Here is a 60,948-nt window from a genome sequence, read left to right on the forward strand (position 1 = left end):
GTATATTGCATGTAGCCTTTTTTGTTTTTTTGCGGTCTCGGTGTCACAAATGCCACTGGGTGCTGCCTCGGGTTCATCGAGTGCAAATCTGTGAATGAAACTCCTTCCATTTTTAATGGTGGTGGAGCTGTTGGTGCTAGATAGTTTCCGCTTTAGTTTCAGCCACTGTTTTCTTGTCAATGAACTGTAAAGCTGCTGAGTTCCCTACAGCCTGCTGCTGTTGCTCATATTCAGTAAATACTGAACTGTAATAAGCAGTGCACTGTAGGCCCTTCCGTTAAGTTGCTGCCCTGCAGTCTGAAAGGCATATTGATGAGTAACCAAACTGTTACATGTAAGCTGGCCATATCATTTCTGTCTCTGATGAGTCAAAAGATTTTAAAAGCACCTCTGGAAAGTTACTGTTAACAACAACATACTTTTACTTTTAGTTCAACAAATACTGGGAAGATGGTGGTAAAAATAAGCCACCATCAGAACTGTGGTCACGACCGTTTGTCAGCCATTTCCTGAGCAATTTGAAAACTGGTAGGATGTGAGTGAATCATGGTTTCTGTTAGTTACTGCTTCCCTTACAGTTGCAGTTTCACAAAGTACCGGTCCTCCTTACTTCTAACCAAACTTATTTGATTTAATCTTTGGAGAAATTTCCAGATCTTCCAAAACGTGTCGGTTAAAAAGTGCCTGCTCACTGCAGCAAAATAGATTTTCACCCACTTCTCCAGCTCATTTAACCGTACCATACAAAAACTGGCAGGGATGCAGCTGTCTTATCTTGTCTTTTATTACTTGGAGTTAAATGTACTGCAAGTGTAATGCACTGCTCAGCAGCTTTTGACAAATTGTGCAGTCGTATGCAGGAAAACTCTGCAGTCCCGTGAAAAAATAAGTATCCCGTGATTTTATCGTTATAGAATCACATTTAACAGTAATAACATGAAGCAATCTATATACACTGTGGAGAACTTTGGCCCACTCCTTTGTGCAGCGTTGCCTCAGTTCATTGAATTTGCAGGCATTTGTTCATGCACAGCTCTCTTAAGGCCCCACCATAGCATTTCAGTTGAGTTGAGGTTTGCAACACCTTGATTCAAATTCAAATTTCAAATTCAAATTTTCATCCATCCATCCATCTTCATCCGCTTTGTCCGGGGCCGGGTCGCGGGGACAGCAGCCTAAGTAAAGAGGCCCAGACCTCCCTCTCCCCAGCCACCTCCTCCAGCTTGTCCGGGGGAATACCAAGGCGTTCCCAGGCCAGCCGAGAGATATAATCTCTCCAGCGTGTCCTGGGTCTGCCCCAGGGCCTCCTCCCGGTGGGACATGCCTGGAACACCTCACCCAGGAGGCGCCCAGGGGGCATCCTTGTCAGATGCCCGAACCACCTCAGCTGGCTCCTTTCGATGTGGAGCAGCAGCTGCTCTACTCTGAGCCCCTCCTGGATGGCCGAACTTCTCACCCTATCTCTAAGGGAGAGGCCAGCCACCCTTCGGAGGAAGCTCATTTCTGCCGCTTGTATCCGCGATCTCGTTCTTTCGGTCACTACCCACAGCTCGTGGCCATAGGTGAGGGTAGGGACGTAGATCGACCGGTAAATTGAGAGCTTCGCTTTTACACTCAGCTCCCTCTTCACCACGACGGACCGGTGCAGCGTCCGCATTACTGCAGCTGCAGCCCCAATCCGTCTGTCGATCTCCGGCTCCCTTCTCCCATCACTCGCGAACAAGACCCCGAGATACTTGAACTCCTCCACTTGGGGCAGGAACTCATCCCCGACCCGGAGTGGGCACTCCACCCTTTTCCGGCTGAGAACCATGGCCTCAGATTTGGAGGTGCCGATCCTCATTCCCGCTGCTTCACACTCGGCTGCGAACCGTTCCAGTGCGAGCTGGAGGCCCTCACCCGTGAAATTTCAAATTTCAAATTTCAAATTCAAATTTTATTTGTCACGTACACAGTCATACACAGTACGATATGCAGTGAAATGCTTAGACAACTGCTCGTGACCTAAAGAAAAAAAGAAAAGGCTATGAATAAGATAGGAAATAAATATGAAAATTAAAAAGGGTAAATTTAACTAGGAAGGAATAAAATAAAATATAAAAATTAAAGTTAAAAATGAAATAACTGTACAACACAAATTAGACTGAAGGGTACATTTAACTGGGAAAGAATAAGATAAAATATATAAATTAAAGTTGAAAATAAAATAACTGTACAACAAAATACACAATACACAGTATAGAAATATATAAGAATGTATGAAGAAATATAAATATTATATACACAATAACAGCAGCTGTACAAGTATTAACTGGAAATGAAGAATATAATGACCAGTGTTGTGCAATCCACATTATTTAGTGTCTTGTGCAGTGCAAATATGCTTAAAGTGATTCTTTTCTTTTTGAGCCATTCTGTTGTAGATTTGCTGCTGTGCTCATGATCAGTCAGACAGATTGCTTTAAATTTGATTCTTGAATACTCCGGTATGCATACAAGTCCACCACCGTGCTTGAAAGCTGGACGAAAAAATTTGTGCTGATATGCTGTGGTTAGTTTTCTCCAAACATGGCACTGTGGATCGTGGCGAAACATCTCCACTTGGATTTTTTTGCAGTTTGTCTGCACGCTCTAACCTCAGGTGAGGGTGAATACTGAATACTCCAGACCAGCAAACTGCCATGTCTACAGAGATGCTCACACTTTCTGATAACCAGTAAGTCATTATCAGCACCTGGCAGCTACTTATCCTGTTAATTCCAATGGAAGCAGTAAAAGTGCACTTAGTTTTACACATGGATGGATGAACTCCTCTTTTTCACATGACTGTGTATAGTTTGAATGTTTAAATCCACGAGGTTCAAATGTTATAAACCATTAAATTATTTTTTTGGTCACAGTGCTCGTTTCTTAACTTTTATGATGTCAAGTGGACTGACTTTATGGCAGCTTAGCTTCGCATGGTTATGATGACCTTTTGGGGAAAACCCTATTATAATGACATTACTATTACCAGAATGGGCAAGCTGGTCATCACATCAACTAAAGGTCAAAGTAAAACTTGCAAGTGCAACTTTTTTTTTTTTTTTTGACATGCTGTATACGTGTATAGCGGTCACACACTTAGCATCGTTTTAATAGTTTGACTAAATATAGTTTCAAACTAAACATTTGATGAGTATTAAAATATGACAACATGCCACAGAGGGACTCCTGGCAAGAAGATGAGCCTGGCAGATGACCCAGTCGATCATGACAATGAATGGATTTCCTTCAGGATTAATAGAGTTTTATTAAATGAAAATGAAATCAAAATATAAACAGGAGACCTTTCTTTTGCTGTAACTTGTTCTGATCAGACACTTTAACCGTTACTTAAAATGTACTTGTGAAATCAGATAAAACACCCAGGGCACCAGTGCTTTTTTCTGTTAAATACATCGCAGACATTGAAATCACGGAGAAATGCCATGGTACTGGTGGTCAGGTACGCACTAACCTCATCCGGCTCACAATCTGTCACACCTCACAAGTTAGTGCACATGAAAAACCGCACACTTTGGCTGTAGACCAACTTGGTGATCAGTGTGTTTAAGTTTGATTAAAGTCTGACCGACGCTTCAGGAGGAGGAGTGATTCTCACCGTGGCATAACCTTGTCGGTCCTTCAGGTGGATGAGCTAAAAATTTCGTCTTTCAGAGGTGACACTTGAAAAAGGTCTAAAACTGATTTGTTTGTAGTTTTAAACTGAGCTTTAATGTGTTTTTCAGCCTTAAATTTCTAATGTACATATCAGTATTTATGAACTTATGATGGCTTAAAAATGCAAATTCACCCCACCCCTGTGGACTTCCCTGTAAGTCAAACAATTTTCATATGAAGGTAAATAAAGTATCAGCTGATTGTCAGAGGATCAAGTTGGAGCACCTCGTTGTTTGGATAAAATTTAGAAGAATAGATGAAAAAATGCCATAATCGCTCTCGCTGTTTATTAATGCTGGCCAGATTTTCTCAACACACTTGAATAAAAAGCTCAAGCTTTCAGGTTTTAGCTCCCAGTAGCATTAATGACAAACCTGCCACTTTCTTCAAAGTATGTGTTGAACTTGTGAGAAGTCACACAGCGGTGCTGCTGATCGCGCTGCAGCTGGTGACTGCAGCTCACGAGGTGTGAATGAGACGCAGCTCCTGGTGTGGAACTGAAACAATGGCCACTGCCCGGTCAGAGTGAGGGAATTAGCAGGAGGCAGTTTGCTGAATGGGAGAGAGCAGACTGCTGGCGCTGGTGAACAAACAGAGCAGCCACATCAAAAGACGCAGGGCGTGAACATACAGATAAGGTCAGACTGCCAGATATTTCCTGACCTGAAACACTCTGGATGTGGAGAATAAGGAAACTTGTTATCATGTAGGATAACATTTGTGCAGATTTAAACAAAAATATCTCTGAGAAGATAAGAAGGTCCTGATAAAGACAAAGGTGATTCTGTGTCTTTCATTCATTCACTGGTTTGCTTGTTCTAGATCTAAAGCAGTGGTTAATGTGTGGTTCCTGATGGGTTACAGCAGGGCTGCCCAATCCCAGTCCTCGAGAGCTACTATCCTGCAGCTTTTAGATGCATCCCTACTCCAACACAGCTGAATCAAATGGTTTGATTACCTCTTCAGCATGCCATCATGTTTGGCAAAGGCCTGATAACAAGCCATTCATTTGATTCGGGTGTGTGGGAACAAGGATGCATCTAAAAGCTGCAGGATGGTAGCTCTCGAGGACCGGGATTGGGCACCCCTGGGTTACAGCATGAAAGTGAGTGGCTGCAAGATGTTAACTGGGAATACTTGGGAATTCACTCTATTTTATAATCAATTTTAAATAAATGTAATTTCCTCAAGACTCTCAAAAATGTTCAGTTCAAAGAAGGAAAACGTTTTTGTAGACATATTCGTCCTTTAGCCAAGAGCCACAAGCACTATCTTTAGAGCCCTTGAAAAATGGAAAGAATGCATGCTTTTGTTGAAGGTATAGAAAGCAAGAAGTCATTGATTTAACTATGTACGTCTCTTTTCTGTATGATTTAAGTCATGCCTTGGGAAGGTTTTAGGGAAGAAAAATCATGGATTTACAAAGATTTTGTGTTGTATGAAGTAGAGATGGCACGATACCACTTTTTTTTATGTCCGATACCGATATGAATCCGATATAGTGTGTTTTTTAATCAATAAAAATCTTTTTTTACATATCTTGCTGCTTTTTGTATAAGTTCATGCTCAAGTTACAAAAAAACCCCAAACACTAAAGCTATTCTGTTATACCTGTATGCAAAAAATATACTGCACCCAAAATATTTCATAGTTCAGCAACACTGATCAATCTAATGAACTTAAACCTACTCCATCCTCCCTATTCTGGTATTTTAAAGGGTAAGCAACCTAACTAATAGGGCTCTAAAACTCCCAGCAAAAATAATAATAATAATAGGGAACCACCCCCCACCTCATGATGCTTAATCGACATAATCAACTTTAATTTGATGCAGTGTGGGGAAAAATGCACAGAACTCATTTATTTTTCAAGAATAATTAAATAGATTCAGCATCTTTCTTCAAAAGTAGTATAGCTTACTAGGGTATATATTAGACTTAATAGTTACTATATACAGTAATTGACTTCTATTCATTTTACATCAGATTAAAACTTTGGGTGTAAGATTCAGATAATTATTTAATAAAAGCTAGACATTTTAAATGAGAATAAGAAAGAAAAGTATGTCTTTGTGCCCCCTTTTCCCTGTTCATGCCCTATCGGCCCCCCTGGCTAAACTTTGCTAGATCCGCCCCTGCACAGTTACCAGCCGTCAGCTACGTAGAAAAAGATCCTGGTCTAGAAAGTAATATTAAATAAATTCTAACAACAGATTTTCAAGCTTAAACGTGCTGCTGTTATTCAGCCGCTGGTTTCCTCTTTCTGGTGCAAAGTGGGAGATAAACAAACAAGAGAGACGGACTCGCGACAGAAAAGCCGATCAGCTGATCATTGATCAGTTTCATGATTGAAGTAGCAGCAGGAGAGGGAGGGGGAGAGAAGAGATGGACTTACACACGTGCTTTACTTCTCTCGGGATAACTTTGTCGGAGATGAAATGCGGGGTTGGTAGCGAGGCTACAAATGCTCAACCAGACCACTGACAGGTCTCTCACGCCACAGCCGCTCTATCGCGTGACACATACTGCTCCGACGTGCTACGGTTATGAGGCGAGTTACGGTGTGTTGCAAGTTTTGTGAGGTGCTTTTTTGATATTTAACGGATCGGATTACATTTTTTATTTCTCTCCGATATCTGATCCAGTAATTTAGGTCAGTATCGGACCAATACCGATACGTAATATCGTCCATCTCTAGTATGAAGGTATCGTCTTGTCAGTTCGGTGATAAAATGGACAAATTCCTGAAAGCTTAATTGTGGTTGAATGAACTGCCAACAGGCTAAAGAACAAGGACTGGGGTTTTTATAAGGTTTTAAAAAAGAGGAAACTTGCAGTGTATTGTCAGAGAGCAGAAAAGCTGCGAGGTCCAGATACTCAGAATGAAAAATACTTACCGTAATTGTCGGGCTATAAGCCGCTACTTTTTGCACAAGCTTTGAACCCTGCGGCTTTTAGTCAGGTGCGGCTTTTCTATGGATTTTCCATGATTTTTGTGATATCGTCACATATGTACCCATAACTTGTTTTTCAAAATATTAATAAAAGTGATGTCTCCAAACAGCCATCTCTTTCCTGACAATTCCCTTTGTGCATATTCTCTTACATATGATAAGTCAACATTGAAACACCTGCGGCTTTTAGTCAGGTGCGGCTAATGTATGTACAAAACAGGATTTTCCCCTGATTTTAGCTTGTGCGGCTAATATTCAGGTGCGCTTTGTAGTCCGGGAAATACGGTAAATAGCAAAGATCAAAGATAATGGTGCACACCAGCTGATTTCTTAGGCAAACCTGTTCAACCGCTTGTTAAGACGAATATATAATCAACCAATCACACTGCACCAACTCAGTGCATTTAGGCGTGTGGACATGTTCAAGACAGCCTGCTGAAGTTCAAACTGAGCATCAGAGTGGAGAAGAGAATTGATTTTACCAACTTTGATCGCAACATGGTTGTTCGTGACAGACGTGCTGGTCTGAGTATTTCAGAAACTGCTGATCTGCTGGGATTTTCCCATACAACCATCTCTAGATTAATTCAAAAAACCACATGCAGACGAGCTACAACAGTAGGAGACAACACCTCCTGTCAGCTATGAACAAGATACTGAGGCAACACTTAAAACAAGCTCACCGAAACTGGACAACAGAAGACTGATAAATGTTGTCTGGTTTGATGACTCTTGATTTCTGTCTGGCTGCTGGTTTAATGCTGTAGGGGATATTAGTGTGCATCACTCTATGACAAAAGGAGGATAACGCACTATGTGACAAAATTCAAATAATCTAAAAATGGATGCCTGAGCATGACAGTGAGGTTTGCTTTACTCAAATGACCTCCACAGTCACCAGATCTCAGTCCAATAGAGCACCGTTGAGATGTGGTGGAACAGGAGAGAGTTCATCCCAAATAAAGTGTCCAGCAAGTGTACAAAGGAGTTTTTACACAGGATGCTGGGATCGCTGTGGGAGTTGAGAAAAGTGGGCACACAGGATTTGTTTTCTGTACCTTCATCATTACCTCAAGAACTGTAATAAGTCTGATGAGCTACTCGTAGGTTACTTATAACAAATCTGAGATGATTACACATGTTGCTGACCTTTAGTGTTCAAACACACGCCTCACATATATACTTACACAGAAACGTGTTTCCAAGAAACAGCTTTGCTCCACCCGTCTCAATATATACTCATGTTGAATAAATCATTCAGTTCAGGCGTGTGATGTTGACTTTTCTCTCATTTTGCCACCCGTCTCTACAGGGTGTCTGTTCCTACTGGCTGCCGGGTGGCAAGACTTTCTCCAAGAAGGACTTTTGGTTTTAAAGAGACACGTTAAAACATGTAGATGAGCTTTTAGAGGGAACGGTAGGGCTGTCGCATTATGTCCAACTATTCACATTTCTATGAGACCGTCGTTCTGTCCTTTACTTCACCTTGCTCCCTTATTGCGACCTAGTTAAAAAATAATAATCACATGTTAAGCAGGTTTCCATTAAAGTTTAGTGGACTGTAAAACAAGTGCATAAAATGCCACTGCAGCTACTACCCATCATTTAGATTTCATATTAAATGATCCCGAATACTTCACATCACACCATAACCATTTTTAAGCAATCATTATTAGACAACCTGTACTCACAAATTTATTTTAGATACTTTTTCAGTTAGAAAAAATGTTTATTTTAAAATTTAAGGGATAAATTTCACTATTTAATGATTAAATCAATCAGTATAGATCTCCACACTGAAGATGAATAACGGGCAGTAAACATGCTGACAAATGACACGGTGAGGTTACACGGTGATGGGAAACTCAGTCATCCTTTACCAGTCTGGGAGTGAGTGTGCCCACTTTTCTTTGTTTGGTGGTTGCTGGGTGGGCATCCCCTGTTCATTCATTACCTGAAGGCCTGCAGCAATTCTGCGTGGGATGTGAAGCGCAACAACAGCGCATTCCTATACTCAGAAACAGGGAGTGGGAGTTGACAGAGGTTTATTTCAATGAACTTTGAGTTTGTTTAACCTCCTCGCTTTTCTTCTAGATCCAACACCTTGACAAGAAGAAAAAGAAAAATCAGACAACTTGACCCAGCACAGTTTATGGCGGCAATCGCGCATAACAGTCGACTTAGAACGACCAAAGCTGCTTCGGAGCGGTTCAAGTGAAAGCTGAAGTAGGGAGGTCTTCATGCAAAACAGGGGTTCGGTTACAAGATAAAAGTAAAAAGTGATGGTGACAGAAGGATATACAGTCTACTGAGCATGACTCATTACTCATTACTTAGCTGACCACATCCAAAGATTTCTGAAGGGCAGAGAGAAGAGAAAAGGATGTTTTGCTAAGATGATCTGAGCCTGACGTACCTGCTCTCCAGTCAAACCTGGAGAAGGAACTGGAAGTGCTGGCCATTCAAACGAACGTGGCACTTCACCTCCAGCTGTGCGGTTTAAAGGAATAGCTCAACACATACCGGAAATAAAAGCCAGTGTGTGCTTTGACTCTGACGGTAAAATGAGGAGATCAAAGCCAGCGCTCAAGTCTGTACAGTAATTGTGACGCGACAGCCATTAAACTGTTAGCTTAGCTTAGCTTAGCGTTAAGAACAAAAGCAAAAGGAAAGTAGTGGTAATCATTTCCTTTTCAAAATGAAAGGTTTAAATAAACATAACACATGGTGATTCATTTTATGTTAAGCTTCAGTTGTTCAGTTTGTTATGAACTACTAAAAGGGGAATTCCCCCTCGGTTTTTCCCATTTTAATCCTACTAAAAGATTTCTTTTTGTTTTTTGGGGAGGAAGTTCCTTTATTCAAGTGAGTTAATATACTACAGACATTGTAATGTGCTAATTTTGGGCAATAAATATAAAACTGTGCAACAGTCTGAATCCTTTATTTTGTAAAATATTTTTACTCCAAGGATTTAAATTACAAAAAAGTACTCTTTCTTAAGGTCTTTTAAAGGGTTTTTTTTGTTGTTGTTTTTTTTAACATTTGCTGCCTTTTCACCCATTTTCAGTCCAGTCCTTGTACCTGACCATTTTCAGAGGAATGCTTTTTTTGTTGTTGTGAAGCCACTTATATCTGACCTATGACTAGGGTTGCCAACCGTCCCTTAAAAAACGGAATCGTCCCGTATTTAGAAACAAAAGTACACGTCCCGTATTGAGCTAATAAGGGACGCACTTTGTCCCGTAATACAGTGAGAATCAAAAGTAGTCTATAACTTTTAATGGAATTAACACTTTGTTTGAAAACATAATTCCCAGCCCCTCTCCTGCTTTGTGACCAATGAGCTGACAGCACACTTATGACAATTCGAGTATGACAAGTCAGATTACCGCTCATCTTATTGGTCGAGGAAAGGTCGCTTACGGAGAAAATACCGGAAGACAACCGATGACCACAACAACAAGCATGGCCAACAGGGAAACAAACGCCGACACTGCGGTGCAAGTCTCGGACGGCACACTGTGCGTCCATAAAATGAAGGTTATAACAGAAAATCTGTCGCTCGCTCTCTCCGTCTTTCACTCACACAGACACACCACCACATCAACTTTGCTAAATTGCTAATGAAAAACATGATCAGGCAGCTGTGATTGAGCAGCAGTGTAAATCCAACTATTTTCACGGTTGTTGTGGTCGTGATAATTTTGTGATGCCACATGGAAAAGGCTCGGATGAGCTTTCCAAAGTTCTACAAGTTGTGCCTCCATCGCTTGTGTCCAGATCACACGCTGCACAGCCGTGCTGCAACGTCTTTTACACCGACGTTTACGTGTTTGCGCGTGAGCAGCTGCGGTGACACCCTCACGAGCGATTGATGATCGGGAGCTGGTCGTGAGGTGTTAATCGCTTCTCGTTACCCCACGTATACTACACGACGCACGATGAAGGCCAAAATCGGGCTGATCACCAAATCGGTCGCACGACTCAAAAATCGGCTCAAAATGGGCCAAAAATCGCACAGTGTGAGCCCAGCATTAGAGCAGCAATGTTTGTTCGCTCAGAGAAAGAAAAAAAGGCTGCAAAAGTACAGGGAGGAATGGGAAAAGGAAAACACCTGGCTGGAAAAGTGCACTATAAAGCGCACTGCACTGTGTGCTGGCGCACTTTTTCCATAGGCATGCTTCTATTGGTGGGCACATGAAGAACATGAGGGGCGTGAAAGCTCGGGGAACCCTTTACCAATTTTTTGTCCGCCAGGCCATGGCAGAAGCAGATATGGTATGTAAACACTGGTTTGTTTGTTTTTTAAACCCTCTGGTTAAGGTTAATATGGGCATGTGCAGTGAATATCAGGGCTATGTGGCCAGAAGTGTGATAATATAATTTATTTTGTGTAATAAACAACTGCAAGGATTGATGATTACAACAAATAGATCACTAATACATAAAAGTAATACATAGATGAATAATGATGATGAGTTAAGATGCGTAATCATGGGAACAAGTGGGTTTACAAACAGGAGCAGCTGATTAGCATTAGAAAAGCTGAAATAATACCTCAACTGAAGCCAACTGTACTAAATGCACTAAATGTGCACTGTTACAAGAATATTTTTCGTTCTATTGCTTTCTATTAATTTATATAATTTTAAGTTAAGCAGGACAGAGTTCTTTTAAAGAAAGATTTACTTATATTCTCAAAAGTTAAGCATGACAGGCTTCTGTTTAAGAAAGAGACCTGTTTTACTGTGTTAATGTTGTCATTTTGAGCTAAAAATAAATGGCTAAATGATCATTTGTTTCCCATATGGTCATATCACAAAGAATATGCATCTGCTTAAATCAAGTTCAAGTCAAATGGTTAAAAAATAATTTCACACACAAAAAAAGAGCTACCACACTGGGAAGGGTGAAGACAACTGGGTTGCCCGGCCCTGGCCACGAGGTGTCCCTTATTTATTTTTCAGGGAGTTGGCAACCCTACCTATGACTCATTGAAGCATTAAAAAGCCATAAAACTCAAGTAATGAATCATTGTTCTTTCTGTGCATAACTTAGCAAAGAGACAGTTTTTTCCCCTATCTTTAGGAACTTTGTTACTAGCCGCCTGTCAGAAAACACACTGCTTCTTTACTTGAATCTAATACCAAACAAATAGCAGTTTGACAAACATAAAATAGTATTTTTGACAAACACGGTAATTCCTAAAGAGATAGCAGAAAATGGGCCATGTTGCTTAGTCTGTCCTTAAAGTTGAGGAAACTAGACAAATGGAGAACAAAGGAATAGGTAGCACAACTAAAAAACATATCTACAGCAGATTAACAGCATGTGAAAGTCTTATCCTTAAGAAACAGAAAAAAATCCAGCAAAAACCTGAGAGATGCATCTGGCCCTTCATTTGATCCATCACGGGGAGAACATGCAAACTCTGCACAGAAAGATCCCCACCTGATGGTGGGATTGAACTCAGGACCTTCTTGCTGTGAGGCTAACCACCATGCCACTGTACTGATCCATCTACTGTTTGCTAAAAACTCATCATAAATGGTCTCAGTGGTAGGGTGGCTGTCAGGATGCCATTCCTAAGGGTAAGAAATGTGGGAGAAGACTGAGGTATGCCAAATTCTAACAGGTCTTACTGAGTAACTAACTCCAATCTGAAAATGTATCTATAACCATCTGTAAAGCATGGTGGAGGGGAAGTCATGGTTTGGGGCTGTGGTGTTGGAGATCTCGTAATCAATTGGCTTATGAACACAGAAGCATATCATCAGATTTTGATCCACCATTTCACCATCCACCACCAGTTGGCAGTGGTTTCACTGTTCAGCATGACAGTGATCCCAAACACACTGGCAGTTACAAGCATAAAACACACACAGGAGCTCTATCAATCATCTGGGCCTCCCCAGATCCCAGACCTCAACATTACTGAAGCAATGTGGGATCGACTTGAGAACAAAAGGCAGAAAAATCCAAAGAAGAGCTTTGAATGTCCTTCAAGAATGAGAAGGAAAGCCTAAGAGAGTTCAGGCTGTGCTGAAGAATAAAGGTGAAAAAACAATGTGCATGTTTGCACGTTTCAATAAGCTGCTGTACCAATTTGTCATTTTCCTAGTAGCATATTTTAAAGATTGAGGTATCTCGAGACTTTTGCACAGTACAGGACTCTTTTCTTACCAACGTCTAGGTGCTTCCCATTCAGATGTTTAAAGTCTGTCCTACTTCTCTTAAGCATGTTATTGATGACAGTAATTTTCTCTTGTTTTTTTTTTGTAGCGTTCAAAATGATTGTCTTGTAGCGTAAGACAATCACACAGACTGAAAACACATTTAGCCAGATAATTATCGCTCCACTTAAGAGGCTGAAACTGAAAGTGAGAGTGGTTGTAATGTTTAATAATCACTTGCAGCATGAAATCTAAACATGGCTTCGACAATTGGTGCTCGGTAAACTCTATGTTCTTTAAACTGGAAAAAAATGTTCAAATAGACTTTGAGTCACAGTTTTACCATCGCTATCAAACTGGTTTAAAAGAAACCTTCAGAATTTCATAAATGTGGTGTCGTGTGGATTCAAGAGGCAAAGCTATCATGGATCATCTGTGGTGTACCGAGTCAGACACATTCTTTGCTGCTACTCTGTAAGCACAGACCAAGCATGTAGCTTGCAAAATATTTTTTTAAAAAGGAAAAGAAATAGGCATTTGTATGGTACAGTGGCAACAATCTGCAACATTTATCGCGTTTTCCTGAAGCACCGTTCATGCTTCGTACTTTTAATAGGAATGACCACCCCCGACTTAAAAGCAGCCATAGAGGAGAAGCAGCACCATTTGGTGTCATTTTTGGGGTTTACTCCATCAGAGATGATGAGCATTTGCTCTTTTTATACTATACTACTATCAGGAGATGTGTTATCTATTAGGTGCCAAGTCTTTAACACAGGAACTGTTTCTGGCCAGGTCCGTGTGTATCGTTTAGGATTTTGTAGTAAGTGCTGTCACAGTGCCCGGTGTCCATTGTGTGTAAATGACCCTCATGGTGAAGTTCAGAGAGTTCATGTACAGATTAAGTACTTTCACTCTCTGCAGCTGTAAACAGAGGGCAGTGATGCAGAACACCCAGGACGGGCATCAATGTAATGAGCGCACTCAACTCGCTTTTATGGACTCTGCCTTCATAAACGCTGAGAAATGTATTCAGACAAAGTGTGCAGCTTTTTCCTACCATTCAACAGTGTGAAGTGCCAGAAAACACTTGGAAAACACACATTTGTGATTTTAGAAATGATTGCATGGTAGATTCCTTTTCACCTCAGAATGGTTGGATTTCATTAAGAGTTCAAAACAAATCCACTATGCATTAAGACTAAAAAGAACCTGTAGAGCTGTGAGTCTTCTCTCTTTCGTTTTTCAAAAGCAGGAAACTCTCACACCCCATTCAATTCAACTTTTTATTAAAGACATTCTTTTAACAAATATCAATCAGTATTTTTATGCAGTGCTTGATGCAGAAAACGGCTCTTCTGACTGCACATTCCTCACACATCAGGTGACGACTCAAACATCCATGTGACCCCCTTGTTAGGGTGACTAAAAGACCCCTCAATATGTGCTTCGAATTGATCAGCACTGTCCCTTTAAGCAGGCCAGCATGACAGTTGTAAAACTAGGTACTTCCCAGCCACAATGTAGAGCACTACAGGGGCCCAGTCAGGGTGTATCCGTGTCCTCTCAAACAAAAAAAAGAAAAAAAAAGGGGGAAGTAGATACTACTGAAAACCTTGCAGTATGTTGTGTGTGTTTGCTCCAGTAAGATGCTGTGAAACTGAATCCAGCACGGTCTGCTTCCACCTTTGCATCCTTCCTAGTCAGATCATGTGTCGGTGCAGAAGCTGCAGAAAGATCTGGCCGGCATGGGGGGTCTGCAACACCACCATCACAGCAGCAGCAGAAGCCTGCAAAACACAGGGCAGACAGGAGCGAGTCAGAGTCCCGATGTGACTGTTTGTGGACAAACCTTAGTTTCATAATGCAAGTTATCAAAAAAAAACTTTCAACTCTGTAAATGAGCTGTCCTTTCATTATGACTCGGGAGTCAGTGCTAAATTTGCTGTGAAATTCAGATGAGAGCGGGGAAAGTTTAACACTCACACATTTACCCAAAGCTCAGTTTATCTATCAAACAGTACACAAGATTAAGATCGAAGCTTTAAGGTTTCCAGTTAGCACAAGTAAATGATCTAAATAAAGTTAAGCTCTACTCTTCTTTTTGGGAACTATTAAAGCTGCATTAAGCTCAAAGGTGGAGTCACAAAACTGCCAGAATTTGAAAATAAATAGCCTCCTTTTGCAGGTGTCACCTCTTTGTTTTGAGCGGGTTCTTCACACAGGTTAAAAATACATCAGTTCTGACTTCTGGTGAACCCAAATCGCCCTGATATGCTTCCTGCAATTAACCTGTCGCACCGCCACATCTTACATTTTATGTCCACAGTGCCCCCTCATGAGTTTGACCCTCCAAAGCCTGGATCTAGCTCATTACACTGTAATGCATTACATACAGGATTGCAGTGTGCTGACAGATTGCTGATGTTTCTGTCCAGACGAGCCAAAACCCACATTAATCAAATCGTACCTGCAATAAAAATGCATAGAAGCAAGTAAGCAGAGATAATCGGCCAATCAAATGACTCAATTATGTCAGCTGACATCAATTAAACAGCGCCAAACTTGAGTTTAGCTTCAATCCCAGACATAAGGAAGTTTCAGTGGCTGAATGTAATCAGTTGTTGTTAAATCTAGGCCCTTTAAAATTAAAAACAAGTTAAAAGTAATATAGATCTATGACATGTAGGACTTGGGTCTCTAGCGTGACCTGCTACACCACCGTGGATATGAATCAGTACAGACGAGAGATAAAAACTAATTTGTGTTCAAGGACATGCAAATAGGGTGGGAAATTCACGTCTTGACACTCAAATCAGTAGATCAGAGGCTGTGACTACTTCACAAACTACCTTGAGACTGTGTTGAAATGATTGTATAATGCTCTTGAATCATAATTTAACCAATACACTGAGATCTGCTTTTTATTGGCCGGTTATTATGAACATCAAGCTCAAACTAATCCAGTCTAAACAATTTCAAGCCCCTAAACACAGCATTTTCTATACGTTTTGGCCTTTACTTCACATGTAAGGGCATGGAAAATGGAGCTTTTTAAAAAATTCCTGCATTCACAGTGGGTCTTGCAATGTCAACGGTACACTACTTTATCGCCTTTTTGACGTCAGACTGTCCTCTGTGTTATTGTTTGATTTCTTCTGATTGGCCAGCGTCTTAAAATGGTTAAGGTTGCTTTGGCATCAGATACATTAGTACAGTACAGTCAACGGCGGTTATGGACCACAACCACTCGTGAATACTTGACATCCTCTCTAAAAACGCGTAGAACCCAGTGGCGCCAGTGTCCAGCAGCCTCGCCTCTGTCAGTGCGCCCCAGGGCGGCTGTGGCTACAATGTACCTTGCCATCACCAGTGTGTGAATGTGTGTGTGAATGGGTGGATGATTGTGTATAGTGTAAAGCGCTTTGGGGTCCTTAGGACCAAGTAAAATGCTATACAAATACAGACCATTTACCATAGAACTAATTAAATTTTCCTGGGAGCTCTGTGTTTGGAATTTGCAAATTGGCGAAGGTTTTAAAGAAAAATAAAATACATTTTATTTCTATTTTGCTGTGTTTACATTAATATTAATATTTGATCATCAGTAAATACATCAGTGCATGTTTGAGGTATAGTTTTAATTCCTCCCCCAAATTATTAATTTATTACAGTTCATCTGGCTACCTACAGAACTTAAGCCCCTTTTCTATTAGTACCTACTCGGATCGACTCTGCATGGTTCACCACGGTTTTAAGGATTTTCCGTTAGGTCACAGTACCTGGTATCAGGTACTTTTTAGTACCTTCACAATCTGGGGTTCCAAGCGATTCAAGCAGGTACTAAAATGTGAGATTCGGTCAATGACGTCACTTGATGAGTCATGAGAGCGTCTCGTTCATGAAAATAAAAACTGTGGTCCTCCGAGTCTGACGAAAAGCCACAGACCGAGCAGCAGGTATATCTCTACGTCCAACTTTGTTGTAGCGTTTGTGTTGCATACATCACGGGACGCTCAGCAGGATTGCCATGATGACATCCACGCACATGAGGTAGTACTAGATTATAACGGAAAACCACCCGTGGCGAGTCGATCCAAGTAGGAGTAGATGCTAATGGAAATCGTCTCTAGAGGATAGAAACAAAGTATTGTGATAGTATTGATCCAGTACCTTTACCAGCGCTGGTATCGATCTTATAAATATTTGGATCAATCCGCCCATTTTTTTTTCTTATCATGAAAGTGTAAAATCCCTGCTTAAAAAAAAACACCTGTAGACAAAGGTTTATTGATTAGACTGTGCACTCCTTTGGAGGCTTTCATCTTTGGTATTACTAGACAAAATTACATTAGGTCCCTAAAAAAAACATCTGCTTTCAAGATTTTGTCATTATAAGATCATTTAATGCACGATTTAATCAAATGTGATAGTTTAAATGGCATTTGCATCATTTTAAATGCATTTCTTTAAAGTTCAAAACACGTTTGCGACTTTTACGAGTTCAAGGATCAAGTGAAACCGAAGCTCTTTGTGTTTGGACAAAGCTTCTAATAAAGTTTCTCCAGCTGTAACTAAATAAACTAATGAATTTGGCGAACAAGCACTCAGGCAGGCAGTTTAGTGTAGCTTCTAGGTATAAAGCTGAAGGCAACATTATAAAAGAAGCAGCACAGTGTTGCTGGGACTGCCACAGTCTTCCTCCACTTCCTGTCACTGCCCCTGATGGGGCATTTACTCAGGAATCTAAATCTGCCAATCACATGATGAAGGCGTTGAGTCACCTTAAGCTTGAGTAGGTTGCTTAAAAGAAAAACAAACCTCCAACAACAACAGTCTGGGACATCACCTTTTTTCTTTCGAATGGAAAAACTAACAATAAACGGTTTTGCTTGTCCATAGAGGGTGTTTCACGAAAACAACTGGTGTAAATATGTCTCACACATCAGAAAACCTTAAAATAATAAAACCGACACCACCACATGATTGGTTGGTGTTAGACGTCAACGCGGCACAACACTGGTGTAATCATCAAAGGTCTGGCTCTAACCTGCCTAACCACTTTCATCACTACAGCCCACAGACACCTGCCAAATTAGTTTTTTTTTAATAAGCAGAAAGGAAATCAAAAAAGATGCAACCAAACTCTAGGTTGCATTTTCCCCTTATCTTTTTAGTTTTATCTGAAATGATAAGCGAGTGAATGTGTGGTGACATCAGATTAAACTTATAGCTATGCCTTAAAAGCACTTAAATAACAGAGGATCTTGTCACTCTGACATATTTGGTGCTTCCATCATTGCCCTGTTATAGAAGCGTTACACGGTTTACACAGTGGTTGGCTCCCCAGGCAGCTGAGCGGTTGCTAAAGCAGGAAAGCCACGTGTCTGTGAAAATGTATTTCCAGCGGGTGACTGAGTGTTAAAAGGAATGTGGGCGAGGTTGTAACCAACACGACCCGGCTGGCACCGTGCCCCACTGCCTATTCACGTGATCTCACCCCTATTTGCAGTTTGGTATCTGAGTGCAGCTGAGTGATCCCACCAGCAGAGTGTCATATGTACCTTTATAGTAAGCGTTATGGAGAGGCTGGCGCTGCGTGCTCATATCTGGCTCTGATGGTGTACGGCACTTTCATTTATGCTCTGACGCTATTTATACTTTATAAGCAGCGAACTAACCGCAGGTATAACACTGAGGCATGCAGCCCGAATGACATTTCCCACAGTGACTTTGTTGCACTGCGGGAAATCCCATTCATCTGATGTTGAATAAACCAGGTCAGTCATTTGATAACAGTGGCGCTGGAAGGGAGTCACGTCTACAATAGGTCACAGAGAGAACTAGTTGGCTGAGGTCCACCAAAAGTCAAATTCTGCGCTATGAATTCTCAGCAGGGGCAGCACGGTGGCGCAGTGGTTATCACTGCTGCCTCACAGCAACAAGGTCCTGAGTTTGACTCCACCATATGTGTGGAGTTTGCATGTTCTCCCTGTGTTTATGTGGGTTCCCTCCGGGAACTCCAGCTTCCTCCTACAGTACAAAGACATTTACCTCAGTCTTATACGTGGGGTTAGTTTGCTGCTTATAAAGTATAAATTGTCTAAGAGCATAAATGAAAGTGCCGTACAATTTGCAATTCTAAATTGTGTTGTCTGTCTCTCTGTGTTAGCCCGATGGATGGATGGACTAGTCAGCGCTACAAGCTGCATATTAGCTGTCAAATCTAACCGATCTTTTAAAAACATTCATTCATTCACAAGCTTCCAGCCTCACCGTGCAATGGAATTCCAATATGTTCTTCCAATATGCGCACTGCTTCTCTACCTTAAATAAATAAACTAATTAGCAGAAAGTTATTAGAAGGTTTTACTTGTATGTGTTATTTTCATCTTTCATGTATAAATGAAGGTCGTTTAGAAGACAGATTAATTCTCTATAATCAAATTTTAAGCCATTAATGTCATGGAGCGCTGTGCGGCAGGCAGGAGGAGGACCCAAACGCAAAACTCACAGACACGGGGATGAACTCAAAATCACAGCTTTAATGCTGGAGTGGCAGAACATAGGAAATACAAAACTAAACTGGGAAAAGTAAACTAACATACGCAGAGACACAGGGAGATCCACACAACATGAGGGACGACGTCACGCTGAACAGAGGGAGACGCAGACAGAAATACACAGAGGGTTAACGAGGGGAGTGGGAACACATGGGGAACACAGGCGACACTGATAATCATAACGAGACAGGGCGGGGTGAACTGAACACTGACGGGAGAGGTGAAACAGGAAGTACAGAGGAGAGAGAGCACGAGTAGAACACCAACGTAACGGGCAGGGGAGACACGGAATAAACACGAAAGGGGACGAGGGCTCATAAATACATAGAGGGCACACAGGGGGAAGAGAGAGCACGGGGAGAACTTAGACATAATGGGCAGGGGAAGCATGGAATAAAACATAAGGAGAGACGAGGGCTCACAGATACACAGAGGGGCACACAGGGAGACATGAAGGGCGAGGGATCAAAACTAGAAGCCATAAAATAAAATCACACACAAGTACAATAATACGAAAATCACAAAGAACTAAAAACGCTGGGTCAGGAGACCCAGGACCGTGACAGTACCCCCCCCTCAAGGGCTGGCTCCAGACAGCCCAAACACAGAAAAACAAAACCAAACAGAAAACAACCCAGGGCGGGCGGCGGGGGCCCAGGACGGAGGGCTCGGAACAGAAAACAAAAGAAGAGCACAGCAAACACCGGAGCCCAAGAAAATAACTCAAACACAGAGCAGTTCAGGGGGCCGGCCGTGCGCGAGGCAACGGCGGCGGTGAAGGAGACGACGGAGCAGTTCAGGAGGCCGACCGCGCGGGAGGCGGCGGCGACGATGACAGCGCTGGTCCGGGGGCCGGCCGTGCGGAAGGCGACGGCGGCCACTCAGGCGATGACGGTGCAGTTCAGGGGGCCGGCCGCGCGGAAGGCAGCGGTGGCGGCTCTCCAGTGTCAGGCGCACCGGCCGAGGCCCGGAGGGCACGGGACCAGTCAAGGCGGGACCAGGCGAAGCACAGGCTGAGGAGGCTGCAGCAGGCGAAGCACAGGCTGAGGAGGCTGCAGCAGGCGAAGCACAGGCTGAGGAGGCCGCAGCAGGCGAAGCACAGGCTGAGGAGGCCGCAGCAGGCGAAGCACAGGCTGAGGAGGCCGCAGCAGACGAAGACTCTGAGGAGGCCGCAGCAGACGAAGACTCTGAGGAGGCCGCAGCAGACGAAGACTCTGAGGAGGCCGCAGCAGACGAAGACTCTGAGGAGGCCGCAGCAGACGAAGACTCTGAGGAGGCCGGGCCAGGCGGAGCTGCAGAGGCTGAGGCCGGACCAGGCGGAGCTGCAGAGGCTGAGGCCGGACCAGGCGGAGCTGCAGAGGCTGAGGCCGGACCAGGCGGAGCTGCAGAGGCTGAGGCCGGACCAGGCGGAGCTGCAGAAGCACAGGCTGGCCCAGGCGATGACGAAGCGATCGCAGATGGCGGCTGGACAGGCTCCTCGGGCCCTCCAGCTGATGCGGCGTGAGGCTGGACGGGCCCCTCGGACCCTCCAGCTGATGCGGCGTGAGGCTGGACGGGCCCCTCGGACCCTCCAGCGGAGACAGGAGGCTGAACGGGCCCCTCGGACCCTCCAGCGGAGACAGGAGGCTGAACGGGCCCCTCGGACCCTCCAGCGGAGACAGGAGGCTGAACGGGCCCCTCGGACCCTCCAGCGGAGACAGGAGGCTGAACGGGCCCCTCGGACCCTCCAGTGGAGACAGGAGGCTGAACGGGCCCCTCGGACCCTCCAGCGGAGACAGGAGGCTGAACGGGCCCCTCGGACCCTCCAGCGGGGACGAGGAGGTGCTGGCCGGGCTCACTGGAACCCCCAGCGGATGAGGCAGATGGCGGCGTGGGAGCCACGGAGTCCTGGATGAGCTCATCCGAGCTTCCAGCAGGAGCTGATGTAGAGCCAGAGAGGTTTGGGACCCCTGGCTGAATGTTAAGCCGAACAGAAGACCGTATTGCTATCGGGGACTGGGCCAATGGTTCAGGTGCGAGCTGAGCTACTGGAGGGGCGGATGAGAGTGGGAGCTGAGCTACTGATGGTGGTGAAGTAGATAACTGCACGGGGGACTGAACTGAGGGCGTCTGCGCTGGCACAGGGGACTGAACTGATGTCTGTTGTAACGGAGGTGGTGAGAGTGGAGTAGGCAGTGGGGTAGCTGACTTCACAGGAGAATGAACCAGAGGTGAGTGCGCAGGAGATTGAGCTAGAGGTGGTAGTGATAGTTGAGGGGAAAGTGGAGCTGGTGATTGAGTGGATGACTGTGCTAAAGGAGACTGCACTGGGGACACTGGAGACTGCACTGGGGACACTGGAGACTGCACTGGGGACTGCACTGGGGACACTGGAGACTGCACTGGGGACACTGGAGACTGCACTGGAGACTGCACTGGGGACACTGGAGACTGCACTGGGGACACTGGAGACTGCACTGGAGACTGCACTGGGGACACTGGAGACTGCACTGGGGACACTGGAGACTGCAGTGATGGTTGTAGTGGAGGTGTAACGGGTGAAGGAGTGGCTGAAGTGGCTGTGGGTCGGACGGCTAGTGGCTCAGCTACAGGGTATGGTAACGGCAGGGCTATGGGTTGAATGACTGACTGAGTAGCAGCCTGAGTGGCTGGGTGTAGTGACGGTTGTGGTGGAAGAGAAACAGGTGGTAGAGTGGATGATGGAGCTAAGGGCGACTGAGTGGCAGACCGAACTGATGACTGAAGCGATGGTAGAGGTGAAAATGGAGCTTGTGGTGGAGTTAATGGCTGAGCTAGCGGGGACACAGGAGACTGAACTGAGGGTGGCTGCGAGGGAGCTAACTGAACTGAGGGTGGCGGCGAGGGAGCTAACGGAGCTGTGAGGGGCTGCGAGGGAGCTAACGGAGCTGTGAGGGGCTGCGAGGGAGCTAACGGAGCTGTGAAGGGCTGCGCAGGCGATAAGCAGCTCGCATTGACTTCCGCCACACAAAACACAGCCCCTGAATGAACAGTCATAATGTCTGGAAAAGACACAGAGTTCTCACTCACCACAGCAGGTGAATTAGAAGGCCGAATGTCCGGCTGTGGGGTGGCGCGTCGGCGGCGTGAATGCCGTTTTCTTCGGGAAGCCGGAGGTGCGGTGATGGAGGAAACCGGCAACGACGGAGAGATCGCGGCCGGCTCCTCATCCTCCGACCACATTGCTGCGAGAAAAGCAGCGGGTGAGTGACAGTCAGAGTGGAGGGTGGATGGAGAGGAGTCCAGTGGCAGTAACGTGGAAATGTTTCCCGATTGTGGCGGTCGCTGTTGCGGTATGACGAGCTCGCGAATTTGTACTGTCTCCTTGGCTTTCTGCAGATTGGACAGTAGGCCCGAAAATCCTGAGAGCTCGTGGAGATGGGGATTCCCTTTGAGAATAGCCTCGATGGCGTTTATCCCAATGGACACGGCTTTAATGTCCGAGGCGTGGGAAACTCGCTCCCACAGGCCGAAGATGCGGGCCAAATCGCTTTCCCGGGAGGAGCCTGCTGGGTCCATGTCTGGTGACGTCGTACTGTCATGGAGCGCTGTGCGGCAGGCAGGAGGAGGACCCAAACGCAAAACTCACAGACACGGGGATGAACTCAAAATCACAGCTTTAATGCTGGAGTGGCAGAACATAGGAAATACAAAACTAAACTGGGAAAAGTAAACTAACATACGCAGAGACACAGGGAGATCCACACAACATGAGGGACGACGTCACGCTGAACAGAGGGAGACGCAGACAGAAATACACAGAGGGTTAACGAGGGGAGTGGGAACACATGGGGAACACAGGCGACACTGATAATCATAACGAGACAGGGCGGGGTGAACTGAACACTGACGGGAGAGGTGAAACAGGAAGTACAGAGGAGAGAGAGCACGAGTAGAACACCAACGTAACGGGCAGGGGAGACACGGAATAAACACGAAAGGGGACGAGGGCTCATAAATACATAGAGGGCACACAGGGGGAAGAGAGAGCACGGGGAGAACTTAGACATAATGGGCAGGGGAAGCATGGAATAAAACATAAGGAGAGACGAGGGCTCACAGATACACAGAGGGGCACACAGGGAGACATGAAGGGCGAGGGATCAAAACTAGAAGCCATAAAATAAAATCACACACAAGTACAATAATACGAAAATCACAAAGAACTAAAAACGCTGGGTCAGGAGACCCAGGACCGTGACAATTAAGGAGGCTTACGTTTGGTTGCGTGATGCCATAAGCTAGATAACTTACTCTTCAGACCCTCGCATTTTCAAAAATGTGAGATTAGGACTCGCTACAATTGATTTCTTTGTCGCCATGTCAGAGATAATTTCTTTACCTTGTGACTCTGCTTTTAAAGGATTTACAAAAGCTAGAATAGATCTCAGTCTAATAATTAAGAATCATTGCGTGCAGAGTCTTGTCACTCAGCAGACATCTGTCAGCGCAGCAACATTATATGTTCCTCTGCTGATTGTCTCTTTTGGGCGAGGACACCTCAAAGAGACATTATGCAACTCTCCCATAGTTTTCTGTTAAGGACTGTTTTAATAATAATAATGGTTTGGATTTATATAGCACTTTTCAAGGCACCTTACAATGCCACTATTCGTTCACTCTCGCATTCACACACTAGTGGAGGCAGCTACGGTTGTAGCCACAGCTGCCCTGGGGCAGACTGACAGAAGCGAGGCTGCCATATCGCGCCATCGGCCCCTCTGGCCAACACCAGTAGGCGGTAGGGTAAAGTGTCTTGCCCAAGGACACAACGACCAGGACAGAGAGCCCGGGGATCAAACCGGCGACCTTCCGGTTACAGATACGCTTCCCAACCCCCTGAGCCACGGTTTCATCCACCCTAACCATCAAAACATTATCAGAAACGGTCTTAGTGGAAGGGTGGCTGTCAAGAACCTATTCTTAAGAACAGGGAGCTCAAAATCAGTGGCAACAGGTCTTATGGACTGATGAATCCAACTTTGAAAAATTGAAATTGTCGCCAGTATGGTTGGAGGTCATGAGAGGTACGACAGTGAGTGTCTACAGCTATCTGTATGCATGGTTTGGAGCTGCATTTAAGGCAGTGGTGTCGGAGAACTTGTCAGAATTAGTGGAATTAGAGAAAACTACCATCACATTTTGAGATCCCATGCAACAACACTGATCACAAACACAGTGCCAATTCGGTAAAAGCATACATGGGTAGAAGAAGTGTGTTGGAGCACTGTGGGATCACCGTGACAGAGAACAGAGCAAAAAGAGCTTTGAATGTCCTTCAAGAAGCCGGGAGAAATATTTCTAAACACTATTTAAAGAAGTTACAAGAAAGTTCTCCTAAGAGAACAAAGGTGGTCTTACAAAATATCGACTTTTGAGTTCATCAGAACTGTACAAACTCTGCCTGATATCCTGTATTTGCAGATGCTTCAATAAATTGCGGCTCCAATTTCCCATTTTCCAAACAACATATCAAGAAATAAGAGGTGTCTCAAAACATTTGCACAGTACTGCATACCTACATAAAACAAAATACATAAAAAAAATCATGTAAATTGCTTCTTCTTTGCTACCTTTAAAGATAGTAAACAACAAAACTGTATCACAGCCAACATCTGGTGACAAACAGCTTTAATTCTGAGGTGATTCTGGTCCAGTCAGAGTCTGAAGTTGTGTTTTAATCCCTAATCTTTCCATAATTACGGATTATGAATTTGCCTCTGTTTTGACTCATGTCTTCAGTTGTCTCAATAGGAACAGCTACTCATGTTTATCCACCTACACAGCTGCTTGGATCTCGCCCATCTCACTGGAGGATATTCAGATTCTAACACACTTCACAAATTGGTTGTCAGTAATTTGGATTTATGTTGATTTTCTTATGTTGCGTACATACTTGGCTACACAGATAATTAAAACGAAAAATCACAGACAAATCGAAGGCAACTGAATTTTCTTCCCTCGCATTCACCTAAGTTCATCTGCTTCACACTACCTGAACGAAGCGTCTGCCCCTTAAAACTCATCCCACTCCAGCTGCTTAATGTCTCTGTTGTAACTTGAACCGACAGGAATGTAAAAGAGTGCCGATGCCAGCGCGATCTGCGACCTATCCATCACCGACAACAAGCTCATTACCCAAAAACCTCTTGAGCGGAGCTGCGAAACAGGAGGGCACCGGGGGAGGTGAAAGGTCTGACCTGGACTTTCCTGGGTTTGCAGGACCACCCCGAGCACAGCGAGATCTCAAAGCCAGACGAGAGCACCCGTCTCCTGATTCGACGTGACGTATATAATATTTACGTTTCAGATGCATAAGCCTCCCCGGGTGCAGCAGGGGATCCTCGTCACTTAGCACCGTGTGATGCTGAGTTCAGGGCCAGGCAGTCCTCGAGAGCTCCAGCCTCATTAGCGATCTGTGTTTCCGAGATTCACCAACTGACGCTGACCGACAGCTGCTCCAGAGGAAAGCCAGCGGGCTGAGAGAGCGCTTCCTAAAAAGAAAAAAGAAAAAAAAAATCACCCTTTCACAAAGCAGAGGCTTCATCTCACACTGTGACGCTCTAATTTCAGTGGAAGTGTGCTACACTATCCTTTCTCTGCCAAACCAGAAATAAATTGGCTCAGACTTTTCAGCTGCTCTTTGTAATGAGTCAGCGTTGCTAATGTTTCCCTTCTCACAGAAAAAAAGAAAAGAAAAGGGGGACCACACATATGAAAAACTGTGGGCATTTCACTTAGCTCTTCCTGCCTCTCTTTGACTCTTATGAATGGGTACAAATGAGACCACAGGGAGGAATGAATGCGCCTTTTTCATATCTTTGAAATCAGCTCAATCAGATAGATACTAACAGCTGATGGAGGCAGTGTGTGTCATATCGAGCTGCTATGAAGTTCAAGGTGTAAGAAGAGAACCCCCAACACCCGCCTTCAGCATCTTTTTTTCTTTACACGAGGAGCCAGTGAAGTCACCACAGCTGCTGCCTCTCTGCCACAGAGGCCGAGTGAAAGGTCGTCCCTCCAGCTGAAGGTTGTAAATTCAAGACGTAAAACGGGAAAGACGCGCCACTAAACAGGTGCAGGAGCAGAATGAATGGTCACCCGGGTTTTTTCCCCCCCCCCAATCTCAGAACGAGCAAGGACAAAGAGGGGGTGAAGCGGGCGTGTTCAGACTCAAGCAGCGATAGTCCTTCATGAAACCTTGGATTGTCTCATTTTGGAGCAGTACTTTAAAAAAGAAAAAAAAAATCATCATAATAAAACAAAACCAAACATCCCTATCTGGCACATACAGGAAACATGAGGTGTTCGGTGAAACCTTAGCTGAGTGATTTAAACCAAAAGGAAAAACCGTGGTGAGATATGACACCAGAGCTACATCTAATGAAAGTGATCACTAGTGTATATGGTAGTGATCGCGGTTGTATATTCCAGTGTGGACTGGAGCACATGAATAATGCATGAATGCGTATTTTGTTGTCGGGTGGGATTTTCTATCATTAATCTGCCTGCTGATCCACATTTATTTCCACGTTACTCGACAGCTCAGCGTCGTTACTCAAAGTCGGCCGGCGCAGTCTGAGATATTAGTTTGAGCTGTCCTTTGAAAATAACTTTGCACTGATAGAGATTTGTGTGGATAAACTGTAGCGTCTCTCCTTAAGGTGACATCTCAAACCACATCTATCTTGTGTGAATATTAAGCACAAGGGTCTGCTGCGATCAGCCTGGATTCACTTTGATTAAAGTTTATTTTTTCTTCTTTTGCAGTTCATACGTTATTCAAAAGCCCCCAATTAGACGTTTGTGTCTCATGTACGATCACAAGTTTACAGCGTGTGTTTACTGCGATGCCCACCAACAGATCTGTCGTAACACCTCTACCTTAACTGCCTTCCATCTCCTCCCTTGACTGATTACCAGGTTGCGTTCAGGTGGAGTATTAGCTGAAGCAACACTAAAACATGGCGTGCAACTGCGGTTGTGACGTCACCGTTGGCGCGAAAACTAGCTGCTGCCCAGCTTCTCCCCACAGATGACACAGTCCGGTTGAGGTTGCTTGCACAATAATCTCTACTCACTATTTTCCGCTTTTCTTTAGGTGATGGGCCATCATTCATGTGCCAAGCTGCAACTGCGAATACAGAAAAAAAAATGCATTCTCATCCAGGAGTGTCACACAGTGCCGATGTGACGTGTCTCATCGTTACGAAAAAGCCGTCTAATGGCAGTGTTGACAGCTGAGACAGAACTACTGTTTTTTAGAGAATGGCAGAGTTTGTGAGGTGGGTGGAGAAGCCAGGAGACGTTTCACTTCTCCTTTTATCCACATGCCCATCTGTTCCTTCATGTGACTATTTTCTAAAACTCTTGCCATCTTTCAGTAATAATGTATGTTGTCACAAAGCCCACAACACACTGGCGTAGGGGTTAATAAGCCGTGCGCACTCCATACAAATTCAGGCGTCTGAATTTTCCTTTAAAAGTTCAGGACTAGAACTCATAAACAGAAGGTTTATTCTTTATCACCTGATTCGGGTCTCCATCTCTTCTCTAATTGCCAAAATTACTTTAAGTCTGCATTTCTTTTGAAAGGATTAATGCTCGAGTCAAGGTGCCCCTTCTCCAGACCAGCAGAATACCTGCAAAAGCTGCTTTAACATGCATAAACTGAGATAGCAGCAAACTAAAAATCAAATCTATTACTTCCGGTGAGTGCTTCACATGATGCTGGGATCAAATGAGGACCCTTTTATGCTTCAGGAAATGTTTTATTAACCTATTTTTATTGTGAAGGTTAACTGAACATACGCGGATAATGCAGCAAACATCCGAGAATCTTTAAAGCCAAACTACCAATTTGGGGTCACCTAGAGGACGCCAGGTCATAATCTAACTTGACAAACCACTGGCTTTGTCCACATTGTGCTTTGTTTTACTGACTTCCTCTGCTAATGAGTACATTTGCGTGAAATTGTTCTATGACACAGTAGAAATAGTTGTAAGAGGGATATAATTCATATGGTCACGCTGATACTGTTCCCGGTGACATTCGTGGAATTTCTTCCTGTTTATTCTCCTTTCATCTCCACATCCAGTCATTAAGAAACATCCTACACAAATCCAATAAAGGAACAACCAGCCCTCACATTAGCATGCTGATGCAACAGTGCTTATTTCCTGCCTTAAGAATGACACCATTATCATCCTCAGATAACCAGCAATAAAATTAAGTTTGGGTCTTTCCACTGCTTTTAGGCCCCTAATTTCCCCTAATGTCCTAACGTAAGAGAAACATGCTTAAAGAGTTCAAACTTTAGAAAACGTTTTCATGAAAACTCTCCTTCTCACCGTCAGCTCTGACATTTTCCATGATGTCAGTTCTTCTGATTGACCCAACCGTGAACCATGTGATGCTGTAGATAATGAAGCTGCACCGTGTCTGATTTTTCCCAACGTCACGAGGAATTTCATGTATTTTTGTGCCCAGAGGGCAAAAGCAGCAGCAGCAGCTTCAGCCGGGCATGTTCAGGAAGACACGGGAATAAAGCGGAAGCAGTCAAGGCATGAATTTCATACCAATGTGACACATGACAAATGAACTTCACAAGAGATGAAAGATCTGATTACTCAGATTTTAATAACGAAGGATCGCTGCGGTAGCCAAAGGGGAGAAAAAAAAGCATCTAAAGAAGCCACATGTGTCCTGATGTGAAATTTATGAATTGATAAAGCAGTAAAAATGTTAAGTTTAGCTGCACAACTTCCTCTAATGTAGTTCCAGTGTTTTTTAAGGGTCATGACCTTCTGACCGCACCGTCCGATAAGTCAATCAGTGGACTGCGTGACAGACTTTAGATAAAATGTGGAACATGCAAACCAAAAGCACACAAGCAAACAAATGATTATTCATTCATTGATTTTATCGGCCACACATATGTGCAACGCATGTCTGCATACAGATTTACAATTAAAAATTTCCCGATGGCAACGGTATCAAACCACCCATCTTCTAATGAAATGAATGAAAAAGCGTTTTTTAAAAGAAGACAGTTTCGTTTTTTCTCTAAGTGTGTAAACGATCGAATAATTTTCAAAACATTTGTACATGTGAATTTCCCCAGAGTGCGAATAATAGAGTTTGCATCTATTGGGAGAAATTCACCTTTTCTTGGTTTCATTGTGTTAACCAGTAGGTTCAAACCTCCACCCAGGATTGGAGCCTCTGTTTGCCCCTCCTGACGTCTCCTCCTCACTGCCGTTTCTGCCAAATGAAAAGAAGCAGCTCGGCAGTCAGAGTGAATCTGATTCAGTGTGAGCAGCCTGCTGCCATCACTTTTGGTGCTGTGCGTTCACTAGTTTCACTGTACCTTGTGTGTCTTGTGATGCTACTTTGACTGTGTGCAGTTAACCGTGCACACATCTAATTGGTCTTGAGGCAATTGATTTACTAATTTGTCTACTAGTTTCAGGAGACTGGGGCCAGGGATATATTTTCCCACCGTTTGTGTTACCACCTGGCTCAAAAGACCCAACATAATGTGGATAGCTCAAATAAAACATGGGTTTTATTTGAAATGACTTCATAATCTCCACTCACAAATGTTTTTGGTTAGGTAAGGCAGGTGAGTTGAAGACCGTTACAGCAGTTAAAGAAAATGGCTGAGATTATAGCTATTTCTGGTTTATTCCTGTTTCGAGCATCATTTATTGGCCTTTAGTTCTCCTGTTTGCTGTAGGATGTAACAGTGGTGGTGTTGGAGAGAAATCTACTCAAACCATGCTTCTGCTTTTTTAAATTCTTGTTCATTTTAAGATGCTGCTTGACGTGCTCTGAAAATAATGTGAAATTTCAGGCATGATTTTTTCTTTCGGGTTCATTGGAGGCGTGACCACATGCAGATTACTTTTCTCATTAATATACGAATGCATGTTTGTCTTACGTTTGCAGTGATGCGTCACAAATGCATAGATAACTACCCCAGCTGTCTTTTATCTTTCAGTTACGTCACACCCTCTATACTTGAAAGGTGTGGTCATGTTATCTCCACCTAAAAATGCTTCTACGTCACTTTTGAAATGCCGACCTTTGGTTGATTGTGAAAAACAGAAAATGTATTCAGGTTCACCTCATAAACTCAGAAATCTATGTCGAACTTTCACTAAAACATTTTTTTAATGATCACACTGCAAAACGTCCAGTCTTCAAAACTCCTTAAGAGTCAAACACAACAGATGAGGCGGATTGATGCTAAATGTATCCCATTTGATACTTCTACATCATTAATTTTTCCTATTTTGTCACCTGAAAAATCGCAAATAACCTAAAAAATTATATAGATTTTAAGCAATGAATAACAAAAACAACAGCTGGATGAAGAAAATATCCCAAATTAAAACTCAGGCAAATTAATATTTTATTTCTTTTTTTAAATTTGTTAGGTTCAATAGACACAAAAGAATTCATGACTCGGTCTTTAAACTGTTAAATTGGTGACATTTTGCTATTAAAACCATGATTTATTACGATATTAATGCTCAAAGTTGGTCAAAAAAATTTGTTAGATTGTGGAAAATTGTGGCAAATGCACACTTTGATGCAACTGGAAAAATGTTCACGATATGGAGATAAAATGTTAACTTTTAACTGAAATTTGCTCAATTTTATATAGATTTTTTTTTTAAATTTAGATGGGTTTTGTCTTTGTTGACAGATTTGAAGTAAAAACAAGACAGGAAACGAGGGGAGGATACGCAGCAAAGGGCCACAGGTTGGACTCGAACTCGGGCCTCTGCATTTAAGCCATGGGGCGAATGTCACCCTGCTCGACCAGTTAGCTAAACTGGCACCAAAAAAAAAAAAAATCATAATTTATTCAAATCATCTCACTGTCACCAACAAACTGATCCAAACATTAAAGCAGTTATAGCAAGCATCCGCTGGCGGTCACTCAAAGACCCTCATTCTGCTGCAAGCCTGCTGCTTTAAGCAACAACCAATAACTAACCTGGCTTCACATGATGCTGGAGGCACTGCATTAATCAACAACTCAAGAGACATGTGAAACAGGAAGCTCTGTGTCCTCTGTTCAACAATAAGGACACAGAGCTGTGATTAATTGCTGCCTCTTGACCACCGCGCTGCAGGTTTAACGGACACGTTACTTCAGCTTCTTTTATCCGACTTGCAGAAGTAGGAGCGTGTCCTCTCATTCACTTCTTCGGCCTCTTTTGAACTCTCTCGAACATGCAAGGCTAAATATTTACAAGTCGGCCTTTGCTTGTTTAATGTTAAAGGCACACTCACACTGCAGAGTAAATGAATGAAAAAGCTGTAGACAAAACACCTCCAGCAGCTGATGAGTACCAGGCCACTTTACAGTTACCCACAGGCTCCCCACAGGTTCAACCTCCTTTTCAGGACATGAGAGACGGCGACCCCCGGGGAGGGGGAGTTTGCTCGGTTGGGGGGGCTCAGCGGAGAGGCGTGGCCCTGCTGACGCTGCTGTCTCTGTGAAAGGAGGCAATCTGTGCATTTAGAGTTGGGTCAGGGCCAAAGGGATTAAACCGAGGTGGGCTAGACTGCCATCCGAGGGCATTACACACAAAGACGACGAGCTATATGATGAGCTGCGAGCATGGCGTTCGTCAGGACGCAAGAATGAAGGCACGCAGCATTGAGGTTTCTGGATTTTCTTTCTTAATTGGCTCTTTCCTAAACCCCTCCCCCAAACTATCCAATCATAGATTTTCACAATATATACAGTAAGTGGACACAGCAACTCTGCCAAGCATTTTATTAGCAGACTCACACTCAACATTTAGAGGTTCAAGGACGTCGTCTATTTCTACATTTTTGAAAACTCAAAAGAAAAAGTGTAAGAAAGTGATTAAAACTTTTTTTCTCTGCTCTGTTACCATAATCTGCTCAGCTAAGTAGCTTACTGTCCACAAAGCACACACTTTTAAGTCCTCAGGAACAGAGCTGGTATACGCTGAGTTTGGAAAAGTGGCTAAAAAAGTGGCGATGCAAACTGAATCCCCTCATTTAAAAAAGGCTGAAAAACTGTGAAATCTTTTTGAGGGTTGCTAACTCCATCCAGTGAGTCCTTTGCTGATCAGAAGTTGCTCCATTTGGTTCTAAAATTTGGAAAGTCTAGATGATTCATATTATTTGTCCTTATTTGAGTTTGTGGCAGTAGCAGCACAGCAATAAACTAAAAAAGCTATTTCCCCTGAACTCCACTGAGCTGAACAGCAGGAAATGACAGCAGTCCTTGTTCTGCTATGCAGCCTCAGAGAGCTCGGCACAGCAGCAAGTGAACCACTTCTCACCTCCTGCAGGTTCTGGTTAGAGATTTCCAAAGCAGAACAAGGACTTCTGTAGATAAGAGGGGAGAGACTCTCTGCAGTGACATGCAGGACAACCGTAACAGTCACCAGGTCAGCTGAATAGTAGTGAAACATGATGCAAGAATATACCTGGGAAGCCCATCCAGGTAAAGTGAGAAGCACCACAATCATGTTGGTCAGAACCCAACAGAAACGATACTGAACGTGCTCTACGTAACCAAAGTGCAGAGAAACGTGAAGCATGCGGGTACTCCAGGGTGGGTTTTGTTTCCTGGCCATCATAAAATTTTATTCAAATGAATCAGGAAGGAAGTATAAACCAGCTTTAAGTCAGTAAATCCAGCTTTCGTTCAATGTTGTTCACATTTCATTCTGCAACAGCAAGAGAGTAAAAGATGGTCCTGGAGTTTAAGCAAGTGCCTTGAATTTTGTTTAATTGTATTCAACTTTAAGTTCCTTTAACACCAAATAATTAAAGTTTTTATAACCACAGGTGTAGTTTACAGCAGGCATATGTCTCTACCACTAATCTGATACCTGTGCATGCATTTATGTATGTAATACAAGTTCCACCTCTTAAAAAACAAAAGAATGGTGAATATGTTAAGCTGCAGGAGATCAGGCGCCCTCTCTACTCTTAGGATCCTTTTAGATATCCTCCTGAGACCCGAGCTCTTGTTTGGGTTTTTGATTAGTTGGACTTGATAAGTTTAAAAAATAAACATCATGTTTGAATAAAAAGTTGTTGTTGTTGTTTTTAATATTATGCCCTAATATGGGCACAAAGGCTAAAAGAACACAATGAAGTTTGAGGTACGGAAAAGCCCAAATATAATGTCCCCAAATGAGAACGCAGGCTCTATAAAACTCATAGCTAGGGCTGGATCAGGTGACCCTGAACAATCCCTCAGTTATGCTGCGTCTCAGGTTCCTGGGGGGACTTCCCATGATGCACTGAGCACTTCATTTCCATGCATCTCTTCTCACCCTGTACTGCTCGTCGTTAACTTTTTTTTATACTCATTCCTGTAGCGTGTATGTCTTGCTGTCCTTTTTTCCCCTCATCTCTAGAGCCTGGTAAAGTTTCTTCCTGTTAAAAGGGAATTCTTCCTTCCCACCTTCACTAAATTCCTGATCAGTGGATTGTATATTGCTACAGAGTCTTTATCTTCTAATATAAAGTGCCCTGAGGCTGCTGTGGTTTGGCAATAAACAAATAAAACTGAATCAAGCTGAATATGACAAGCTTGGACATTGTTTTGTTTTGTTTTTTGGCTAATGTGTGAAACTTTAATGTTACAAAATTGACTGATACCAACATCTGGACTAAATGACTACAGACCCGTGGCTCTGACATCTGTGGTCATGAAGTCATTTGAGCGCCTAGTTCTCTCCCATCTCAAGACCCTCACAGCCCCCCTCCTGGACCCCCTGCAGTTTGCATATAGAGCCAACAGGTCTGTAGACGACGCCATCAACATGGCCCTACACTTCATCCTGCAGCATCTGGACTCCCCAGGAACCTACGCCAGGATCCTGTTTGTGGACTTCAGCTCTGCCTTCAACACCATCCTTCCAGACCATCTCCGAGGCAAGCTTTCCCAGATGACTGTGCCTGATCCCATCTGCCGGTGGATCACTGACTTCCTGACGGACAGGAAGCAGCACGTGAGGCTGGGAAAGAATGTCTCGGACTCCCGGACCATCAGCACCGGCTCCCCTCAGGGCTGTGTTCTTTCTCCTCTGCTCTTCTCCCTGTACACCAACTGCTGCACCTCCACCCACCAGTCTGTCAAGCTAATCAAGTTCGCAGATGACACCACCGTTATTGGACTCATCTCGGACGGGGATGAGTCTGCCTACAGGAGGGAGGTTGAACGTCTGGTGTCCTGGTGCAGCCACAACAACCTGGTGCTGAATGCCCAGAAGACAGTGGAGATTATTGTGGACTTCAGGAAGCACACAGCCCCACTCCCCCCCATCATCCTGACTGACACCCCCATCACCTCTGTGGACTCATTCCGCTTCCTGGGTACCACCATCACCCAGGACCTGAAGTGGGAGCCCACCATCACCTCCGTCATCAAGAAAGCCCAGCAGAGGATGTACTTCCTGAGGCAGCTGAGGAAATTCAACCTGCCAACACGGACGATGATGCAATTCTACACTGCAATCATCGAGTCCATCCTCACCTCCTCCATCACCGTGTGGTACGCTGGAGCCACTATCAGGGACAAACAGAGACTGCAGCGTGTTGTGCGCTCTGCTGAGAAGGTGATTGGCTGCAGACTCCCATCTCTGCAGGACCTGTACACCTCCAGGACACTGCGGCGTGCAGCCCGGATCTCAGCTGACCCTTCTCACCCTGGACACAGTCTGTTTGACCTGCTCCCCTCAGGCAGGAGGCTCCGGTCCATTCGCACCAGAACCTCTCGCCACAAGAACAGTTTCTTCCCCTCTGCTGTCGGACACATGAACAATAACCACATGATTGTCCCCGCCACTAACACATGACCCTACGCTGTGTCACTGCATCATTTCATGTTTGGCACTGATCACCACCTGCACTCATGTATATATCTTTCTACGTAGCACTCATAATTCTTATTCTCATGTATATATCTCATGTATATCTCATGCACATATCTTTCTTTCTACATAGCACTTTAATTCTTATTGTCTGCACTGAAGCACCGCAGCAATTTCCTAATGTTGTAAACCTCAACATCTGGCAATAAACCCATTCTGATTCTGATTCTGATCTGAGGACAAGATGAAGAAATTATTGGCAAAAGGTCTTTTTAAAGAGAATTTTTAAACAAAAAGGTATTTTTGTTAAAATATGTTTAAAAACATAAAAATTCCACATTTCATGAGTGTGGAAGAAGAAAAGTAGTGTTTGTTTTCAACATAATATAAGAAATAAAAGCAGGGAGAGGGATTTCCCTGGATGTTTTTTGTCTATCTTTGACTCACAGTTTTTTTTTATATAAATATGAAGACTTTGGTGTTCTTGCAACTGAAATAACAACTGAAAAGCAACACAGCTAAATAGCACTTCTGTGAAAATCTGACTGCATTTGAAGCGTTTAAGCTGCTTCCTTCTGCAATAAAGCAACAAAACTGCCTCCGTGACAGTTTTTATCTCAATCATTTGGCAGCTTAAATAGTTGCTAAAATGGGTGAGAATTTGAGAATTTTGGTGATATTTAGAATGCATGCTGCAGGAAAGAAAAACGGGGGAGGGGGGTAAGACTGAGAGGACAAAAGCATCTGAGCAGTGAAGGGACTCTACTCGCTTGTTTTTTAATCCTTTATCAGTTAACATTTGGAGATGCTGCTAATTCTCCATAAATGAAGCATCTGTTTCTCTTGCCAGTAAGTCGAAAAAGTGCCAAGATCAGTCAGAGAGTAGCAAGAGTTTAACCTCGGGGGTAAATGATCGATGGAAGTAAGCTACTAAACATCAGCTGTTGGGGTTTCACCAAATCTGTCACGAATGCTTTGGACACGGCTTATCAAAGTAAACCAACACATCAAAGAGTCTTTTTCTTTATGTGCTGCTGTTAAAACAGCTATAAAAAAAGAGAACTTCCTTTACACCTCGGGGCTTCGTGTAATGTTACAGTGCAACTGAGCAATCTCACACATAAGAACAGCAATCTAATCTGTGGTGAATCAGCAGCAACTGAAAAAAGTCCCAGCCTGCTTCTCTACGATAGTGAAAAGAACAACAGCCATCAGCAGGAAGAGGAAACAATGTCCAATGTCACCACGGGAGGATGAGGCCCGCTCAATTCTCCAAATCCGAGTGTGAAACAAAAGATTCCATTTGTGCGTTTACAACAATTAATGGGGAGTTTTAAACCGTCGCCTTGATCCGAGATGTGCACAATTTCTCGTGAATCTTAGACAAGCGCGGACAATCTGCTGTGTGAATGAAAGGCTCACGAGACGTGGCAGAGCACAGACGAGGCATTTTTCCAGCCTGGTGCTGAATTTGTCTCATTTGGCAGAACCTGATGATTAGATTCACAAGTCCATAAATGTAATCAGACAAAAAAAAAATCTGGCACACATTAAAAATACTAAATGCATTGAAAACTGTGAGAGTTGGATGGCTGATGGAGCAACTTACTACTTTCAGTGCACCTGCAACACAGCCAAATTCTATTCATTAATTAATCCTCGGGGACAGAAAGTGTCAGTCTTTACAAAGAAAACTGCAAGCATGTTTGGATTACATACATTAAAAGCTGTTTACTTGTCACCATGTAGGAAATAAATGTATGTCTTTATATGGTGTCTGTAAACACACAGTTGTGAGTTTAGTACACTCCATCATGGTCATGAATGTGATTGTTTGAATTTATTTTGTGTTTTCTGTTATCCACACATGGACAAAAGTATGCATGCAGGCTCCAATACATAAAAACACCCTGACTAATACTGTCCCTTAGCAAGTTGATCCTCAACCAGACGCTTTGACAGTCTACTATAATGCTGGCTGGATATTTGACCACTCTTCTTGGCAGAATTGGAAAAGTTCCTTTTAACTGGTTTAGTTTCCTGGCACAGACTCGGCATTTAAGAGTAGTCTTAGCTTGCTTTATTCATTCCTAAACCTGTTCTGATATATGTTTGGGAACATCCAGCTGTGTCCAAGTGTTAACGATCTAGCTGTTGATTTGAGGTGATGAAGAATTTGGAGGTGGTTTCACCAAATTTGCCCTTCGTTATTCCATCCACTTTGTGAAATTTATCAGTACCACTGGCAGCAAAGCAGCCCAAGAGCATCATGCTACCACCACCATGCCTGAAGCTGGTACAGTGCTCTACGGTTTGAAAGCTTCAACATTATTTCTCCACATATGCCTCATTGTGGCCAATTACCTCCATTTTCATCTTGTGCTATAAAACACTTCTCCAGAAAGCATTTGGCTTGTCGGTGTGAGCAGTTTCAGTCAACCACGAGGGTGTCGACTTTGGAGCAGGGGCGTCTTTCTTGGTTCTTGGTCGGCTCCTGGCTTCACTGTGTGGACAGTGATGCTGGTGTGGACTGTGTTTCAAAGCTGTGTCGGTCCCAGGAAATCAACACATCTAAATGAACTCTACCAATTCTGTCATGAAGAGTGGTCAAAAATCCAGCCAGAATTAGGCTGGAAGCTTGTTGGTGGCTACCAAAAGGGTCTGGCTGAGGTGTAACTTGCTAAGGGACGTTGAATGAAACATTTATGGGAATGCTTGTATACATCTATACTTTTGACACTGTGTGGATTAGAGAAAATATTTAATAAATTAATAAATTCAAACATGCACCCTGTTGTTTTTTAAACAATGACTCTACCCTGGAAAAGCAGTTCAAAGAAATCACAAAAAGCCCCAGTTTACCACACGATGAGTGTATAAACGTCTAAACAGCTGCATTTGCATATGACTATGTAGAAACTGCACCAGAAAAAAAATTTGGTAACAGAAATTTTCTGGTTTCTGTTTGAAGTCTCAGTTCATTTTGCGAATGGTGCTAATCAGGGCTTGGTTGAATGCAGCAAAATGGTAACTATGGAGTGTGGCAGGCTACGGTGCCATCGTAATTTAATTTTCAAATCAGGACTTTTCTTCTTGCTGAATTTACAAGTGATGATCAAAGAAAACACACAGAAATCGTGGATATTTGATGCTTGCATGAGAAAATCCTCAAAACGGTCCATGAGCAGACGAGGGGACGGCTTCCCTGAATTAAACGAACCCCTTCTAAGTTTCAATCAGTAATTTGAGAACAAACAAAAACTGTTTGTTTCAGATTCCCACATGTGAATATTTGCTCTTCCTTTGAGCTTTGAGTCTCATTTTAAATATTTTATTTATTACCTGAAAGCAAATATTAAAAAATGTGTAATTTGTGGCCTTCATTTTCATAACCCATTATTAACCCCACTCAGGCTATGTGATATCATTAGATAGCTTATTGTGATCCAAACATAATCAGTTTACCAACATATGTGATGGAAGCGGCAGTAAATCCTTCTTTTTAATGAGCAGGAGTCAATGATTTTTATATTCATATTCAGGGTGAGCGCTTGACTATTCTGTGCCCAAGGCACAACTAGGATTTATCCATTTTTTTTTCCCCCACTTACCCAATTCAGGGTCGCAGGGGGGTTGAAGCCTGTCTCAGCTGTCATAGGGTGAGAGCAGAGTACACACTGGACATGCTGCCAGCCAATCGCAGCACTACACTAGGATTTAATATGTCTTAATTAATGTGTTAAAGTGTTCCCCATTATGAGGGATTTTATTGTTTGTCTATTTTGTGCTCTACAAGTGTAAGATATGCAGTGCCTGCTATTTCAGTGTTAACTGATACTTTAAATAAGATAAATACTTTAGTGATACTTTAAATATCTTATTGTTTATCATTTCATGTAGAACATGATAAGGCAGTCATGATGATGGTGGTTATAAGCAGAGCTGGCAGATCATCACTGAACCTCTGAATGTTAATATGACATTCATCAATCACTTCCAGTAACTAAAAGGCATCAGTGGTAACTGAATGGCATTTCAGATCAGTGCACCCCGACAATCAGTCAAGCCAGTATTAGCAGCTGGCAGTTCAATTCATTTTTATTTACGTAGCGCCAAATCACAACCGAAGGTGCTTTATATTGTAAGGTAAAGAAACCCAGACAATCAGACAACCACATTTAACCACATTTAACCTCCTAAGACCCAAACTCTTCCACGGCATTTTAATTTCTCTTTGATATTTGGCCATATTGGGGCCCGATGAATGTAAAAACAAAGAATTACAAGATTTTTTTTTTTTACCTTATTTTTGTTTTTAAGAAAAATGAGAGCCACATATGAGGATATTCGTTTAAAATTTTGATAGAACAGTAGCAGTATAATGTCCTCGTAAGTGAATATCAGGCCGTTGTAGAGCAACATTGAGTATTTTGGTCTAAATAACCCAAAATGTGATGTCCACATATGTGGACGGCAGGTCCTAGGAGGTTAAGGAAAAACTTGGTGACAGTGGGAAGGAAAAACTCCACTTTAACAGGAAGAAACCTCCAGCAGGACAATAGCAAACTATCATCTTTTCAAACTACTGGAACTTCTGAGCTTCTTCAGTTATAGAAAAGTGGTAAAAACAGACACAATCGAACACTCGTGTCTTCGTCACAGCTGCGGCACCAACAGCAAAACATGCCATTTTACAAAAAATGAGATTTGCACAACCTCCAGAAACAGCAGCAAGCAACAAAGGACATGAACACATTGGTCAAATGACACTACTTGCGGGAAGAGACGGTCACTTGAAGAACTCCATTATAAATAAATGTGATATGGGAAAATACTTTAACATCAAATGTGGGAGGTACATGACATATTTCCTGCATCCATCTCCAGTAACAAAACTGCCTTTATAAAAGTTTCCTCTCATGTTTTTCAGAGTAGAGGTGTAACCTGTGGGGGAAGATAAGCTTTCCAAACCTTATGCTGAGGACAAAGTCAAAAAGCTTAAAAATTTTCTTTTGGTTTTGTTTCACTATTAATTCAACAAATGCAGTTTTTACATTTCGGTGACCTTTAAAACTGCAGATTTGACTCTCTTCCCATTCATTCAGACAGGCAGCTGTACATAACACTGTATTATAAGAACTAAAAGCATATGGACTTATATATTCCCTCTATGTTACTCATTATAAATGAGTGCTGCACCCGAAGTCTAACCTTGGCATAAAAAAACCCTGCATTCGAGGGTCTGTTTAACAACAACACACCAGCAGATATGTCATTCTGTCTGTGCGTCATGCTCCAGCAGAGTGAAGGCTGAAAAGGGAAAGAGGAAAACCTGCTGCAGTCAGACCCGAGGATATCGGACTAATGAGCCGTTGTTTTTAAGAGTATCTAGTATCTTCGTGAAGGTGGACAGGTTACAGAGGTCACATGTAGGTTAGGTGGCTCTGCGCAGGAACCTGTTCACTGATTAAGATGAAGGATGCTGAGGACATAATACAGGAGAGGTGTAAACGAGCCAGGGGCCCTGGGGGGCCCATCTGTTGTGGGCAAATAAACAGGGAATGGGAAAACAGCGCTGTTCTTCCCCCCTTCGAGGCTCAGCAGACAGCTCCATTAATCAGGAGCAGGATGAGCCTGCTGTGAGCTCCAGTGACAAGTCAGCAGCAGCACAAAATCCCCTCCTGCTCCTCTCGCTGTATCTCCATTAGAGACGGGAGGTGTCAGCTGGCTGCCACTCCTGTTCCTCTGTAGTCACTATCAGTGTTTTCACAACTGTCCTCCAAGAATAACAGAAAAAAAAGCTAACCATGAGGAGCGTAACAATTTACAGGCTGTCATTAATCCCAACTAAAAATAAACATTTGTTTAAGGAGCTTCTTCCAATCCAGCCAAACAAATGACTGCAAACCCCACATTTATATAAGGTTTGACAGTGCTACAGTAACAAGTATGCATACACAAGAAATCAATTGACTGTAGTGTGATGTCCAGAAATTTTTCTATTAGTTTTTCTATTAATTACTGGAGCAAGATGAGTGTTGGTTCAGCTAGTTTCTACGAGTCATGCAGATGCACTTTAGGCCTGCTAGTAACAATTACTCATTTTTCCTATGAGATTTCATATTATTGTGAGAAATGTCAAACTATTGTTTCTCAGATACTTACAGCCTCGATTTAAATGGAGAACCAATGGTCAACAGTCCAAACCCCAACTATAATAAACATGTGACTAGAAACAGAAGCAAATGATACTGAGATGTGGCAGAATTTGGCATTTTTAGTTCACCGTAATAACATGAAACCATTGCAACAAGCTAGTTTGTGGAATATCTACAAGGAAAGAAATTTCACAATCAACTTTGTGGGGATAGGTTAATTGGTTAATCTAAATTGCCCATAGGTGTGAATGCGGGAGTGAGTGTGAATGGTTGTCTGTCTGTGGCTACGTCCACACTAATGCGCATCGTTTTCTCTTCGTTTTGGCCTCCCGTCTACACTGAGACGGCGTTTTCCTCAAGGAAAAAAGCTGCGTTTTGGAAACACTCTTGAAAACGAATACATTTCTGTCCCGTCGCAGTGTGGGTGCTCAAAATGCAGACTTTCTAAAACGATGACGCATTTGATGCAGTCATGTGACCAATTAAACAAAGATAGCGGAGGGCATTATACAGCAGTTGTTTGTTTGCTCTCAATTTTGACAGCCCTAAAAATGATTAATATCAGTTTGTACATGCTCCAGATAGCTTTTCTTCAAATTCTTTAATTCTCACTCGCTTTTGCGCATGCACAGGACTGGAACGTAAGCGTTTTGGGCCGTTTCAATGTGGACGCACAACTCTGTGAAAACGACTGAAAACGCTAGTGTGGATGCGGAGCGTTTTCAGACGAAAACGCCGTTTTCAAATCTATCCAGGCACCATGTCAGGTTATTTTCAGTGAGACCACTAAAAGGTAGTTTGGAAATACACCAATCAAATTCATAAGAATGTGTTACAAGCATTTCTTTTTTTTCCTGGCTTTGCAGTCATTAAAGCCGAGACAGCAAGGATTTCCCCGTCTCCGCTTCAATCCTGTCACATTAGGGAATGCTGTGCAGCATTCTGGCATCCGAGAGGCCTTTAAATGATTATTCAAATCTGACTCGTTAGTATTTCATCTTCTCACCGCCACCACTAACGCTCAGACTTCTGTAACGCTGTGCTATTTCCAGCTTGAACACGGCCTTGGCCCCAGTTGGCAAACACGTCTCCTGCATCTCTAGAAGTAAGATAAGACGTGTCCCCTCAACACAGCTTCAGTAGGGAGAGGGGGAGGGGAAGAGAGGGGTGAGAGGGTGCAGGCGGAGATAGTGGAAAGATGGAGGTGCACTTTAATAGTATGATTCAGCAGAGGTATCAATTCCCACAGATGGCAGGCTGGCTCCTATTGACTTACATAGGAGGGGAGTAAAGAGGCAATCAAAACCACCCCAGGGACGGACAGTCAGCACATCAAAAGGGAGCCGGATCACAGTGCCTGAGGCTCCCCATCAGACCTGAGTGGGAAATAAGGTGAATGTGCTTGAAAATACCACAAAATTCAGTCTACAGGTTTCATTTAAAGGCCATGCTTATTGATAAAACCTTTAAATGTCACGGAAAACACTAACTTCGACGGAAGTTAGCTACTACCTTGCCTCAAGCCTTCACCAACTCCGAGTGATCGTCCAGACTGACAGCTGGAGATCCTGAGCGACAACCTGTCTCGAAAGGTAGTGAAGACGAGGTGTCAGAGTCCTGTCACACCTAAGCGCAGTGTGCGAGCCCCAGACGTGCTCGTGCTTGTTACTGGAGACTGGCAGCTTTCACCCTGGCTTTAAAAAAACACCAGCGTGTGAGAAAGGCGTTTCCACGTAAAGCTAAAAAGCCTGCCGCTCCTCTCACCTCTTTACTAAAACAACTTTTCATTTGGCGAAGCACACGTTGACAGTACGCAGGCTAGCGACACTGCGGGAGTGAAACTACATTAACCTTCTGCGAGGACTTTTAATCAGTCTAATGAGTGTTGCCAGGCAGACAGCAGCTGACCTCCAACCCCTGATGAGCAAGTGATGGAGAGAGTTGGCACTGGCAAGACACCATAAATATTGCATTAGCAGTGCTTTAATGATCATTAAACTGCACCGTGAACTCAACACGTGTTACACCGCCCGCTCCTCTGTGTCATAAATGGATGTCAAAGCTGGATGCTGTAATCTGATTGGCTTTTCATTGCTGTGGGAAATAAAACATCTGTACAGCATGAGGATGTTTAAGTTGCAAAGGGCATGGATCAGCATATAAAACTGCATTTTGGTATTTTTTCGCCTTTCAGTAAGACAACAGAGAGAAATAGAGCACAGTGATGTTTTACACCAACTGCTTACCACATGATTATCCAGAAAATACTTCATATAGAATAAATAAGCTGAAACCACAACGAGCGTAGCTATTATGTTCTTTTATGTTAATTTGCAGGAAAAAAACTCTACAGTCATTCATCTGGTCTGAGTTCTTTCCACATGCAAATGTATATTGACCGCAATCATTACCCAGCCTAGGTGCATTTAATGTTTTTCCGTGTGCCAGACGGCATAAGCTGCTGTTCCTCTAAGGCTTATAACACCTGCAAAGCAAAGCCATGCATTCTGGCCATCTCATGGAAATGTCTCAGGAAGATCTGCTCTGACAGTGAGCACCAAAGCCACCTACTTTAATATCAAAGATGAAAGAAAGAAAATTGAATGTGCGGGCTGCTATTAACAAGTTTACAATAATGTGAGTAAATGATAATGCTGTTGAGATGTACAGTGCAACCATCAGTGAGCTTTATGATGGTCAATAATGAGGCTACAGGCAGTCATTTTACTGAAAAATAAGGTTATAAGTCCCTGACTATTCCAACCTGAGAGACAACACACCATTGTTCAGCTGCAATGCTGTCATATTATGTGATAATATGCAACTGCACATTTGTGGCTTTCTATATTGTGGTATTTTTGCACTTGTTACCTTTTAACACCATCTGCTTCTGCTTGTGATCCCTTGAAGTGTATTATTTTAAGCTCATTTCAGACACTGGGCACATACCATTCCTGTCTCCATAAGTGTGTTTAAATTTCTGTCATAAATTTACATTTACTTTAATGTTCTTCATGTCTTCAATTGCAAACCCACTAAAGTAATTGAGAAAGCCAATTCATCTGCAGGTATTTGCCAAAAATAAAAAGACTGTTAACAATGGCTCAAGCGGTGCTTGATGTTTAGTTCTCTTTGGCACTTTCACTATGAGCACGCAGTTAAAGACAGTGTTTGGTCATAATGGCTTGCACCACTATATTGGCACAAACACCTCATACCAACTGTCAGGCACGGTGGTGGAGGGGTGATAATTTTGGCTTGTTTTATAGCCACAGGACACCTTGCAGTCATTGAGTTGAACATGAACTCCTCTGTATCCCAAAGTATTTTAGAGTCATATCTGAAGCCACCCGTCTGACAGCTGAAGCTTAGCAGTAACAGATCCAAAGCACAGTGAAAAATCTCCAACATAATTGCTGAAAAAGAAACGACTCAAGGCACTGCAATGGGCAGACCGCAACCTGACGGACGTCCATGTTAAAAGAGCTGTCCATAAATGAATGCCTGCAAACCTCAATGAACTGAAGCAACGCTGTGAAGAAGTGGGCCAAAATTCCCCCAAAGTGATGTGAGAAAGTCATGAAGTCATATAGAAAGCCATTACTTCAACTCACTGCTGCTAAATGTGCTCCTAACAAGTTACTGAAAACGGAGGTGTACTTAGTTTTTCACAGGGAGTCCTGTGAAAGGCTTCTTTATCACAGGTCTCTGTGTGGGCTGGAGTCAGTGATAACTACCCCCTCTCCTTCCACACAGACTCAAAGAAAGACCTATCTTCTGCACTGTAAAAAAAAGTGAATATGATTTTAAACAAATGTGTTAGTCTTACTACACAATAGCAGCAAAATTGTTAAAGTAAAATGGTTTTGTGCCTTTTATTGTTGTTTAGGGCACTCTTACAAACCTTCAAGGTGAACCAAGGAATTTGCATGAGAAACATGCGACATGGTAATTTTGTCTTTGCCTACATGTTAATGGAACCATTTGATATGTAAATATTACTGGATCCCCCAGAAACTACAGCTGGATTCATGAGGTGGCGTGTTCGCTGTCCGCTCCAATCTGGGGATGGCCCGTTTGCCTGCAGTGAGCTCTGGTGCCAGATGGAGGGGGTCTACAAAGTATGTAGTACGGTGGGTCTGTGGGCCACTCTTTGGGTCTCAGTGCTTTTGTTGGCCTGAATGCAAAGTTACACCATACAAAGAGCTGAGGTGAAACCAAATGCTAAAAACAATGAAAAGTGAGCACTGGAGTCCCCGAGTGCTTTTCATGCTTTATTTTTGATCTGTTCCGGCCCACTTGCCAACCACCCTCCAAACGCTCACGTAATCTGCTTCTAGCAAAACACAGTCAGGATTTTGTACGACTGCACTGGAGCGTTTCTGTCCAACCATAATTGTGTATGTGAACAGACACATTTGAGAGACAATAAAACCGTTTTACTTAAAAGCAACCCGGAAGCCGAGGTGTTCAGGTACTGTGCTGAGTGGCTCAGCTTGTTTCTTTTCTGAAGTGATAAAATACTTTACAACAAAATAAATAAGCTTTAAATAATCTGGGACTGAAGCTTTTAAGAACTTGGGTTAAGGCCACCAACAGCGGCTCCTTGTGCTTATGACAATACTGCTAAGACATGCCCGATTACTCATTTTATTTGACACGAGCGTCACCAGAACGCATGTGGACTTCAGCTTTAAATACTACAAGCAAACAAAAGGTGTCTATTCGTCTCCCGCTCCACCTCGCCTCTGTCAGCTCAACAAAGGAATTCTGAAAGCGGCTCATTAAATGTGTAGGCATGTTTCCTTTCAAACGCAAGACCTTCCACAGCACAGTGGCAGGACACATAAACACAGAATGTAGGTCAGTCAAACAGTTTGCGTCTGTTCTCTCCCTCCACGCCTGAGGTAAGCTGACAGCAAAACCAAACACATTGTTTGCCGAGTGTGACTCATCTCTCCAGGAGAACCTGGGAAAGTGGAACAAGGTTCACCTCCTGCTCCCTGAAGTTGCTCCCCGCACTATAGTTGCTGAACGTCTACCTGTCGATGTGACTGACAGCAGCCAAGGTTCCAGGACCTCCTGGGTGTGTTTACATCCGTGTATCATTTAGGGGCATAAACGATGTCGGGTGCTAGCGTTGAGAGGAGAAATCAGAAAGAGAGGTGTGTCATGGGGGGAAAAAAACATTCAGTGACTCACACACATTAAAAAAAAGCAGTAAGTTGAGTTTTCTGTTTGATATAAAAGCTGCAGCTGCAAGAGTCTGGCGTCTGTGCCAAAGCTTCAATGAAACTCTGAAATGTGTAGAAAACAAAAAAACTTTTCAGTCTTTTAAGGGACTTTTTAAATAAACTCCTGGAATTCATGGTGGAGTTCAAGAGTTGAAAGATGAAGTAGGTCCTAACTGGATATGCTGCTTTAATACTAGAAAGTATTTAAAAAATTTGAAGCCTTTTATTTAAACATTTAAATATGAGTGGGCAGAAGCTGAAAGCAATTGCTTTAAAGTAAGAAGTGTTTCCGGAGGCAAGAGCGTTAAGCAGTTTTCTCAAATATTTTCACATGACATGGACTAATTATGCTGAGGAATAAGTATTGTTCTGGTGGGAAGAAATGTTGATAATAAAAGATACATATGTGTACATAAGTGAATACTGTAAACAGAGTTGACACAAAGAATAAAGCCTAGATTAAAGTATAAAAAAACAGGCGTAGCCACTAGTGTGAGAACTTAGTTAACAAGCTACGTGCATAGACTTTATGAGGGCATGCACAGACACACATATAAATAAAAGAAATACACAAATAAATGTAAAAAACAAACAAACAAACACTTTCACTCACCGAAACTGGACCACACACTATATGAATAAACATTTAGCATAACTAACTGTTAGCAGTCAAAAAAGGCAGAAGGCACCAAAAGCTGTATTAGTTCAGGAGCAGAGCAGGAAGGTAGGTGGTTCCATCCGCACCTCACTCAATCTGCACATCAGAGTGCTTTTGGAAGCATCTGAACCTCGTGCAATCCATCAGAGTTTAACAGTGTGTGTGCTATCATTAGAAAGCATGTATTTATGTGTATGGATAATGAGGCGTGTAGTAAAAACAATGCTTTGACTGTTTAGTTGGAGTAGAAAAGCTCCATATAAGTACCAGTGGCTCAGTGCTGCAGAAAACAGACGTTCTGATGGTGGAGATCTTAATAATTAATAATAATTCAGTGTCCAGACTAAAACTCCCATATTTTTTTTAAATATTACTACAATTTAAATAATGTATTTATATTTACATTAATCTAAATAAGACTACTAAAGCCTTTAAATAAATATGGTGTGGTGCACCCCATGCCCCCCCTTTAGACTCGGCCCTGCTTTTTGCAGGTATCACTGCAGTAGAAAAAGTGTGACGGCTTTCAGAAAACTGCCAAACTACATTGACGGTTCTGCATATATACATCTTTATTTTAACTTCTATAGCTTTACTGAAAGTGTAAAACAAACGGTGGTGGATGGGAGCACGTGAAAAGTAATTTTTCCTTCACGTTGGAGCTCGTTGTACAGGTGGTGGATTGTTGAAGGCCTGCTGTCAGCCTTTTTCCAATGCAAGTTTTGATGGCAATTACAGTAACGAACGCATCCCTGGATGCTAGAAAAAACATTTTCTTTTACTCCACCTGAGCTCACCTTCCCAGTAACAGCTCCACCTTTTAGCTCTTTACTACATATGTGCAGACGCCACTGTTGCTCTTCTGTTATCAGTCTTTTTGTGGAGACATGTGGTGGCTCCTAAATACGCTTATTGCAGGTCTGTTTTTTAGTCAAAAAATTTGGGTGAAGCGGTCATGTTTACATGGTGACAACTGAATGCTACAGAATCGTGGATTAAACGCAGCGTCAGAGCAAAGAATTTGCATCGAGGATTTTGTGTAATTGAGTTATTCGGTGAATCGTTGCAACCGTAGAGGACTGACTCAGTTTTAGAACCAGCCTTAAACCTTTTTCTTGCCCAAAATGGAATAAATTTCTACTTTTGCAGCCAATTATTTAAAAAGTAAAAAAGTGTATGGGACAGTTTTAAAACCAGAGGTCAGATGTGAGTTTCTTTAACTGTGGATGAAACGGCTCATCAGTGTGACTGATTGCAACACAGGGTCTGAATGCAGGGAGATTTTAACGCATCTGAACACTGATTGGTGAGTCCTTGGACTTTCCATTGAGGATAATTCCTCTTAAACATAAGAAACACAGATACAACTTTAAATCAGTCCTACATAAGTAAGCGTCTCCTCTGTCATGTCACTGGTATTTTTGGTATCTAGGTTACAACTCTGCAGCCAGGGTCATTAATCAAAACTCCGGCACCAAGAAATCCAGGTTGATGCCCCCGTTAACAAAAGATTATCAACACCAGTATTCAGGAGCACAAGATGGCATCTTCAAATTGCTTATTTTGGTATTCCAAAAGCCAAACCCCCCACAGATTTAACGTTAAAGAACATTTTTAAATCAGACTAGCTGAAATCACTGACTATTTGCTTGGTTTATTAAAATATCCTCATAAGGAACATCCATAAGCTTCCATGCTTAATATTATATTCAGATCTCATGTAATCATCCATCCAGGTCACAGGAGGGCTGCAGTCCATCCCAACTACCTACTAGTCCACACAGAGCTATCAGAGCTATGGTGTGACATGTTAGAAATGGGAGCACAGCTAACAACCAGAGATAATAAGATCAGCAAGTAAAATATATAGTTGTATGTTCTGTGTCTATAAAGCCAGTAGACTTAACTTTAAATCCTGCCCTCTTCTTGGCCCCCTGTGTGGAACATCGAACTCTTGTGGGAGAACGAGCTCTAATCCAGCCGGTCCGTCCTGCTTTGATGAGGACTGCTGTAAACAAAGCAGCGCATGACAATACTCGCCGCACTCTGCTACAGCATGCATTCATGTCCTCTGCGTGTAGAAATACAAAGGCTGACCGGCTACGGTATTCAGCAGCTTGTTTTCCATCTGAATGTGGGTTGAAGAGCAGCTCGAAAAGCTACACTGTGACAAAGGAAGACACTTTTGGTGAACTGAGAGGAGGCTGGAATCTGTTTGACTTGGATCATGTTGCGTTCTAAAACTTTTCATTTTAGAAATGTATATTTTACAAGCATAGTCGATGACATCACTTCCTAGAGTGACCAATACTGTTACATAACAGCCAGACACAGCAGAAAGCACCCCACAACACTCCTTTCTAAGGACACTGACCTCAAATCTGCCAGCAACAGTAAAATTATTAAGAAGATGACCAATAAACTACTATCGATGTGGTAAAACTTTGTACTTATCTGGATAAAACTGTAGTGACCCTGGTGGATCTATGTTTTGTATATATTATGTTGTGTCATGGCTCAAATCACAGAAGAATGTGCAGAGCACGGACGTAAGAGTACGTTTTCTGTATGTTTGCTATAAGTTTTCAGTCTGGTCAGTTCAGCATGACTAAAACCGGACCTCCTTTTTACTATAACGTCTCAGTCACAGAGTATGTGTCAGCGTAAAGACAGGAAAGCTGTGTCCTTGTCATTTGCAAGAATTAACGGTGTAATTGTTGAAACCAGCTCCCGGTTTGGATTTCAGACACAGACACTCTCTGCTTTTAAAATTAGGCTTAAAACTTTCCTTTTTGAGAAGGCTTATAGTTAGGGCTGGATCAGGTGACCCTCAATCCTTCCGGAGTTATGCTGCAATAGATTTAGGCTCCTGAGGGACTTCCCATGAACCTTTATATCTTTAAGACATTTCTGCAGCTTAACTAATTGGTGTGTGTTATCTGACTTCATGGACAGATAACTGGGTATAATCTGCATAGTAATGAAAATGTATGCTATAACTTCGAATGATTACTGCCTAAGGGAAACATCTATAATATAAACAGAAAAGGTCCTAGCATGGAACCCTGTGGAACTCCATAATTAACCTTAGTGTGTGAAGAAGACTCCATTTACCACTGCAACACTGTACTTTTAATTCAGTGAGCTAATGACCATACTCTGAAGAATCCAGCTGCCTTTAATTTGATAATTTACAAAATGGACTTTATGTTTATTTAGAAAGACCTAAAACTAGTAACTGAATCCATAAAGTAATCATGAAAGTATTCACTGAGGTCACAGAGAAAGGGAGCCACAATGGCCATTTCCCATAAACGTCTATACAAGAGCAACTCTCCTTCTTGCAATCTGAGGAGTGGCCCTTCTGTTTGACATTAAAATAACTCGGTTTAAAGAACTTCTATGTAGGCTTCATTTTCCCCGGATGCCACTTCCATCTTTTATATACAGAGAAGGATAGTGTGTCAATGTGTCAGTGCGCCCCAGGGCAGCTGTGGCTACAATGTAGCTTGCTATTGCCAGTGTGTGAATGGGTGAATGACTGAATGTAGTGTAAAGCGCTTTGGGGTCCTATGGACTAGAAAAGCGCTATACAAATGCAGGCCATTTGCCATTTAAGGATAAGCTGCAACGCAGTAAAAAACACAGAAATGAAATGATATTATAATGATAGCTTAGCCACCTCAACTATGCTGACAAATATTAAAAATAGGTGCAACAAATACCAATGAGGCATCATTGTTCATTGAGAAGTCCATGTGAACACACAATTAATATCACCAAGCAATAACTAACAACTAATGGAAGGAAACTCATGCTATCTCATTACATTTGGATGAGTAATGGCTCCACATTACTGAAAAAATGTGGTCTGAAAACACTGTTCTTGGCACCACTGATAACGTCAGTAAGATGGCTAAATTGCTTACTATTTTACAGTTAGATGGATGCTGCATCTAGTGCCTGACTCATATTTCTCATCAACATATTTCTAAACAGTCTCGGTGCCTATCAAAACACACTGACAACACAGAAAGAGAAAATGCAAACAGGGCTGCACACTCCCAAAGAGGAAGGTGATGTCATCTGATAATAACCATGCCGTTAAGTGAGAGAAAAGCCGAATCTGGCAGCAAAGTAAAGTTTTCAGGAGAATCAGCTGCTTTACTTTAATCTGTTCCAGTTTCCAAGACTGAAAAACACAGATTACATAACAGCAGACCTCTGTGCATCCCTGGGCCTCTAAGTATGTGTGCAGTTGCTGCAGTGGAGTTTGGCTCACTTTGAATTTGGCTGGAAATCACACAGGTCTCCAAGTTACAGTCCAACACACACACCGTTTACTGCAAAACAGCTCCAGTGAGAGGTACAAGGTCTCAGTGTGTCAGACAAGCCAAGAGCTGATGTAATTATAGCAATGCAAATGAAATTCCATTCCTTACTCGAGGAATAGGAAATATTTTTGAATCTGACTTCCTCAGGGTGATACTCATATTCGACAGAAATCACATCTTTTAAAACAAATGTCAGCAGCTACGTTTCATGTTTCTGAGGCTGGATCTTTATATATATATATTACAGCAGATACATTTCCTAGACAGTTCATTAGGTACGACTTGCTAGTAGCAGGTTGGACCCACTTTTGCTGTCAGAACTGCCTTCTTCATCCAAAAAGCTTCGTCAGATTCTGGTCCATGTTGACATGATGGCATCACAAAGTTGCAACAGATTTGTCGGCTGCACATTCATGATGCAAATCTCCTGCTGCACCACATACCAAAGGTGGTGTAATGGATTGAGATCTGGTGACTATGGAGGTTATTTGAGGACAGTGAACTCACTGTAATGTTCAAGAAAGCAACTTTACTCAGTGTGTCAAGAAAATATCTCCCACACCATTACACCAGCAGCAGCAACGTGAACTGTTGATACAAGTCAGGGTAGATCCATGATTTTATGTGATTTACATTAAGTAAGTTCTGACCCTCCCATCCTAACACTGCAGCATCATTTTTCCAGTCTTTTATTGTCCCATTTTGAGCCCTTGTTAAATCTAAACTCTTAGCTGACAGTGGCATCTATTGTGGTCTTCTGCTGCTGTAGCCCATCTGCTTCAATGATCGACATTTTCTGCATTCAGAGATGCTCTTCTGCAGCTCCAATCAGTCTGCCCATTCTCCTCATGGAGATTGTCTCTTTAGATGTTTGTCTTAACAAGGAGCTTGGAAAGAAAAGCGGCTGGACTTTTTTAAGTTTCCTGAAGATGTTTCACCGCTCATCTGAGAAGCTTCTTCAGTTCTAAGATCAAATGGTGGAGAGTTCCAGATATTTGAGCAATAGTGGGAGTTGCCCCTTAAGAGGGTCTTTGGCTCATTATTAATCATGTGCCTCATCGCATGAGTTTTGGGTGAAACCAGTGTGAGACCTTGCCTCACCCCATCATATGACTGATCATGCTGATGCAAGATGTGAGTGGATCTAAAAACTGGGCTGTAGATGGCAGACAGCTGGTGTCATAAGCAACCTGTTCAAGGCTGATTGTTCACAGTGGACATAGATGACTTCTTTCAACCTTCTTTTAGGCCATCTTACTTCTCTTGGTCTTATAACTAAAGAGGTTTCTCAGATGAGAGGTCAAACTTCTTCAGGAAACTTAAGCCCCTTTTCCATTAGTACCTACTCAGATCGACTCGTTTTCCATTACAATCTAGTACCACCTAATGTGCGTGGTCGGCAACGCGGCCGAGCGTCCCGTGACTTAATTAGTATGCAACATGAATGCTAGAACAAAGGTGGACATCGAGGGGACGATATACCTGCTGTTCAGTCTGCGGCATTTCGTCAAACCTCGCTGCTGTTTTTTGTAGACATTTCCTCGCTGCCCGGTTTAAAAAATGGCAGTTTTTATTTTTGTGAACTCATTGAGGGCTGCTACTGACCAGCCAATCTGTGGCTTGCAATTGGCATTGGTGGTAGTCTGATGACGTCATATTTTAGTACCTGCTCACAACGCTTTGGAACCCGGCTGTGCAGGTATTAATTTAGTACCTGGTACCCAGTAATATGACCTAATGGAAAAACCCTAAAAACTGTGTGTTAAGAGATATATTCTAAAACACTTCTTCAGCAGAGAATCAGAGAGGAGAAACACACAGATTTTCTTGCTAGCAAGGGCAGTCACCAGGACTCACACACCAAAAGTGAGGTTCAGAGACTAACCAAATGAGAGACTGCCCCGGTCTTTATTTATACCTCAGTGTAGGGCTGGGCGATATGACCCAAAATTCATATCTCGATATTTTTTAGCTGGATGGCGATATAAGATATATATCTCGATATTTTTTAAGCCATAAAGTAAGAACAAAAAGAGAGTTCTTAGTCAAAGCTGTGTCCCAGATGTCACACAGGCACTTTTATTAACATACAGCACAGATGTACATGAAAAATTACTCAAAATTAAATTATGAGCATTCATTAAATAATAATGCTCCATAAATAAAAGAAAACAAGGTTGTTTTTGTGCTAAACAAAGAGCTCACAATTGTGCAGTCAAAATGTAAACTAAAAGACGCTGAGCGTAATAACAAAGACAGACAGATTTCACAGCTGCTCTGTTCCCAACTTGTACTGCGTGACTGACAGCCTGGAGTTTGAAATCCGCTTCATAACCACGTCTCTTACAGGTGCCATTTATGGTCCTTATACACACACAATACGGTAATATTACGTTGATGCACAGTACGTATCACTCCGCGAAGCTCCTCGGTAGCCGTAATGCGCCGACAATCTATCAAGCGGTGCAGCTCCGTAGCTTACCAAAGTCGTACTCAAACATTTTTGACAGATTGCTGAGCGCCGTGTACCACATAAAATCGGTTCGTGGCCACCAAGCACAACCAGAATTCATACATAAGGCGCGCTATCAACTTTTGAGAGAATGAAAGGATTTTAGGGTTAGCGCTGTTAGCTCGTTAGCGCGGTTAGCTCGTTAGCATGTTTAGCTCGTTAGCACGTTGACGCCGTCCAGCCCCACGCATGGGGCGATGCGCAGTAACTCGTTAACGGAGATTTGCCGTGTCCGTCTTGTCGCTGCCTGCACGTGAAGCGATGGGGTAGGAGGGGGAGTTGTCTTCAGTGAAGGCGAGGCGGAGTAACGTTGCGTAGAGACAAAAGTGGACGAAAGAGAGGCAAACTTGCGGCTCCACAACTATAATTATAACGTAACATAGACTATATCGATATAAAGGATATTGTCACATCTTATATCTCGTATAAAAATATATCGATATGTTTTAAAAACTCGATATATCGCCCAGCTCTACCTCAGTGGGTGCTTGTTCCTTACATTGGAATGTGTGTGTGTGTGTGTGTCAGAGTGTGTCAGAGTGTGACCCCATAAACGACTTCCCTTAACCTGCTGGTCTGGAAAATCCAACAGTTCATCTATATGTAAAAAAGCACTTAGACTAAAACTGACATAGCTACGTTAATCCTACCGTAAAACAATAAGACAAGGTACGACCTTTTCCATGCTCCTAGGATGTGGGGGTGAACGCCAGAACACCCTGGAATGTTACAGACCTCCTAGGATGAGACATTCTTTCAATATGCCACCAACTATATACTTCTAAACACAAGTGATTAGATGCAGTATTCTACCATATGCAAACTTATATCATTAAAAGATTATACTGACTACTAAGTACAATTTTCCATTGACACTGTAGCAAGTCAATCTGAGTAGGTTCTAATAGAAAAGGGGCTTTAAACAAGTCCCACCACTTTTCTTTCCATGTTGCTTGGATTACCATGACTTGGATGGCTGAGAACCCAGACAGACACAAGCAGCTGAACCGGTGTGGCTTATTATATACAGCCCACTCCCACCCAGGTATGAATGATTGGTTGACTATTCGAAACATAAATGCTAATGTTTGGGTTTTTTTTACTCCCACTACTTTATTACTATCTATTCTTAAACATTAGTACTCTCTGAGCTTTATTACACTATAACTTCACAATCTTTATCATTATTAGGCAGGTTAGAGAATACAAGACTTTGTGATGAAACTGAGTTAAGGAAGGCCTTTTTTTCCTGTTAAACCTACTGTGTTGTATTTTAAAGGAAAATAAAATCTCAGTAGTGCTTTAAATAATGGATTTCTACAGATAGAGGACAGTCAGAAAGTTCAGGCAGCAGCCCCTCGGTAGGCAGCCCCTAAGTTGGCCAATCAGAAAACTGTTGGATTTTAAGGAGTTTGTTTCAGATGGAGCGTTCAGTGATGAGCTTGTAAAGGGCTAATAGGAGATAGACAAGGGTTTTTCTGAACTGAAAATAAAAAGTGACTCTTTGTGACTCCAAAGAATGAAAATGAGTGCAACAGGTGTCCTTTAAGACAAGTGTAGCCTTATTACAAACGTTTAAGAGTCATATTCTTTAACTCAAGGATAGACTGTTGCAGAGTTAAGCCAGCAGTGTTGTGAAATTTCTGAAACACCACATCTGTGTGATCCAGTTTAAACACTGTGAACCATTTGAATCCTCACACACCCACTAGGCATCATTTTTGTGATACGCAGGTGAAAAGGCATCAGGGTTTTAATAAAACTGGGCTAAACCTCAACGTCTGTGCGTGTGGCAGATTCGAACTGCACGCTGAAATACAGCCACAGGAACGTGGCTTAAAATGGCCGTTATTTTTAACCAAGGCAGGACAAATACTCATGAAATCTAGCCTACTTTTACCCCGTTTCACACCAAAACCACGCCATGGGCGCCGATTCCCAAAGCATAACACACAGAAATTATACGAGGACCTTTATTCTAACAGGGATGTGGTGTTTTTCTGGACAGCAGCAGGGTGAGTGCATGAGATCTTCAACACCCCAACACACAGCCCTGCCCACTCAGGAAAGCCCACACAATGAATCCACACTAATCCCATCTTTTGTGGTCCTCCCTATGTCTCAGCGTGGCTGCACCTCATGCCTCAGACATGCTGCTCCACCATCACAGCCTAAAACTGCCTTTATGTGCAGTCACAAACAGGAACATAAACAATACGGCTCAGAAACTTCTCCACTTGATGCACAAAACAGCCCCTAAATCCAGGACCCCCCACGCCTATATACATGAAGCAATCACAGACGCCTTTTGTTGTCCTTCATAACAACTGTACCATCAAACTGACAGCAAACATAAAGCCACGCAGGAAGCAAGCACTCCATGGAGAATAAAGGCTCACAAGTACAAAACCTGAGCTGAAGCAAACAAGGTAAACAAAGCATGTGATCAGTGTGGTCACCTGAAACAACAATAGACTCACAGAACACGTGCTTCAAACATCCCACAGCCCCAAAACTGCAGGAGTTGGACAGATAATAGAAAAACCAGACGAAAATAACACTTGTGCAGAGAACAATAGTTTTTGTTTTTGTCCCATTAATAGCAAATTAAAACCTCCAGAAATCCCGTTCGCCTTTAAATTAAGTTTTCACAAGACAGGCTGAACCATGAATGACATTTACTTTCTTCTATTATCACACCTAAATTCAAAAAATAACAATAAGCATTTAATATATAAAAGCAGAGATGGACGCAGGGCGCGGGGAGCTCTTACCGGGCTGCTCGGGCTGCTTCTTTAATTCACTTTATATTCCGTTTTCCCGACAGTCGCTCGCGCGTCTCTCAGACACAAATCTCAAACCTCACTTCCATGTGCTCGCGACCAGGACCACGCGCTCAGAGGTGGGGGGGGCGGGGGAGCGCTCGGGATACGGCGTGTGTGACGTCACGTCGAGTCTGGAAAGCCGCTCGAGACAACAGTGGAACAGGTGGGGTTTTACCACGGTCTAACTAGATAAATTTCACCTCGTTATTCATTTATTCCAACGTAGACAGTTCATATTACATTTAAATATAAAGATATAACGTATATTTATATCTATATATTAATTATCTGTGGTTTTAGATTATAAACGAGCTTTCGAGTTCCCGTGCTACACTTTTATTAGTGTGCTACTTTAAGAAATGTGATCGCAGATGCGCTGTTTAATGCACCAGCCCTCATCTAAAAGACAGCTTCACTATACCTGCGTTTAAACATGACATGCAGCTTCCCACCTTTCTGTGCACTTCCACAAGCATCCGGGACTCGTATTAAGGAGCTGAGGTGGCTTCTTCTAAGTATGAAGAGGAATTCCCTCTTTTCTGCACAAAACACGTGATCAACGTTTTTTTTTTTAAAAAACCATTTATGCAGATTTCACTTAAAATTCACTGCAGCAGGACTTTTACACAGCGTGTACTCTTATTTAGGTTTTGACCCTTACCTTCCATCAGTCAGAGGAAGAGGAGTGACTCAAAGTTTTATAACGCTCAGATAAGTTTTCTACCCAACCACTCACTTTCTAATGTATTCATGTGGACGCCCCCTACTCAGGTGTGACCGAGTGGCTAGTCATGGTGGTGAAGAATGAGAGACAAGCTCAAGAAACAGGTTTTTGTTTTATATTTGAAAAAGAATCTATGAACATAATGAAAAAAAACAAAAACAGTGGGTCTGAACATCCAGACAATTGCAATCCAAAAATACATTTTCTTAGGAAATATTAATTATGTACAAAAAAAAAAAAAAAAAAAAACAAGAAAAAACAACAACATAAAAATCCATATTTTAAGTTCAGGCTTTCAACAGTGTGAGCCACATTTTTAAACATTTTATTAATAAAATAAAACTTTTAAATATCTTCATCAGATGAGGCAGTTTTTTTCTTCTTACATTGTAATCAAACCAGATTCCAAAACAACTTAATCCGTTTTGCATCTGCATGCAGCAACAACTGTACACACCCAACCCCCCCCAACCCCCAAGTAATGAACTTTTATTTTGAGAAAAAAATAAAAAAAAAGTTTATGATTCAAAGTTTAAGCACGGCAACCCTGCAGGTGTGCGAGTCTCTGCTTTAACTGTTCGCTTCTCCTCCTCAGCTGCTCTTTCAGAGAGAGGAGTCTCTGTTCGTCCGACTGCATGCTGTAGATGCACTCCGTGGCCTTCTTCAGGATGACCACCTTGGCCGCCTTCTCGTTGTTGGCCACCTCGGGGATCTCGTCCCGCAGAGCGAAGAAGCTCAGCTTCAGCTCGTTCCTCCTTTGGCGCTCCAGCACGTTATGAGTCCTTCTCTTGTCGTAGTCCTCCGTGTCCGACGTTCGCGGGCTGGAACACTTGCGGTTGCTGCTGATCTGTTTGAGGACCCTGCTGTGGCTGCTGGCACCTCCACCGCTGCTCTCCAGCTTCAGCCTCTTGACAGCCGGCTGCTCGTGCCTCATGGATGGATGGGCGGCGTAATTATGCTGGTGGGTGGAGACGTGGCACCTCTTCAGCACGAGTGGGCTGGGATGCCTGGTCTCCAGCGGGCTGGAGTCGCACCGTTTCACCACCTGCCTCTTTTCCACAGTGACCACGTCGATTTCCTCCTCTTCCTCCTGTTCGTCCTCTTCTTCTTCTTCCTCCTCCTCCTCATCATCATCACCTTCATCCTCTTCCTCTGCAAAAGAGCAAAAACAACATAGTCACACACTCTGCTGCCACATCCTCCTCTAAAAACATCTCTGCAGTCCGTTCAGGCTTTCCCTCTCTGCCACATCAGTTGATTGCTTAACATGCAGCCATTCCCTCCAGCTAATCTCACAGCAGTCTACTGCATGACATGGGGTGGAAGTGGCAGCAGGATCCACCTTCCTGCCTGCAATTCGTGTGAATGAAAAGCAAGAATGTGCCTCATTTCAGTCATGTCATGCATGTCCCCGCCAACAGAAAGAAAATCCCTAATTGCACTGAGGGGTGTGCCTCCCCAGGCATATATATATATATAAGAGCTCACCTGAATCGCTACAACTGCTGCTGCTCCCGCTGCTGTTAGGCGGCGTGTCCAGTCCCAAATCCTTGCTAGGCGGGGTCCCTGCGCTCTGCTTGGGCGTCTCGGCTACGGGATACGGGAAAACCACCGAGGGGTCGATGCACTCCGACGCAGACGTGTTCAGGTCTTGCAGGTAGCTGCTGTTCAGCTTCCACGCAGGAAGAGCCGCAGTAGCGGCGGCGGCAGCCGCGGCGGCAGCAGCCGCGGGGCCGGCGAGCTCTGCGCCGTCACCGGCCGCAGACTCCTTCCGGGCGGCGTGCAGGGAGGCGAGCCGCTCGGACACCACCTTCTTCAGCTTGGCGGCGGCGGAAAAGCCGCTCCACATGCAGTCCTGGATGATGATGGACTTGAGGAAGGTCTGGGAGTAGTCGGAGTCGCAGATGATGCTCTGGTTGACCACGTCATCCCCGAGGAACTCTGTCACCATCTCCAGCTGATCCGCGATGGAAAGGTCGAGGCTGGACAGGGACGGCCGGCGGCTCGGGGAGAGGGGAGGGGTCGGCAGCAGTTCAAATTTCTTCCAGATGTCTTCGCTGGGTGCCGGAGGCTGAAACTGCTGAGGGTAGAAATCCTCCTCCTCGTCGTCGTAGTAGAAATAGGGCTGCAGGTAGTCGTAGTCGTAGTTCTTACTCGCCAAACTTGGATTCCGCGGCATGGTGCGTTTGGTTTCGTCTCTCCTCACGGCGAGGCTGGCGAAAACAGAACGGAGCGATTAGTCGATTCACAGCAGAGAGCAGACAGCGTGACCCTGCCCGCAACACCGAGTGTAAGCAACCGCTTCATGGTCAACTCCCTCCAAAAAAAAAAAAAAAAAAAAAGACAACATCGACACCTCCCCCCCCCCCCCCCCTCTCTCTCTCTGTGCACGCCTTGCATGCATGCATGCACCACTGCTGCAGGTGCTTAACCGGGATTGTAATTTAAATAATGCAAGAGACGGAGTGAGGAAAAAAATTAATAAATCACACTTTCACTGAACTGTTCCAGTCATCATACTCATACCGAAGCTCCACAAACCCACTCCCCACCCTTACCTTTCAGATTTTCAACTGTAGGCGAAAGACGGGAGCAAAAAAAAGCGAGCCGAGTGGCGCAAAAAGAGGAGGAAAATGTAAAAAAACGAGGGAGCAGCAAAGTTATTCCAGTGCGGCAGTGACAGTAAATCCTTCCACAGAGGCGGTACGGCGGCTGTCTGTCAGCCTGCGGGTGAAGCATGCATGTGAAGTTAAAAGGCTGCAGAGGCGAGCCGGCAAGAGCGACGCGCACTCTGTCATCAGCACAGTCAGAATCGCAGCTGAGAGTTGAGCACCGCGCGATAAAGTAAACCGCATCTCGCACTCTCTCTGTCTGTATCCATCCGCGAGAGCGTTCCTACTACAACACAACACACAGCACCCCCGATATCAGCCTCTGCCCATCAGCGCAATTATTCAGCCGTTTGCGTCAAGTAAAAATCGCGTGCGTCCAAAGTACGCCGTGGATGCATCTTTGCATATTTTCTGCCCTCTTTCTCTGAGATGGGTCTATTTTTTTTTTTTGCAAGTGGGAGGGGTCAGAGTGGAGTAGAGTAGTGCTTTCATTGACTGCATAGAGAAAATACTAATGCATGTAGTAGTGGCAGATAATTGGGCTGAGTTATTTTACTACTACTGCGCCAGAAATATACGCAAACACTGAGCGTCAT

At 43.2% G+C, this 60,948-nt stretch overlaps 1 protein-coding gene and 1 long non-coding RNA gene across 4 annotated transcripts; both read right to left on the reverse strand.

Annotated features, from left to right (window-relative positions):
• Positions 1–14,125: 14,125 nt before the first annotated feature.
• Positions 14,126–57,094, reverse strand: LOC146567218 (uncharacterized). 3 transcript variants are annotated; one of them, XR_014893891.1, is made up of 4 exons: positions 56,966–57,080; positions 46,496–46,587; positions 25,717–25,907; positions 14,126–14,622 (listed from the first exon to the last, which is right to left on the reverse strand). It is a non-coding gene; the product is annotated as an uncharacterized LOC146567218 (long non-coding RNA). The 3 variants fall into 3 exon arrangements; XR_014893890.1 differs by lacking the exon at positions 46,496–46,587 and having other exon boundaries at positions 56,966–57,094; XR_014893892.1 differs by lacking the exon at positions 46,496–46,587 and having other exon boundaries at positions 25,614–25,907; positions 56,966–57,094.
• Positions 57,095–57,833: 739 nt separating this feature from the next.
• myca (MYC proto-oncogene, bHLH transcription factor a) lies at positions 57,834–60,623 on the reverse strand. Its single transcript, XM_085286914.1, has 3 exons — positions 60,299–60,623; positions 59,229–59,953; positions 57,834–58,892 (listed from the first exon to the last, which is right to left on the reverse strand). Exons 2-3 carry the CDS (start codon positions 59,917–59,919, stop codon positions 58,273–58,275), a joined length of 1,311 nt encoding a protein of 436 aa, XP_085143040.1. The 5' UTR covers positions 59,920–59,953; positions 60,299–60,623; the 3' UTR covers positions 57,834–58,272.
• Between the last annotated feature and the right edge of the window lie 325 nt (positions 60,624–60,948).

This window comes from Mchenga conophoros, linkage group LG9 (assembly GCF_057382185.1).
Source record: "Mchenga conophoros isolate Kocher_MC1m ecotype Shallow Benthic linkage group LG9, M_conophoros_male_GT1.1, whole genome shotgun sequence".
Classification (NCBI taxonomy): Eukaryota; Metazoa; Chordata; class Actinopteri; order Cichliformes; family Cichlidae; genus Mchenga; species Mchenga conophoros.

Coding starts and splice junctions, on each gene's coding strand:
- myca (XM_085286914.1), bottom strand. CDS start 59,919: ATGCCGCGGAATCCAAGTTTGGCGAGTAAGAACTACGACTACGACTAC. Junction 58,893..59,228: donor CAGCAGTTGTAGCGATTCAG/GTGAGCTCTTAT, acceptor GCTCTTTTGCAG/AGGAAGAGGATGAAGGTGAT.